At 37.4% G+C, this 72,089-nt stretch overlaps 1 protein-coding gene and 1 pseudogene across 1 annotated transcript; both read right to left on the bottom strand.

Annotated features, from left to right (window-relative positions):
- Positions 1-6,351: 6,351 nt before the first annotated feature.
- LOC114893072 lies at positions 6,352-7,166 on the bottom strand (annotated as a pseudogene).
- An 8,568-nt stretch (positions 7,167-15,734) lies between these two features.
- On the bottom strand, positions 15,735-56,600 carry EMB (embigin). The gene is made up of 9 exons (XM_029215837.1): positions 56,277-56,600; positions 45,399-45,488; positions 32,730-32,916; positions 32,410-32,498; positions 22,801-22,928; positions 19,939-20,218; positions 19,114-19,147; positions 16,721-16,775; positions 15,735-16,147 (listed from the first exon to the last, which is right to left on the bottom strand). The coding sequence occupies exons 1-9, from the start codon at positions 56,383-56,385 to the stop codon at positions 16,130-16,132; spliced, it is 990 nt and encodes a 329-aa protein (XP_029071670.1). The 5' UTR covers positions 56,386-56,600; the 3' UTR covers positions 15,735-16,129.
- Positions 56,601-72,089: the final 15,489 nt, after the last annotated feature.

A 72,089-nucleotide genomic window follows, 5' to 3' on the forward strand; every position in this document is an offset into this window, starting at 1 on the left:
ATACAGATATATTTTTATAAATGGGCAAGGTTTTGATTCAACCTTGATTATGGATTTATTTCCAAAATAAAACAATTCTTTTTTTTTTTTTGGTCAGCAGAAAGCTAATGTGGCTCTTGTAGCTATGGTTAGGAAAGATGAAAGATTTAATATAAATAATTTCCATTCCTTTTATAACTACTGTCAACTGAAGAAAAACGCACAACCTAAAAGTTGTGAGTTACATTTATTCGAGGACCTTAGGAGAATTAAAGGCTGGGAGACAGCCTCTCCGGTAGCTGTGAGGAACTATTCCGAAGAAGTAAGGGAGGAGCCAGGATATATAGGAGTCTTTCCTGAAAAAAACAAAAACATGTAGTCAAACATCAAAAGATTACTGCTGATCACAAAAAATACAGACCTCTCAAGTTAATGATTTTAGTGCTTTCCTATATGATGTAAGAGTCTGGGCTGTTGAAATTATTCCTTAGATATGCATCTTAACTATCTAGGTCCAATATCCTGTTTTTCTCCATCCTGTATTCCCCTCAGGGAGCACCCTTGGGGGCAGCCACAGTGGCTGATGACTTGATAGCTTGATAGCTTGATGGACAGCAACATTCATTGTCTACTAGAATGGCAGGCAGCATTTTTTTATCTGCACTACAGTAGCACAGAATAAAGATTCTTATGCTCAGATGATCTTTCTCAAGTTTGTACATAAATATTGTCAATTCAGTGATGGGGAGGAACTTATAAACATTTATTGTCATTTAAATAAGAATAAAAATAGATTTTCTCTTCTTTTTGGCAAGTACTAAATGATAAGGTATTATAATGTGAGTCTAGGGGCTTGTAACTAATCCTATACTTTGCTTTTTTGTCAGTGATTTTAGCTGACCTTTTAGGTTGACTTTTTAAGTGAATTTAAAATAAAAAAGGAAAAAATCTCTACCATATTCTTTTCTAATTCTAATCACTTAATGCTTAGACTAAGTTGATTCAAACATTTTTTAAACATTTTATTTAGAAAAAATTATAGATTCATAGGAAATTGCAAAGATAGTACAGAGAGGTTCCATTTATCCTAATCCCATTTCTCCCAGTGGTTACAAATTAAATAATTATAGCACAATATCAAGAGCAGGAAATTGACATTGGTATAATGTTTAGTTGTTTTTTATCACATATGTAGGTTCATGTAACCACTAAGATACAAAACTAACACCTCATTGCAAAGATCTTCTTAATGCTATCTCTTTATAGTCATATCCAGTGCTACCTCTTTATAGTCATAGCAAAAACTAATACTATAATTAAAGCTGCTGTGTACAATCATGTACAGGTTTTTTGTGTGAACCTAAGTTTTAATTTCTCTGAGATAAATTCCTAGGAATGTGATTGCTGGGTCATATTTATTATTTTTAAGAAACTCTTACACCATCTTTCAGAGTGTCTATACATTTCCACAAACAATATATGAGAGATTTCATTCTGTGCATCCTTGTCAGCATTTGGTGTTTTTGATATTCTTTATTTTAGCTGTTCTCATGTGTATGTAGTGATAGCTCATTGTGATCTTAATTTGTATTTCCATAATAACTAGTGATGTTGAACACCTTTGTATGTACTTATTTGCCATCTATATATCCTCTTCGGTGAAATGTTTCTTCATGCCTTTTGCTCATTTTCTAGTTTGATTGTTTTGTTTTTAGTGTGGAGTTTTGAGAATTCTTTATATATTCTAAATATGAGTCCTTTGTCAGATATGTGACTTGCAAATATTTTCACCCAGTGTGTAGTTTGTCTTTACATCCTTTTAAGAATGTCTTTTGCAGAGTAAAGGTTTATAATTTTGATGGTTTATAATTTACGAGTTTTTTCTTTTATGGATTGTTCTTTTGATGTCATTCCTATGTACTCTTTACCAAGCCCTAGTTTCTGAAGATTTTCTCCTATTTTTCTCCCAAAGGATATATAGGCTATTTTTTTACCCTGTCATTCTTTTTTTTCTTGTGGTTTAAAAAAAGTACGTAAATTCACCACCTTAACCATTTTTAAGTGTACAGCTTAGTAGTATTAGATATATTCACATTGTTGTTAAACAGATCTTCTGAACTTTTTCATCTTGCAGGACTAAAACTCTATACCCTCTAAATAACTCCTTTTTTCCCCTCGTCCCCAGCCCCTGGTAACCACCATTCTCCTTTGTTTCTGTGGATTTGACAACTTTAGATACCTCACAGAAGTGAAATCATACAGTGTTTGTCTTTTTTGTGATTGGTTTATTTCACTTAGCATAATTCCTCAAGGTTCATCTATGTTGTAGCAGGTAACAGGATTTCCTTCTCTTTTAAAGCTGAATAAATTCCATTGTATGACTCTATTGCATTTTGTTTATCCATTCATCTCTTAACAGATGTTTGCTTTGCTTCCACCTCTTGGCTATTGTGAATAGTGCTGTATGAACATGGATGTGGAAGATTTAGCTTTAAGCCTTGTAATGAAATTTGTGTTCCATTTTGAGATATTTTTTGCATAACATGTGAGGTTTAAGATGAGGGTCATCTTTTTGGATAACCAATTCCTCCAGCAACATTTGTTGAAAAGACTCTTTGGCAGTACTTGTGTGGGAGTATTTCTGAATTCTTTATTCTGTTCCATTGTTCTGTATGTCTATCCTTCTGTCAGTACCACACAGTCTTGTGTAACAGTTGTATAATCTTGAAATTGAATGAAGCGATTCCTCCTTTATTCTGATTTTTCAAAATTGTTTCAGCTATTCTATTTCTTTTTTCCTTTCCAAATAAATTTTAGAATAATTTTGCTTTATTTATTTATTATTTAATAATTATCTTCAGGAAAAAACCTTACTGGATTATGATAATTAAATCTGTATATCACTCTGGGGAAAACTGACATCTCTACTTTGTTGAGTCTTCCAATTTACAAACACCAAATGTCTATTCATTTAGATCTCCTTTGGTTTCTTTCTGTTTTGTGGATTTCAGCATAGGAGTCCTGTGCATGTCTTGTTAGATTTATACATGTCCTTAATCTTTTTGATTTCTAGAGATTATACACAGTATCATATTCTTTTTTTTTTTTTGGTTCACGGGCTTCTCACTGTTGTCGCCTCTCCCGTTGCGGAGCACAGGCTTCGGACGTGCAGGCTCAGCAGCCATAGCTCACGGGACCAGCCGCTCCGCGGCATGTGGGATCTTCCCAGACTGGGGCACAAACCCGTGTCCCCTGCATCGGCAGGCGGACTCTCAACCACTGCACCACCAGGGAAGCCCCGGTATCATATTCTTAACTTCAGTGTGAGTGGTCATTGCTTTTATATAGAAATACAATTAATCTTTGTATGTTTTATTTGGATCTTAAGACATTACTGAACTGTAAACTGTTAAATATCAGTTCTAGAAGTTTTTGGTATATTTCTTAGGATTTTTTAGGTAGACCATCATGTCATCTGCAAATATGCACAGATTTATATCTTCCTTTCCAATCTGTGTGTCTTTTATTTATTTTTCTTACCTTATTGAGCTTCCTGGAACTTCCTGTAATATGTAGACTAGCAGTGGGGATAGGAGACACCACTGCATTGTTCCCAAACTTAAAAAGAAAGCTTTCCACTTTCACCATTAAATATGATGTTAGTTATTGGATTGTGTAGATGTTCTTCATCAAGTTGAGGATGTTCCCCTCTGTTCCTCATTTTCTGAGTTTTTATCATGATTGGGCGTTGCATTTTGTCAAAGGCTTATTTTGCACCAATTGTTGATAATTGTGATTTATCTCCTTTACACCGATAATATGGTGGATTACAAGGATTGATTTTAAAATATTGAGCCAGTTTACATCCCTGGAATAAATTCCACTTGGTCATGGTATATAACTCTTTTTATATATTGCTAAGTTCCATTTGGTAATATATTTTTAAGGATTTTTGCTCTATATTCACAAGAGGTATTGGTCTATAGTTTTCTTTTGTACTATCTTTGGTTTTAGTGTAAGGGTAACACTGATTTCATAAAAATTATTGGGAAATGTTTGTTCCTCTTTTATTTTCTGAAACAAATTATGAAGAATTGGTGTTATTTTCTCTTTAAATGTTTGGTAGTATTCACCAGTGAAATCATTTGGGCCTGGAGATTTCCTTTTTGATATTTTTTAAATTATCAATTTAATTTCCCTAATAATTGTAGAGCAATTCCATTAACTTTTGTACATTGTGTGATTTGTGCAGTAATTGTGTAGTTTGTTCCATCTAAATTGTCAAAATTTATGTGGGCAGAGTTGTTCATGCTATATCTTTATTATCTTTTTAATGTCTGCAGGTTCTCTAATGATATTGCCTTGTTTCCTTCCTGATATTGGTCATTTCTGTCTTCTTTTTGCTTTGTCAGTCTTGCTGGAGGTTTGTCAATTTTATTGACCTTTTCAAAGGACCAGATTTTTGTTTCATTGATTTTGTCTATTATTTGTACTTTCAATTTCATTGATTTATGTTCTTATATATATTATCCTTCTGCTTGCTTTGGATTTATTTTTTCTTCTTCTAGTTTCTTGGGGTGAGAGCTTAGATTGATTTGAGACTTTTCCTCTTTTCTAATGTAAGAATTTAATGTTATGAATGTCCCTGTCAGCATTGCAATAGCTATATCCCATAAATTTGATGTTGTATCTTCATTTTCTTTCTGTTCAGTGTATTTTTAAAATTTCCCTTGAGATTTCCTCTTTGACTCATAGGTTATTTACAAGTGTATTGTTTAACTTTCAAGTTTAGAGATTTCCTGTTTGCTTTCTGTTACTGATTTCTACTTTGATTCCATTTGGATGAAAAAATACTCTGATATTAGTTTTTGGGTTTTTTTTTAATTTGTTGATGTTTGGGTTATGATCCAAGATATGATCTATCTTGGTATGTGTTCCATGGGCACATGTTCTGCTGTTTTGTGTTAGTGTTCCATATATGTAAATTAGATACTATTTGTTGATGGTGTTGTAATAGGGAAGAACAAATCCGACTCCATATTGGATCTGTTCCTTTTACTTTAACCTTGTGCTTTGTTGCCTGTGGTTAGTCATGCTGGCTCTGCAGCTTTTGTAAAAGAACGTTGCCTAAAAAAAAAAAGAATGTTGCCTATAGCCTGAAATATATAGGAGCCCTATTCTCAGGGCTCTGACCTGTAAGAGTCCATTCATATAGAGATAAAAATTTGCAGAACAAAGTATAGCATGTGTTGGAGCTTTACAGGAACATCTTGACCTGACCTTCGTGGACAGCTGCAAGAACAAAGGGTTTCAATACCAAGAAGTTTGTAGCAACTAACCACTCTCCCCCCTCCCCCCACCTTGCCTTTAAAAGTGCTTTGCTGCAGCCATTCAAGGAGTTCAGGGCTTTTTGGACACAAGCCACCTGTCTCCTTGTATGGCTCTGTAATAAACATTTCTCTGCTCCTAACTCTGACGTTTCATGTTTCAGTTTGTTTGTCCTCACTGTGTGTGGGGCACAAGAAGTTGTATTTGGTAACAGTGTTGTTATTTTACATGCTTGCCATTTTTTCTGTCTAGTTGTTCTATCAGTTGAGAGAAGGATGTTGCAGTCTCCAGCTGTAATTGTGGGTTTGTCTATTTCTTCTTTCAGTTCTATTAGTTTTGCTTCACATATTTTGCAACTCTGCTGTTTGGTCTACATTTGCTTTGTGGGTTGATTCTTTTACCATTATGAATTGTCCTTTTCTGTTAATGGTAATTATCTTTGCTCTGACAACCACTTCATTGGATAGTAATAGTCTCCACTCCTATTTCCTTTTGATTAAAGTTTACATGGCATATATTTCCATCCTTTTACTTTACTGTTTTATCATTGTTTTCTTTTTCTTGCATTCCTGTGGGTTACTAGAACATTTTTTTACATTCCATTTTGATTTATCTATAATAGCTTTGTATATCTTTGTTAGTGGTTTCTCTAGGTATCATAATGCATAACTTATTACAATTTACTGATGTAGACATTTTACCAGTTTGAGTGTAGAAACTTTATCTTCTTTTATGTCCCTTTACACTCCCGTTTATTATGTACACATATTAAATATTTCCTTTACATTTACATTATACTGACAACCAGATCAATGTTGTAATTTTTGCTTTAACAGTAAAAAATAATAGAGAAAATCAAGAGAAGAAAGTCTATTGTATTCACTGATATTTTTATTCTTTTCCATTGTTATTTCTCTCTTCATGATGTTCCAAAATTTCTTCTTTTATAATTGCTTTCTCTTCAGATAACTTTTTTTTTTTTTGGTAATAAAATACTGAACTTTATTGAGAAGTTTCAAGCATCAAGAACTGAGGAAGTATTTTTTAGTTCAGTTTATCAAAATACTTCAGTTTTCCAGCTGGATCTGGGATTACTGTTTCACCACCAGGTTTCCAACCACCAGGGCAGACTTCTCCATGTTTATCGGTGTACAGGAATGCTTGAACCAAACGCAGTGTCTCATCCACAAATCTACTCCCAGGAAGGTCATTCAGAGTAATCTGTTTTAGGATTCCTTTGTCATCAGTAATGAAGAGACCTCTAAGAGTGTGGCCCGAGTCTTCCAGATATACGCTCTAGTCCTTTGAGATCTGATGGTTCAAATCTGAAAGAAGTGGAATCCTTATTGGCCCAAGTCCTCCTTGTCTTCGAGGGTTATTAATCCAGGCCAAATGGGTAAACTGTGAATCGACAGAGCATGCTACCACTTCAGTGTTTATGGATCTGAATTCCTCAGTTCTATTACCAAAGAATAACTGATTTCAGTTGGACACACAAAGTGAAATCAAGTGGGTAGAAGGAAAAAACAGGTATTTCCCACAATAGTTAACTTCCAGCTGCTTAAATTCTCCATTTATCACAGCTGTTCCTTCCTAATAAGGTGCTGGCTTGGAAATCTTGGCTTTGCTGAGGTGCAGGGAGTGGTTGGCAACTGAAACCTGGGACGCCTACCCACCAGGTACACTTGTCTACACGCATAGAAGTGGCGCTCCTCTTCATGGGTTGGGGGCCTCTCCTCCACCTCCAAGCCCCACAGAGCTTTGGCCGGCAGCAGGAACAGCAGCAGCAGCAGCAGCAGTAGCTTTCGGCTCCAGCCAGGGGCCGAAGTGGTTGCCGGTAGCCACTGCAGCACCTCCATGACCACGCGAGGGCAGTTGCACGTCCCTTGGCTCGAGCGCCACTTCTCCCGCCACGAGGCAGCTACAACTGTGCACCCAATGCCCATGTGAGCTGAAGCACGGCGTTGCAAGACCTGCCCCGCCTCCTCATTCCCCCATCCCCCGGGCTCCCCACCTGGCCACATAGGTGTGAGCCCCACCTGCTTACGCCCTGCAGAGAACTTTCTTTAGCCATTCTTTTAGGGTAGGTCTGATGGTGACAAAGTTTTTTAGCTGTCCCTCATTGAGAATGTCTTGATTTCTACTTCATTATTGAAGGATCATTTCACCAGATATAGAACTTTGGATTTACAGTACTTTGAGCATTTGAAAAATGCTGTGACTCTTCTTTCTGTCCTTCATGGTTTTTGATAAGAAACCCACTGTCATTCAGTTTGTTTTTGTCCCAGCAGATAAGGTGTTTCTGTATTGCTGCTTTCAAGATTATTTATTTTTAGTTTTCACAACATGGATTACAGTGTGTCTTGGCATAGATTTCTTTGGGTTTATGGTGTGTTATTTGCACAGCTTCTTGAATCTGTAGGTTTATGTCACTTGCCAAATTTGGGGAAAGTTTCAGCCATTATTTATTTCTCGGAGTACATCTTCAGTGCTGCCATTTCCCTTCTCCTTCTGGGACTCCAGTAACACAAATGTTTATCTTTTGTTGTTATCCTACAGGTCCCTAAGGCTCTGTCATATTTTTTAGTCTAGATGATCTATGTTGTAGATTGGGCAATTTCTATTGTTGTCTTAAGTATGACTGATTTATTCTTCTATCATCTCCATCCTGCTGTTGAGCTTATCTACTGAGTTTTTTAAAAAATTTCAGTTATTGTATTTTCCAGTTCTAAAATTTCTATTTGGGTCTTCCTTATACCTTCTGTTTATTTTCTGATACTTTTTATTTATTTGCTCTTTTTTCATTTCATAAATGCTCACTGAAGCATTTTGATGATGGCTATTTTAAAATCATCATCAGATAATTCTCTTTTCATCATGGTATTGGCATCTGTTGATTGTTTTTTCTTATTCAGTGAGACATTTTCATGATTTATGGTAAAACGAGTGAGGTTTTTATTGAAACCTGGATACTTTAGGTATTGTGAGACACTTTGGTGGGAAAAGGGGTACTTCACCTGGTTACTGTCAGGTAGAGTTGGAAATCCAAGTTCTTTTGCCTCCATTGACATCCAGGGAAGGAGGGGTACCTTGTCCCTCTAGGATGGAAGTGGGAATTCAGCCTTCCACTGGGACTGGGAGAGGTGCCTTATTACCACCAGGTGGGTTAAAAGTCTCAGCTCCCCACTCAACTTTTGCTGCTGGTTGTGCATGGGGGAGCCACAGTGGTGGTGTTTGGCTGGAGAAGAATAGTTATTTTCTAAATGTCTTTCTGCCTCGCTAGATTTTTCCTTTCCTGGTTCTTTGGCTAAAGAGAGGAGAGCTTTCTGTACCTGAACCCATTGGTTTTTCCAGGCTGTTGGCTTCTCTAGCACCTAGAATCAGGAATCTCATTGGTGTGTCATAACCTGTTTCCCAAAGTTCCTAGTTGATCTGCATTCTTGTCCTCACTTTTCAGAATATTTTACTGTAAATATTAAATATTTACTTATTTAATAAGGCACAGATTGTTAGCTGTACTTGGATGGAGAAATAGAGGAAAATATGTCAACTACGTCTTTCCAGACATGGATCTCCCCAATCATTTCTTCTTTTTTTTAATCTAGTCACTGCCCAAATACAATTACTCACCCCTTTTAAGTTGGCCTCATATGCTTTACAACACAAACACTTCTTTATTAGCCGTTCATCATTTTAATATATATATTTAATTATTTCAATTAAAGTAAGAGTCAAGTGTAATACATAGTGAAATATGCTATTATTCTCCCTAATGTGTTTTTCTTTTTACCTTGACTGACTGGCAGGACCATTAAAATGCTGTTTGGAATATTCTCTTTTGTAGCAGTAGACATTTTCATAGAATACAAATTTTGAAATATTTTGTAACTGTTTTTGCTAAACTAATTGAAAATGACATTGCAATGTTGGAAAAAAAAATCAACCAGGACAAGCAAATATGTTCTATACATTAATTTCATTTTAAATGTCCATTTTTGTCAAGGCCACAGTTGTCTTTTAAATTTTCTAAACATATCTTGATATGTTTTGAAAATTCCTTTCTAACTTCCTATCTGATGTGTCAAAATACAGAATCCCAGCTGTACACAGTTTTTTTTGTTGGACTTGAGCACGAATTGTTTTACAAAACTTGAATTTCCTGGGTGTATAATCAAAAATCAAAAAGTCAGTGTTTTCTATTATCTAGTGCCTTTAAATTCACATTTAAGTGATTATTAAAAATTTAAAATACCTTTTATAATACTTAAATTTTTAATTCAGAGTACATTTTATTGAATTTAAATACATATTAGGCATATCCTTTGAGTTAATGCAACAAAAACATTTTTAAACATTCTAATACAAACATTTTCTGTGCTGTTTACATAAATACAGAAAGACATTAATGAGAATTTAGACACACATGCTAAAAAAAACATTACAACTACTAGGAAATATGTCATAATAAACCCATGGTCCTTGATTTAAAAAAAAAAAAAAGTAAAGTTTATGGTCAAATTTCTATCTTAAGAGACACAAAAGCAGTTCATGTCATCATATTTTGTGGTATTTTTAAACCATTACATAGCATGATAGTTAATTATATATGTAATAAGTCTAATATTTTCATTTGTTTATCAAATAAACTTTAGAAAAATAAGAATTTGTGCTAATTATTTTCTGAGGTAAATTACAAATTAAATAGCAAAATCAATTTTTTTTTTTTTTTTTTTTGCAGTACGTGAGCCTCTCACTGTTGTGGCCTCTCCCGTTGCGGAGCACAGGCTCCGGAGGCGCAGGCTCAGCGGCCATGGCTCACAGGCCTAGGTGCTCCGCGGCATGTGGGATCTTCCCGGACCGGGGCACGAACCCGTGTCCCCTGCATCGGCAGGCGGACTCTCAACCACTGAGCCACCAGGGAAGCCCCGCAAAATCAATTTTTATAAGCAAAAGTTCTTAATAGATAACACACCAAAATAATACATAGACTTTAACCAATACCCTAAACAAGTTTCACTAGCATTCTCCCATTTGGGACATGAGAAATAATGAAATATAAATGTTACAGGTTAATCATGTGATTAAAAGTAATTTTGACAATGTTAGTCATGAGTGATGTTCACTGATTTCATAAGTAAATTTTATTATAAGGGCATAATCAGGCATTCCTGATTTATTGAGAATTATATAGATATTATCATTATGACACATTAATCATGAAGGTAAGCAAGTCCAAAGAATTGTCTAGTTCGTTTCACAGGCCATCAAAAACAGGACTTTCTTTCCCAGCTTCTCTTACAACCTGTGAATCACATTTTCAAATGCTGATACAGTTTAATCATACTACTTTTGAAAAGTAATAAATCTTTAAGCTTACTAAATTGTCTCATTATAGGCACATCTCTATAGTGAAACTCACCTGGCATTTGCTAAAGATAGGTCATTCCTTGGAGGTAAATTTCAAAGTGTTTATTACTCAAAATTGCAGATATTACTGCTGTGCCTAGGCTAGATCATCCATAAAGTACTTAGCTCCTACCTACAGGCTAAAAATGTGACTTACAGTCTGTTTTCTGTTTGTCCTGGTAAAATTACACATAGCACTTTATTTCATTCTCAGTGTTTGGATGATAAATTTTATGGTCACACTAGTTATTGAGAAAACAATGAAGACTCTTAAACAGAAGTATATTGATTCCCCAGCACCACTGCAGGAACACAAGTATGCCACAGAATAGGTTCTATAGGCCTTAAGAATAAAATTATGGAACTTATTATTTAACTGACCATCGAAAGGAGTGAAATTTTTTTTAAAGAAAGACAGTTAATAGATAATAGCCTCATTTTTCTAAGAAGCACCTAAGTAGCAGGCCAAAGCTGTTCAACGTAGTTAAACCTAGACTCTTGAGGAGGACTCCTTGGATTTCAATCCCAGATCCAAATACCTAATCTCTCAAGCTTCAGTTTCCTCATCTATAAAAAAGTAGTTAATAGTTTCTGTAGCATAAGATGATGTGGAAATTAAATGAGATAACACATTTCAAAGTATTTAGCACAGTACCTGTCACATGCTAAGCACTCAACAAATGTGTTTATTACTATTTAATAATATGATATACCCTCAATAAAGAACTCAGCTGATAAACTGAGCATGTAACTGACCTTTCAGGTATACTGCAAATATATTCCTAAATATCACGTGAAAGAAATGCACATAGATAGTTCCAGTTTTCTTTTTATCTATGCTAGAGAAGATAAATTCGCAATTAATCAAAATCAAAGTAGACAGTACATAAATATGTATAATTTAAGATTCCAAAATAATTGAGTCATTCATCTATTTTTCAGTCATTCAATAAATATAAATTCAGAGAAAGCTATAATAGGTCAGTGTGCCTTTTAATTAATACTGGAACACACACTTGAACTTGCTGCCACCTAAACATGCTAACGGGAAGCAAGTCCCTAATTCATTGCATAACTTGTTCAGTTAGAGAAGATTCATTTTCTATAAAGAAGTAGATATTCAGTAAATAATTTGCATAAATCTATTTAAATGCCTCAAAGATGAAAACCCAGGGAATAAGTGAGCGGAACTGACATTCTTTTTCTTTTGATGAATTTAATTAACGACAAACTTTCAGTGACCAAAACTAACCAACAAAAGCTTTCTAAAAAATATATTTAATACAAATTTTAAATTGGATTCTGAGATATTCTGAGGTACTCTTGAGGTACTCTGAGATATTCTTGAGGTATTGGCAGGGAGGAGGAAAGAGAAAATTAGTGGAGTGGACACTAATATCTACAGTACCATGCAAAGAACTACAATTACTAAAATTCTTTATGTATATAAAGTCAATACACTGTATTATTAAAATAAAGGATTGGGCTTCCCTGGTGGCGCAGGTTCGTGCCCCGGTCCGGGAGAATCCTACATGACGTGGAGCGGCTGGGCCCGTGAGCCATGGCCGCTGGGCCTGCATGTCCGGAGCCTGTGCTCCGCGGTGGGGGAGGCCACAGCAGTGAGAGGCCCGCGTACCGCCAAAAAAAAATAATAATAAATAAAAATAAAATAAAGGAAAAAAATAAGGCTAACATTTGCACTGCCTATGAAAAATAAAGGACAATAGGAACTTCTTTTTTTAAGTTTTTTTGATGTGGACCATTTTTTAAGTCTTTATTGAATTTGTTACAATATTGCTTCTGTTTTATGTTTTGGTTTTTTGGCCGGGAGGCATATGGATCTTAGCTTCCTGACAGGGATCAGGGATCAAACCCGCACCCCCTCCGTTGGAAGGCGAAGTCTTAACCTCTGGACTGCCAGGGAAGTCCCAATAGGAATTTAGATAAGTTGAAAGCAACATACCCTGTATAATAGTTTAGGAATCAGAACTCCCTTTGCTCATTTGATTATTACACGTTATTAAAATCTGACAGGAGGTTTTATTCTATTATTACTGTTTTTCAAAGAAGTAGAAGCAAACAGTGAAGTTTTAAAGGCTTGTTTATCTCTGTTAAAGTATTTTGTTTCAATTTTGAAGTCATAATTTAGATTTTTCTTCTAAAAATAAGTATAACTTTATGAAATTTGATGTTTACCTGTACATTTATCCATGCACCACACACTTCATGGCATCTCCAATGTACCCTCTCTGTGGTAGGTACGGGATACAGAAATAAAAGCAGAATCCAGGAAGGAGACATATAAGTGCATATTTATAATACAGGGTAATAAGCACAAAGAAACATGGAGTTATTTGAGCCCATAAGATGGCACATACTCAGCTGGGTATGAGGGATCTGCCAGGAAGTAACATCAGATTAAAGTCTTGAAAGCTGAACTTGAGTTCATCAAAAGGGAGGAGCACAGGGGGCAGCATTCTGGACAGACTCTCTATGTCAAGGCTAAATCAAGACAGTGGGAAAGGATTCACAATTTGGAAAACTGCAATACTAAGATATGGCAAAGGTGAGCCTGTAGAGCTTTGTCATGGAAGCTGCCACATTAAGCTACATAGTGAGATTTGTGTTTCAGAAATATGGCCCAGCAGCAATGCAAAAAATGATTAACCGAAGATGAGACTGAGGTAGGAAAATCAAGACCTTAGCTGTTGCAGCTGGCGAGCATGGGGTAGGGGAAGCAGTGGGTGGATTAATGAGCTATTAAAAAGGCCAAAGGAATAGAGACTCATGACTAATAAACATTAGTTAATAGAGAAGAAAATAGCACAGTGAGCTCTAGGTTTTGGCCTGGGTAACTAGATGCTGAGAAAAAAGGGAAAGACTGCAAAGAGAAGATTTACATTAGAGCATAAACTGAATATGAAAATATCTGGGAATTTTAAGACATCATTAAATCTACTTATTATGCTGCAAAACTCTGTTAGCTAGAAAGATTGATAGAATTTCCCAAGGTGTCTAATATATAAACGTGGAGTAGTTTTCCTACTTCAGCTTTTCTGCTTGCTTAGTATTTTCAGTTGGTCATTTCAATTTACAATTGGTCATTTTTAGTTAATCCATTCATCTCCGTGAGGTTAGTTAATGGAAGCATTCCATTTTTAACCTAACAGTGGTGGATAATTTTCTGGAAGTTCTCCAGAGACACTCTGAAAAGCCAAAATTCAACTTTAATTTTCTGAGTACCTTTTCTGCTTAAAGTTACTGAAGTGAATTGTCTTTGCTAGGAAAAATAGCAAGCATTAACACTTAAAAATTCAATTTACTACATAAATATTTCAGATTATTTTACATTGGGGTAGCAATTCTCCTTGCTTGAGAACCATTTTGTGATGGCACAAGAGAAGAATGCGTACTGCATATGAGCTACAATTGGGGATTTGTATATGTCCAGTCACAAATACATTGTTTTGAATTGGACTTAGTCAAATAGCAGGTCTGAATAATTTTTCACTGAATTCAAATTGTTTAGATTAATAAGTGAACTGCTTGGTTGTCTGCCATCATATAGATACCACCCAAGATCATTTTATCAAATTAATAATTAATTAAACCAAAACAGATGCCTGGCTTATTGCTCTAAAACAAGAATAAGATGAAACTTGCCATTACTTAAATGATGTAGTCTATTCAACAAAACTTGTGTCAACAGTTAACATGCTTTACACAAAACACTGCTGCAACAAAATGAGTAGCTTCCAAGTGACACTTTATGTGTATTATTTATACTAGTAATATTTTCATCATTAGTTAAGATGCCATATAAAGTATAATTTTTCACTACCTGAATTTTATAATTTTCTCAGCCAGAACATCATATAAATGTCTAAAAAGTATTTTTTTCAAATAATTGAACACCTCTTTTTCAAGCTTTAATCCCCTAGTCACCAAGATCATGGGTTCTTTGCCCCCATCCCAAATCCTTCCCTCTTTGCCTGTGACTGTTCGGAACCCTGCTGCACTGTGAGCAGGGGGACATCAGAACCAAGGGCCCCCCAGAAGGTTTCACATCACTGTCTTCAACCTAACCTAGTATCCTGCCATATGATGTTAATGTTACATTCAAAACCATTAACAACTTTTCATGTCTATTCAGATTTCATTGGACTTATAGCGATTTTTATAAAATAGTTCAGTTATATATGTAATAGAAACAAAGTATTCTATTTTAAAGAAAAGTCTAAGTTACTGGCAGCAACATAGAACTGCTTTAGTACTTCTTGATTTCAGACAAAGGCATTAGTATTATAAACCAGTAATAATTCATTTTTAGATATTTAGCCAGCCATGGATACCAGGAAATCATGAAGCACGGAAGCATGTCAGTAGCAGTGCTACATCCCGTCTGTGTGAACCTGTACCCTACAACATCAACACCAGCTGTCACTTAAGAAATCCAAAACCCATAGCTTTAAAAAATATTCTCCAGGGAACTTCCCTGGTGGCACAGTGGTTGAGGGTCCGCCTGCTGATGCAGGGGACGCGGGTTCGTGCCCCGGTCCAGGAGGATCCCACATGCCGCGGAGCGGCTGGGCCCGTGAGCCACGGCCGCTGAGCCTGTGCGTCCGGAGCCTGTGCTCCGCAACGGGAGAGGCCACGGCGGTGAGAGGCCCACGTACCACAAAGAAGAAAAATAAAAAAACGTTCTCCAGAAAGACTAAATATCACTTTAGCCTGGTGTGGGAAAACAGTGGCGATGAGTGGAATGAGATTAGGAAACCTGCTTTCGTGGTGATGGAGATTTGGGGCAAGTGTATGGTTTTATTTCCTTGCCTTAAACCAATATTTTTGTAGGAAAAGTATGTTTTTCTTATGGACATTGTACAGTAACCATCATTAACAAAGGTAGAAAGTGCTAATTTCCCCTTGAGGACACTTTTTTTCAATATGACTGAAGGATGAACTTTACATGAAAATTATTACAAATACTTCTACACCTAGTAAACATGATTGGGGAAAAAAGCTTTTTAAGACAAATGGCAAAGGGTTTGTCTTTAATGAATTCTTTGGTTATAAACAGGTCTTGAGTGACATTTGCTCTGTGTAGTATTTGGTTTTGCTGGTGTCTGTTCTGTGTGTCACTTGAGGACTAGAATGAAATTAATTGTCCTGGGTTACAGCTCATAGAACATACTTAATACAATTTACCTTGCTTTAATGTAAAATAATAATAGAATGAAAATATATCTTTAGATCTGAAATAGCATATATTATTTACAAAGCTACTGCTGAGCATCTTGCATAAACTTTTCATCCTTTTAAAAATAAAAATTCACGTGTTCTTAACAGGAAGCAGAAACAAAGCTGAAATCCAAACTCTTTGACATCTTCCTGTGACTCTTGACACGATGTTTCTCATTCACTGGCCCACAGATTCCTGAGTTACATAAAGCATAATGAAACATAATTAGCATAACCTGGTTATTCTACAATAACTTATTATCACTTTAGCAAAGCAAAAATGTCTGGAAGAGGTGATGCAAACTACTGCCAAAACCAACAGTTCCTATTATAAATACTCAAGGAAAAAAATGTTTATGAACTATGAAAATTTTGATTCTAATCAGTGAAGAAAATAAGCTAATATTGATTCATTCATAGCACCAAGTATATGGGAATATGTGACAATAAAATAGGAGAATCCAGAAAAACTGAGAGGGAAAAAAAATAAGACTACATGAAAAATTGTAAAAGAAACTAGCCTGTGGTGACAAAAGAAACAATATATATCTGCAGTGTAATAGATTCACTTTTAGATTAGTTGTTACATGTTCTCTGGTGGAAAAAAGATGCTTATTTTTGTGTAACTATATATTCTCCTATAATATTGTTTAAAACATATCCAAGCACATAGTGAATGACTAGGTCTTTTTAAAACTAAAAAATGTAGATGGATTAATGGCCTATGCATATTGAATTTTATTTGGAATACCATTTTGAAGCAACTTACATTTTTTCTGTGCCTGGGGGCATTATTTTCTATACCATTGCTATCATCTGATTTCCTGTAGAGAAAACAAGAAAGAAAATTACTAGATGTTTACATTGCATAAAACTAAGGTCAGTACACCACTTATATCATGGCCATCAGGTTAAAATTTAAAAGGTCAATACAGACAGAATTTATTCTTCCTAAAAATGTTTTACTCATAGTGTTGATTTTATTTGTATGCCATTGCTTGGAGAGGAACTGTTGCCACAGATGACAGTGACAAAGGCCTGTTTCTTTTATGCATAGGGAGAATTGCTTCTCCCCAAGCATGAGTGGAGGCTTGGGTATATAGCCTAACTTATATGTTGCTTTGACACATGCAAGATAATAGCCAATCAGGAGCTCAGCCAGTATGTGCAATACAGGTGCTGTAATTCAACATGTTTATTACATTGAATTAGAGGTTAAACATGGTTCTTTATCTACCCAATGTGCATCAGAGTAAGACCACAATGTGGGCTCCAGATTCTTAAGGAAAACTAAACTAGGTTACAAGGGTATATAATAAATACCCTTCTAGATGTTATTGGCAGGCTTGAGCTCATTAAACTAGTACCACCAGATAATAAATTCAACAACCTAATCGGCTGTCTAAAAATTTGGCGGATGGGGCAGGTAGGTTAAATATTGTGTGAAATTGTGTGGGTTAAATATCTGGGTGGATCAGATAAATGCTGTTTGAAATGACTAGCTTGTTTTGATGTTATATGCTTATTTAGTAGTGTACTATTTTTAAAAGTCATTTTCACCAAGAAATTCTATGAATCGCTGGTATCTAAACACATATATGAGCATCAAATATAAAATGTATTGATAAACAATATTCTCTGTAAAGAAAAATTTATCTCCTAAACTAAAAATTCTAAAAACAGCATTGGTGAAAAGTTGCTCTAAATGAGTACAAGTGCCCTTGATACTTGATTTAAATCTAAAGATACTGAAATAACCTAAAGATGAGAAATGTGACAGCAAGGGACTGGATAGAAACACTGGGGAGGCTGAGCTGGGAGAACAGAAGAATCCAGGCAAGGGAGTAGTTGTTTCAAATACCTGAATGACGGTCATGTTTTTTATATGACTCTGAGTATAAGAAAGGTAATCAATACATGGGAACCAGAAAGATAAAATGTTCAAATCAATACAAACAAGATGTCCAAGTTCTCTGGAAAGAGATTCAAATTCCTTCCAACCATGAGAGTCTCTGATTCTAAGACAACACTTTTTTCCTATCTGGGGTTATGGAACTCCTGACCCATAAAATAATTATTTTATGCCCTTAATTATTATTTTATGCTCTTAATTTAGAAGTTCATATCCTGTTGATTTAAGTTACCTGCCATGTGTGAACTGAGTAAAAAATAACTTTGAATAATGTCTACGAATATCTGCATGACAGCTGTCCGCCCCACTCCTGCTCTTTAACCGTGGCTACAGCATCCACACCTCAGAGCCCCTGTTGACTGAAAAAGATAAACTTCAGGTGTCATTTTGGGTTGGTAATAGTTGCTCAGCCCTCCCATTTCCTAGGTTTCTTTCGGCTCCTTTAATCTGGTCTCATTTTCTTGGTCCCCAGCCCTTGGCAGTGTTACTTGGACTTTAAGCACCTCTCTCACTAGGCTCCACTGTCAGTTCTCTGGCTTGGTGGGCCCAGTAACTCCCACGTTCACCAAACCAAATGATATCCCTGGTAATTTTCTTCCTAGTTCTCCTCATGCTCCGCTCAACTCTAAACAAAGGAGACTGTAACAGAAATATGCCACAATTTGTGTTCCTTCAAAACTAATGACACACAATTCTAGCCCAGTGATTTTCAACACTGAATTCTGAGAATCAGAATCAGTGATAGGCACTTTAAAGAAACACAGATGCCCAGGCACCCATTCCAGAGGTTCTGATCTAAGATATCCAGTTAGGTCTGAGTAACTGTAATTTTAAGGAGCATCCTAAGTGATCAAAAATATAGCCAGGGTTGAGAATCATTGCTTTACACAAATAATACTTCCTCATGGTTCTTGAGTGCCTCCTGTGCATCAAAGCCTATGCTAAGGATTTTTACACATAGAAAGTCATTTAATCCAGAAACTTTATGTGGTAAGTAATATCATTAAACCCATTTTGTTGAAGAGAAAACTGAAGCACAGAGAGGTGAAAGTAAGTGGTGGAGGGGGATTCTGTTGCATGCAGGTAAATGCCAAATGCCATTCTTCACCACAACATGGACATCTATAGAAAATAACACACACGTTATATACTCTTGTACTTTTTTCCTCTAACTGCAAACATTTTATTTAATTTCATATTTATCTGTATTTTACGCATGTGAAAATTAACCTATAAAAAATAATACTTACAGCTGTTCAATTTGTTCAAATTCCTTCCCATCATCTGTGTAACAAAAGAAGAATTTAACTCTTAAGGTTGCTTTATTATTCTTACAAAGCATATATGCTCAATTCTACTTTCCCCTGAATTCAACATCCCCTGACTGCCTGTGCTGTTTTCCCGCTCTGAAATGAGAGAGATGGGCCCCATCAGACAGCTGCCCCTCCATCATGTCCACTCCTTCCCTGCTCTCCTGACTTGCAAAATTGCCTGCAGTTTTGATCAAGCATAGTCTGGTGCCTGGGATCATCAAAAATAGAACTGACTGATTTGTAATTATTTAAGTTATGAAGAATTTAGTACAAAATCAGGAAAAAATATAGAATATAAAATAAATTTTCTTAGGGGACCATTGGTTTCTCAGTCTGTTATCCATCAGGCACAGGCTATGAAAACAGAAAGCTGGCAGGCAGTGTCTTTTATGAGAATTTCAGAATGTTTGATAAAACATTTTTAAAAATGAGTTATCTAAATGAAAGAATAATTGTTTGTCTTTGATATCTTTTATATTAAGCTAATGCAGAATTTTCTAATATTCCAGTACCAGTGCACATATCACTTAATTGGTGTGCTGGTCCCAGTAACACCAAAGAAAAGGGAAAAAAGGTATATTTTAACATTAAAATTTTTAGGAAGTTGATACAGGAAGACCATCAATATAAGCTCATAGCTCACTGTCACCATTGTTATTAACATAAATACCACTACAAAAAACAAAAGTTAGATTTTTTTCTAAAGCCACCGTAATGGATTAAGTCATAACATGAGAATTATCTAAAAAAAAGAAATCCTACCTGAGTGCTTCTTTTTCTTTTGGGTGTACATTTCAAAAAGCAGAATAATAGCCACTAAAAGAACAACCTCAACAGCTATTCCAAGAAATGCTTTGAGAGGCACCCAATAACTCAGCACGACAAGTTCAATGTGTTCTTCACTCTCGCCTAATTGGAATATTGCATGGCACCAGTAAGATCCCTGATCTTCCTCTGAAAGTTGCATTATCTTGAGCCTTGTTTCATTAGCATTTTTTCCATTGATCACATACTTATTGTTCATTGGAACACCAACAGGAACCTAATAGAAGGAGACATTAAAATCCATTCCTATCATATTGCATAAAAGATACATGTCCTGAATGATCTAGTTTTGAGTGAAAGCTACAAGATAGTACCAAGAAAACTGCTTACCAGAAAAAGGGCATTAGGGACTTCCCTGGTGGCGCAGTGGTTAAGAATCCGCCTGCCAATGCAGAGGACAGGGGTTCGAGCCTGGGCCAGGGCAACCAAGCCTGTATGCCACAGTTACTGAGCCTGTGCTCTAGAGCCCGCTAGCCACACCTGCTGAGCCCGCGAGCCATGACTACTGAAGCCCGCGCACCTAGAGCCCGTGCTCCACAACAACAGAAGCCACCGCAATGAGAAGCCCGCACACCGCAACGAAGAGTAGAACCTGCTTGCCGCAACTAGAGAAACCACGAGCGCAGCAACGAAGATCCAATGCAGCCAAAAATAAATAAATTTATTAAAGAAGGGAGCACATTAAAGTATGTGAGAAGTTATACATACAGAGCTCAAGTCTTACCATAGTTTGATCTTTCAAAGGTAGCAAACAAAGGAAAAGTACACTTTGCTTTAACTACTTAGCACTGAATGTTTGAAACTACAGTGTGCAAGTCATCGTGGGTAAATATTCTATGCGAATTAGAAATACAGAAATTTTCCAGCCATCTGGGTTTCATGTTACAATCCCTGACTAGTTCAGAATACTTCCTCCTTCACAATTGCAGGTATACATTCATTAAATCAACTATTAAATTAATGAAGCTATTATATCTGATCATTCCTGTAAAGGAAGTTCACTGGCTCATGGCATTGGGAGTTCCTCAAACTGGAACTGAAGACAAAATCTTCAGGCCTTTGAAGCTGATGTAGAAGAAATGGTAGAAATCCCTCTAAGCCTGGTATACATGGTGGTCTGCGTACCTTCTGTCTTCTCTCATAGCTGAATTTCTCTCTCTTTCTGACATGTTGGCTTCTGAGATTTCCTGGGTTTTCCTCAGCCTTTTAAGATCCATACTAAGCTATTTGGTGGCTAATTTATTTAATCCATTTAAATTAAATTTTATTCTCAGGCCATTTGATGCCTTCATTGCTCTATCACTCAACTGCACTGCTCAGTAAATGCTAATTTGCATACAAATATTCTTGGAGGTTACCTGATGAAGAACTGTCTGTGAGTTTATTATTTGCCCAAAAAATTATAGCAACCTGGCTCACTGTGCACAGCATTGCCTATGATGCTTGTTACAAATGTACTCTAACTCAGAGCTGATAAATCAAAGTACTGCATGTTTAATAGGTGCCCCAGGTGAGTCTGATGAAGATGATGGTTCACCTACTTTTTGAAAAAACACTTGACCTAAAGTTTTGACTTGCACCCTCTTCCCTGCACTTTTCTCATATCCTAACATAACCCATGCTTAGGGCCAAATTGAGAGAAACTTAGTATAGCAAATGGAGAGAAGTACAGACTACATTCTAAAAGTTTAATATAATTAGACAAGCTTTTTCTGTCTAGTATCACATATGCATAAATAAATTAGGCTATGTAATTCAAAAACTATGTTACTTGTTTTTACAAATTTACATGCTCTTTAAAAATATTTCCATACACAAAATGATTGCCTTTCCTAATCATCAATAACAAGATAAGTACAAATATTAATAGTTTAAATCTACTCCTAAGTGATTTGGAGCTATCTCTTTAAAAACTCAAACCAATCACAGAATCGGTAACTCACCCTTTTAAGTCATTCCCTCTGTCGTCAGCAGTCTACAATAGCATCGATATTGTCTAAGAAGGAATTTAATATTTCACTAAGATCTACCCTGTCTCATACCGTTCCTTCTAGAATTGCCTTTACAAGACTTCAATTTCAATGCTCATTAGCACCAGGGCAATAAAAGGGTGTCCCCTAAAGGACAATGTCCTAAATTTCCCTGCTATTAGAGGCTATTTGGGAGGAAGAAAACCAGAAATGATTTCTTAAGTACTCATGTTTTTCTTAATATCAGCTCTTTGAAAAGCCATTAATTCTTTAATAGGAATTTAAAGTATTTGGCTTCCCTTAGGTCTCTGGAAGTCCAAAAGAGGTCAGTGACACTAAAAGAACCTAAAACCTGAGTTTAAGTTACCAAATTTTCATTCTTTTCTCAGATGCTGCCAGTGTATTGCATTCTATCACAAATGTTTCCAGAGACAGAAGCAGGAAAAGAAAACTCCCTTTCTTTTTTTCTAGTTACTCTCATGAAATGATAAGGAAAAAAAGAATCTTTGTTGTTGGGGTTATATCTAAACTTGTCAACTAAAAATGAACTGTAACTTCCTTTCATAGAATTTTAATAAATGGCTAAATCTAAAAAACAAAGTACCACTTAATGAAACATTAAGGGTATCTTCAGATGTATAATGTAATATGCTAAAAACACCAAATGACAGCTCCATTCATCACTGTTCTTTCTTCATGAACACATATTAAGGAACAAGATAACAGAAGTATAAATAGTCCTAAGAACTGTGAGTGTATTATAATCTTATTATTTATCAAATAAAAGTTTTTATTTTGTTTTCTTCAAGTCAAAGAAATATGATCTTACCTGTACACTCCCATTACTACGGTACCAGGTCCAATTTAAAGGAAAACAGTCTTGACATTTACACATCAAGACAACTGAATCCCCTACATAAGTGATCAACGGTTTCTTTTTCTCATGAAGTTCAGGGACTAAGAAAAATGGAGAGAAACATATGTTACTGAAAGAGTTTGAATAGGGGGAATGTATTCAAGTTGAATAGACGTATAGTTGTAGTAGGTAGGTGGTGCAATATAATTGTCAGTAATATAGAAACAGAAGGAAGGTCTTCTATTATTGAGCCAATAACAATTACAAGTATTGTAATAGACTGTTTGTTACATGCTTTGGATAAGAAAGAAACTTCATGTTTTCAAGACTGTTCTTTCTTCCCACCTACTAAGTTACGTTAGAGCAAATATTTTTTCAAAGTTTACCCTTAAATGGCACTCTAGTGAGGAGACAAAATTTTCAGGATTTAAAATTTTTATTTGACACATTTATGAAAAGAGTTGGAGAAGATGGGAAGATGAGAAAGGAGCAAAGGAAATTTAAAAGAAAGAGAAAAGAATAGGAAAGAAAATGAGATAAAAAACACTTTGGGGCTTCCCTGGTGGTGCAGTGGTTGAGAGTCCGCCTGCTGATGCAGAGGACACGGGTTTGTGCCCCGGTCCGGGAAGATCCTACATGCCGTGGAGTGGCTGGGCCCATGAGCCATCGCCGCTGAGTCTGCGTGTCCAGAGCCTGTGCTCCACAACGGGAGAGGCCACAACAGTGAGAGGCAGGCCCGCATACCAAAAAAAACAAAAAACAAAACCCACTTTCACGTGGTTTTGTAGGAAAAAAACAAAAACTAATATTCATTGTGATAAATTTCTTAAAGTTTGAAGCAGATGCCATTAGTAACAATAAAAATGAGCACTGAATTTAGAAAAATTAAGTTTTAAGGCTATGAATAACTTGGTAAAGAAAATTAAAGCATAAGAACATAAGCAAAGCAATAAAAAGCCAACTAGCAGCTTCCATGGTGAAATCAGTTCCTTCTGATTGACCTCAAAAGATATATTATAAAATGTACACTTTTATGAGAGACAGACTTACCAACAAAGATGACTTTTGTTGATTTTTTTTTCTTTTACTAATTTTAGCAGGTTTTGTGTTTTGTTTTTCCTTTTTGTTTTGCCAGTAGAGAGACAATGTCTAAATTTTTAATACTGGGTTGACAAATTTTATAGATACTGTTTGCTATTCACTTGTTATCCTATTTTTAGATTTTATTTTGGGGAGGGTCAGGGTGGAAAATGGAAAGATCAATTTTAATTGCTAAAATTAGGTTCACAGATTACATACATTTTCTAAACGCTCTTGGCTTTCTACTACCAGAAGAATATTGGGCATTTGCTGGATGTATGAACTGTAAAGATGAGGAAGGGGGAAATAAGTGGTAATAAGTGGAAAAGAAATTCTGACTTCTATAACCACTTGTATAGGGGTAAACATAGGGTTGGATTTCTTCACAGGTTCTGTCTTTAGGTGATTAATGTTACAGTGATGAGTGTCGGAAGTCTTCAGTTTTCCTTATGGTTTAACGTGGGCCTAAATACAATTGCACATTATCACCCCCTCCTTCATCAGCAGTGCTGACCAGCAGAGTGTTGAATGAGGCACTGCTAATAATAAAGAGATGCAAATAAGGAAGGTATATCACCAATGAAAGTGTAAATCATAAGATGACAGAGGAATCTATAAGTCAACGGTTCTCATACTTTTCATAACCAAGGAAATATGTTTTGATAAAACTGAATGATCTACAACTTTACATTACCCAAAGATGTGAACTGCCCATCAGAATTTATAATCACCCCACTAATAGTTTATGAGCACCTAGTAAGGTACCACTAGGGTACTCCTGAGGTAGGAGAGAAGTGAACACATGTGACTGGCATGACTGAAGTCATCCCAGCCAGAAGAAATTGGTGAGTTGACCTTGCCAGAGGATATTCTGAACACTCCTTTCGAATGGCTACTAGTGTCCCACACTTCTTATTGGTTACCATTAGGCTGAGGGACACTAAGGGAAATGTGGTTAATATGTGTCCATTTCAAAGCTCAATGAGCGTTTGAAGTAGTCAGCACAATGAGACAATGATGTGACAAACATATAAGATTTGGGTCCAGGAAATATTAGAATTATAGCTTCAGTGTTACTAGTGTTGAGGACATAGGTTGGTCATACCCTTCTACAATGTTACTGTAAAGAATTAAGTACAGGAACACAATATATAAAGGGCTTGGTGTAGAGCAAACACCACAAAATTCGAACTTTTGTTGTCATCATGTACTGGTATTGCTTTTCTTAATTGAGTTTGCGTACAATTTGTAATGCCCACAGCCTTCCTTCATTAGCCAGCTTAATGGCATGGATTATTGTCACGTGCAAGAATGATTTCTAGGCCAGTTGGCCATGTGGAACAGAGAAGAAATAAGACACAGAATAAAAGGAGAACTGGAAATTCACCTGAATTCATCTCAGAACCATAGGAATGTATAAAAACACCCCCAAATGTGGAAAAGGGTCCAAACTGAGCCATTTACAGAACACCCAGCCCATCTGAGAAAGGCGATTAAAAGAGATTAAAATGATGAAAAATAAAAGATGAATTCACAGGAGACAAGGCCCAGAAGAATGAAGAAACAGTAGCTTTGAGATGCTGGAGGTGGCACCAATCCATCCTTTAATAACATTTTTAAAAAACTTTTCAGTGAAGCTGTAAAACAAATTCTGCTGCTTGAAACACTTATGCAAGTCCTTGGCTAAAGCAGATGAATAAGAGTTTGTGGAGAGAAACCAAGATGGCAGAGTAGAAGGACGTGCTCTCACTCCCTCTTGCGAGAACACCAGAATCACAACTAGCTGCTGGACAATCATCAACAGGAAGACACTGGAACTCACGAAAAAAAGATACCCCACATGCAAAGACAAAGGAGAAGCCACAATGAGACGGTAGGAGGGACGCAAGGTTGCCCATTCTCACCACTCTTACTCAACATAGTTTTGGAAGTTTTAGCCACAGCAATCAGAGAAGAAAAGGAAATAAAAGGAATCCAAATCAGAAAAGAAGTAAAGCTGTCACTGTTTGCAGATGACATGATACTATACATAGAGAATCCTAAAGATGCTACCAGAAAACTACTAGACCTAATCAATTAATTTGGTAAAGTAGCAGGATACGAAATTAATGCACAGAAATCTCTGGCATTCCTATACACTAATGATGAAAAATCTGAAAGTGAAATTAAGAAAACACTCCCATTTACCATTGCAACAAAAAGAATAAAATATCTAGGAATAAACCTACCTAAGGAGACAAAAGACCTGTATGCAGAAAATTATAAGACACTGATGAAAGAAATTAAAGATGATACAAATAGATGGGGAGATATACCATGTCCTTGGATTGGAAGAATCAACATTGTGAAAATGGCTCTAATACCCACAGCAATCTACAGATTCAATGCAATCCCTATCAAACTACGACTGGCATTTTTCACAGAACTAGAACAAAAAATTTCACAATTTGTATGGAAACACAAAAGACCCCGAATAGCCAAAGCAATCTTGAGAATGAAAAACGGAGCTGGAGGAATCAGCCTCCCTGACTTCAGACTATACTACAAAGCTATAGTAATCAAGACAGTATGGTACTGGCACAAAAACAGAAATATAGATCAATGGAACAGGATAGAAAGCCCAGAGATAAACCCATGCACATATGGTCACCTTATCTTTGATAAAGGAGGCAGGAATGTGCAGTGGAAAAAGGAAATCCTCTTCAATAAGTGGTGCTGGGAAAACTGGACAGGTACATGTAAAAGTATGAGATTAGAACACTCCCTAACACCATACACAAAAATAAGCTCAAAATGGAGTAAAGACCTAAATGTAAGGCCAGAAACTATCAAAGTCTTATAGGAAAAAACAGGCAGAACACTCTATGACATAAATCACAGCAAGATCCTTTTTGACCCACCTCCTAGAGAAATGGAAATAAAATCAAAAATAAACAAATGGGACCTAATGAAACTTCAAAGCTTTTGCACAGCAAAGGAAACCATAAACAAGACCAAAAGACAACCCTCAGAATGGGAGAAAATATTTGAAAATGAAGCAACTGACAAAGGATTAATCTCCAAAATTTACAAGCAGCTCATGCAGCTCAATAGCAAAAAAACAACCCAATCCAAAAATGGGCAGAAGACCTAAATAGACATTTCTCCAAAGAAGATATACAGATTGCCAACAAACACATGAAAGGATGCTCAACATCACTAATCATTAGAGAAATGCAAATCAAAACTACAATGAGATATCATCTCACACCGGTCAGAATGTCCATCATCAAAAAATCTAGAAACAATAAATGTTAGAGAGGGTGTGGAGAAAAGGGAACACTCTTGCACTGCTGGTGGGAATGTGAATTGGTACAGCCACTATGGAGAACAGTATGGAGGTTCCTTAAAAAAACTACAAATAGAACTACCTTATGACCCAGCAATCCCACTATTGGGCATATACCCTAAGAAAACCATAGTTCAAAAAGAGTCATGTACCAAAATGTTCATTGCAGCTCTATTTACAATAGCCCGGAGATGGAAACAACCTAAGTGTCCATCTTCGGATGAATAGATAAAGAAGATGTGGCACATATATACAATGGAATACTACTCAGCCATAAAAAGAAACGAAATTGAGCTATTTGTAATGATGTGGATAGACCTAGAGTGAAGTAAGTCAGAAAGAGAAAGACAAATACCGTATGCTAACACATATGTATGGAATTTAAGGTAAAAAAATGTCACGAAGAACCTAGGGGTAAGACAGGAATAAAGACACAGACCTACTAGAGAATGGACTTGAGGATATGGGGAGGGGGAATGGTAAGCTGTGACAAAGCAAGAGAGAGGCATGGACATATATACACTACCAAACATAAGGTAGATAGCTAGTGGGAAGCAGCCGCATAGCACAGGGAGATCAGCTCGATGCTTTGTGACCGCCTGGAGTGGTGGGATAGGGAGGGTGGGAGGGAGCGAGACACAAGAGGGAAGAGATATGGGAACATATGTATATGTATAACTGATTCACTTTGTTGTAAAGCGGAAACTAACAGACCATTGTAAAGCAATTATACTCCAATAAAGATGTAAAAAGAAAAATTAAAAAATAAAAATAAAAATCACAGTAAAATCAAATCCCATAACTGTAGGATGGGTGACTCACAGACTGGCGAACACTTATACCACAGAAGTCCACCCACTGGAGTGAAGGTTCTGAGCCACACATCAGGCTTCCCAACCTGGGGCTCTGGCAATGGGAGGAGGAATTCCTAAAGAATCAGACTTTGAAGCCTAGTGGGAATTGATTACAGGACTTCGACATGAGTGGGGGAAACAGAGACTCCACTCTTGGAGGGCACACACAAAGTAGTGTGCGCGTCGGGACCCAGGGGAAGGAGCAGTGTGACCCCAGGGGAGACTGAACCAGACCTACCTGCTAGTGTTGGAGGATCTCCTGCAGAGGTGGGGGTGGGGGGTGGGGGCTGTGGCTCACCATGGGGACAAGGACAATGGCAGCGTGAGCCCTCCCAGAGTCTGTCATTAGCCCCACCATAGAGCCCAGGTAGTCTCCAGTGTTCGGTTGCCTCAGGCCAAACAACCAACAGGGAGGGAACCCAGCCCCCACCCATCAACAGTCAAGTGGATTAAAGTTTTACTGAGCTCTGCCCACCAGAGCAACAGTCAGCTCTACCCACCACCAGTCCCTCCCATCAAGCCACTTAGGTAGGCTCATCCACCAGAGGGCAGACAGCAGAAGCAAGAAGAACTACAATCCTGCAGCCTGTGGAACAAAAACCACATTCACAGAAAGACAAGATGAAAAGGCAGAGAGCTATGGACCAGATGAAGGAACAAGATAAAACCCCAGATAAACAACTAAATGAAGTGGAGATGGGCAACCTTTCAGAAAAAGAATTCAGAATAATGATAGTGAAGATGATCCAGGACCTTGGAAAAAGAATGGAAGCAAAGATCGAGAAGATGCAAGAAATGGTTAAGAAAGACCTAGAAGAATTAAAGAACAAACAAACAGAGATGAACAATACAATAACTGAAATGAAAACTACACTAGAAGGAATCAATAGCAGAATAACTGAGGCAGAAGAATAGATAAGTAACCTGGAAGACAGAATGGTGGAATTCACTGCTGCGGGAACTCTGGATAAAGTAGGACACACAAAATCTTGGGGTTGAAAGAATTCAAGTTTAAAGATGGTGAAATTGCTGATTCAGACTAGTGTCTAGCAGTGAAAGTGAAAACCCTATGGAGTTGTAAATCTTAGAGATTTATATTTGCATATTTATGGACTAGAAAACATTAGCCTGTGTCATTTTTGGCTCAAGGATGTTTAGGTGTTATCAAATTGGGAAAAAGATTCTTCCATATAGTCAAAGACAGCGAACTAGGTTTTAGCACTGGGGTTTGAAGCTTAAGTTCAAACTGATTCTATTACTGTGCTCTTCCATTTGACTCCTTGGATGCTTCCCAGTGAGGACAGATGGCTGGGCCAAGGCAGGTTTCATAGCACTTGGTACTATCAGAATCTCACCATGTCTTCCAAGAAGTTCTATGTCCTATTACTTATGCTTTACCAACTAAGTTTCTGCATCTTTTTACTAAGAGATTTTAACATTGATGGTTATTATAGAAATTTTCAGCATCTACCTCAGAATATTTGACCTACTACTAAAAAACATTGCAGACCACCACCCATCTTTCTTGGTGAAAGGCAGTCAGTGACATTAGCAGTTGCAAGCTTCCAGTGTGACTTTGGCTTTCTCCCTGTACTGTCATCAACAGCCAAACACACAAAGTCAGCAGGTTTTTCCACACTGTACTAATCAGTGATGTTGAGGCCCTTTTATAATCTTGTAGTAATAAATCAACCAGTTCCCATAAAGGCAGAAGGAGGGACTTTGCTGATAAATTGTTCTGAGGACTCAGGCTCATGCACTTTAGTTGACTCATGTGATCGATAGCAGAATTTTTTTTTTTTTGGCTCAGTTTTAAAGGGAGGATAAAACAGGCTTTTCATCCACACTCAATTGAACAGATAATCCTCTTCTTAGGAAAAGCCATAAGCAATCCATGTGGAAAAGAGTAAAATAGGATATTTGTAAAAATAAAAACATACACCATTCTAGAAGCCTTACAAGATCTAATTAAATAATAACTATAATATGAATTGTTCTGCAGATGCCTTTAAATTGTACTCAAATGAAATGATTCCTCCAAGCAATATTCAACTTAGATAAATTAAAGAGAATTATTATTTTACCAAAGAAAATCTGGAAGGGCCCAACTTACTAATTGTATAAAAATCTTTAGGATATAGTACATACTTAAAAGTTACATTGTTAAGTGGGCATTTAAAACAAATAAACTGAACTAAACTGCTTTAAGAAAACTATAAAAAGAAAAAAAGTAAATATTCAGTGGCTCTTTGCATTCCTCAAGCACTTGATTTCAAACCTAGACCTTGTGTAGGTGCTTCTGACACCAGCCAGCATCAACCTAGTTACTCAAAATAGATACAGATCAAGAGGCCTTCTTTAAGACTACTTGGCATTAAATTTATTAGTACACTGAAAACTAAAATGCTTCTGTTAATCTTCACATTAGAGACTAGAATGATCACTTACAAGTAATAATTTAAGTAATTTATCATAACAGTGCTAATAAGAAAAAATGTAATATATTCGATATTTAAACTTTGAACAGGCATGACTAGTACATATTTCTAGAAAACAGTGCTATTTAGAAGAGGGGAAAAGCAATTTTTTTTTTTTTTTTTTTCTGTACGCGGGCCTATCACCGCCGTGGCCTCTCCCATCGCAGAGCACAGACTCCGAACGAGCAGGCTCAGCGGCCATGGCTCACGGGCCCAGCCGCTCCGCGGCACGTGGGATCCTCCCAGACTAGGGCACGAACCCGTGTCCCCCGCATCGGCAGGCAGACTCCCAACCACTGCGCCACCAGGGAAGCCCAAAGCAATTTTTAAAGTTGAATCTCCTGGAGGCACTTTGAGCCTCAAGATTTGATGAGTATTTCCTCAAGACCTGTAGGCCTTCTTTACACATTTAAAGGAGACACATAAAATGTGTACTAGGATTGTGTGTTTGTGTGTGTGTATGTGTGTCCATGTGTTTAGTATCTGTTAGTTCATTAGGATGGAAAGGCGGGGGCAAGAGAAAAGGCTGAGGAAAGAAAAAGAAAAGGGAAGGTAAGAAAAGGAATAAGGGAAGGAAATGTATATGATATATCTATCCTTCACTAGGTTAAATTTGGCAAATGGAGGAAAGAAGGTTAAAAGAGCATGTACATGATCAAAATAATCAAAAGATGATAATAGTTTCTGCCTTTGCAGAGACCAAAGTGCATAAATACAAGGATTTATTATATTTACCCAGTAGGAATATTTATAAAACCACAGGAAGGAAATGAGTCTGAGTGCAGAGGGACTATAGGGAGGGATGAAGGAGGGGACCATCTGAAATCATGGCAGTGATGAGTCAGGCCATTCTGCTACTGACGGGACTTTGGGGATAGAATTCGTATTTTGTCATAGCAGCTAGCTGGATTTCACAATTTTTAGGAAAAAGTAAACAATTTCTCATGTGTGCTGGTAAATTAATGTGAAGCAAAGCCCAAGATAGTTAATATGGCAACAGACTGCATTTCCCAAATACCATCAGGGACAGTGACATTCACTTATCTATCAGAGAATATGGGTTTTTCATGAAGATAATTACCCAACTTGAACAACAACTAGTCTCTATTATGAGATTGAGACCTTTAAAGTTTTGGTTTAATGATGGTAAGATTAAAATACTTTGAGTTTCTTTTCTCCTATGGGGGAGAACTGTGGATTACATTCTGGGGTTTGTCCTTACTTGATGAAATCAAAAGCAGGCAACCTTTGTGCGTCTCCAAATTATTTTTAAATTTTATGGGTTCCTAAAATCCCAAGTCCTGGAGCCACTGATACAGAACACCAAAACATATTCTCACAGTCTAGGAATGCAATAACTCAGACACCTAGAGGAGTATTATAAAAGGTCTGAGTTGGGAGGGCTAAATAAATAAATAAATTCAAGAGACTGCTACAAGAGAGGTACAAATAACCTGGCAGCCTGATCTTTCAAACTAAAACCTGTGTTTTAAACTGGGGGAGGGAGCACTGGGAAGACACTGTGAAGCTCCATTTTCAAGGTCACCACTTATGATTCAATAGAAAGCACATGATGCCTTTTTTTTCAGCTCTATTTTTAGTATTGTAATAATAATTTTAAAAATTGAGGATTTATTTGTTTATTTTCTACCACAACAATTATTTTGTGAACACAACAGGATTTTAGGATTTTAGATGATGGCATAAGATCCAAGACCTTTACATAATGGTAAAGATTTATTTCAGCCCAAAAACTAGATATTTTCTTCCCGACAAATTTGAGGATTTAGAATTCTAAGAATATAATGCTAAAGTTATTACTCTACAAATTATTAGTACTGACCTTTGAAATTAAATGTGCCCCTTTGTTCCTTTTTCTCCTCAAAGAAACAAGAATAACTTCCCATTTGTTCGCTATTAACGATGGTGAACCTAAAGATAATTTAAGTTATTAATACAGGCTTAGTTCTCAAAAAACTCTCCTTAATGAAAATGAAAGACTCAGCCGTTAATCAAAATTTAAAGATGAAAAAAATTTGTAAATGTGCAAATTAGAATATTATCATAACGTTCAAGTGACAGCAAAGGAAAGGATGCTCATTCAGGAAAATATTTAGAATTTAATTTCATCTAGCCATACAGGTTAAAATTTTGTTTACTCACATGTATTGGGTATACAGGATGCTTCCTGTTGCATTGATGACATAGTTATTCTCAAGTAGTTCATCACCTTTTTTCCAAGTCACATTTACTGAATTCAAATCTCCAGATGTCATGAATTGGCATGTGAGTTCTATATTAGAAGGTCTTTCTAAAGTGATATTTTTTTCGACTGGCATATTGGAATGTTCTGTTTACCACAAAAGAAAACAAACAAACAAAAAGATGTTGTAAAAGTTACATTTAGGGGAAATCCAAGATATAAAAAAGTTTAAATAATCAACAGTAGGGCTATATCAGCAGTTTCCTAATGTAACAACAGTGCTATATCAACAGTTTCCTAATGTAATATTCCTTTGAAGAATTATTCCTCTGTAACATATATTTAGTTCCCTTTATTATTTTCTTTCATAGGCACAGCTGAAGAGAAGTTTTGTTACAACAGTAATGGAATCACAAAAGCCTAACGCTGTGATCTTAATCTGCTTAAACTCACTAGCTGAGCCATGTGCTCTGACAGTGTAGAAACAGTACAACTGTAGAAACAAACAGAAACTAGTAAGGAGAGAAAGGAGTGACTGTTTCAGCTCTTTCAGTAATCATGTTATTGGTAGTTACTACAAGAAAGTTTTGTGTGTAATGTGGGTTTGTGTGATATACTAATTCTATCATTCCCAGTCTTCTTACTCCTTAAGAATTTGTAGGGATGGGATAAAGATACAGTCGTGAGACAGAAGAATTTAAATAAACATCTTGCAGTTCTGAATTTTCACTGCATTTGAAATATCAGTACAAAGCCATTAGGTGATAATCTATATATAAATATGTAGGTATAGATATTGATATATATATCCAACTTAGAGCCAGCTTTTTAAAATTTTGAACAGTGGTAAATAAAGAAAAAAATATCAAGTAAGCACACTGCTCTTCCTATACTAAATGTACCACTGGTAACCAAATAATAAAGGAAGATAACTTTCTCTTTATAGAATTCCAGCAAATAAATGAAGAAATCATAGAAATACAGTACAATGATGCAGGAAACCCTGGTGAATCATGAATCCAGTCATTTTGCATCAACTACTGCAATCATCTCAAAAACAGAATTGTGTGTCTCCTGAGGAGGAACAAACACCCCACTACCTAAGAAGTAATCTTGTCCAAAAAAAAAAAAAAAGTAAAGTGGAAGGGGGCAGAGCATGGGCTCTAGGCACTCAGGCAGTAGTTGTGGCACGTGGGCTCAGTAGTTGTGGCTTGCAGGCTGTAGAGCACAGGCTCAGTAGTTGTGGCACACGGGCTTAGTTGCTCCACGGCATGTGGGATCTTCCCAGACCAGGGCTCGAACCTGTGTCCCCTGCATTGGCAGGCGGATTCTTAACCACTGCGCCCCAGGAATGTACACCTATGTAATAAAACAATTTTAAAAAGCAAGGAAGTGACTATACAAAAATCAGAACAGCGATGGTTACTTTTAATGGGAAGGAAAGGGCTGTGTTTGGGAGCGGGCACTGCATTATATAAACATTTCTCCATCTCACGCTCAATAGTATAGTATCATTAAAAGTAGAATGCAGAGCCAAAATGTAGAAAGAAAAAAAATAGAACTTAAAATAGCATAACATCACTTTTAATTACATTTAAAACTTCACAAAAGTGCTTCCTTAAGCAATGACTACGTGCAAAGTTTTGCCAACAGTGAAGTACAACTAGTGTTGAAGTGCTTTGTGAGCACATGCTTGAAATAACTGCTCGTGTAATTCTAAAATTGCTGAATTGAATTTTATGCCCAAAAAGTAAAACAAAACAAAACAAAAACCCTAGCTATGGGAAGACCTTAACAAAATTCAATTATACAGGGAAAAAAATTGAGTCAGTAAAACTGAAGGGATTTATACATTTCAGCATATGTACATGCAGAAATTATACTAGGTACTAGTAATAGGAGAAAATGTTTCAAGATCTGCTGTATTTGGTTCTGAGCTTCTGTTTTCTATAAATTTTCCTCACTTCATCTTTAGCTCTATGACAGCCTTAAAACTTAGTCCTGTCTGTCAAAGAAATTTACTTCGTTAGCCAATTTCTTAAGAGTTTTCTACACACAGTCTCTGTCCTCACCCATGTTCTCATTTCAATAGAGCATATTCTAGTATCTTACCACATTACAGAAAGTGCTTTCTCTTGGGTTAAAAATGGCCTGCCTATTTAACCTGATGACCTCTTTTCAGAGCTCATGTTTTGTTTGATGTCTCTGAAATATCAGATGTTGCCAGAGACTACCTACTCCTAGAAATTCCCTTTACTTCACTCCTATTTCATGATCCTAACATTCTGCTAGCCACACCAATTCTTCCAACTACCCCTAAATGTTGGTCTCCCTTGGGACTTTGCTCTCTGGTCTCCTTACTTTTCTGTTTGACACTCCCATGTTGGATTCAACTATTATTTCTAATATCCTTTATTTGTAAAACTCTTGGCTCCATTCAAGACTTCCTTCTTGATCCCCAGGCCCACAGCTCCAGTTGCCTACTGAGCATCTAAACCTAGATATCCCAAAGGTTCTTCAAACTCAAAATATCTGAGGGAGATGCATTAGCCTTCTCTTCTCCTGACCCCTAAGATTAAATCACATCCAGTAGAATTCAGTCGATTCTTACCTCTGAAATGTCAATCAGATTTGCTCAGTTGTCTCCAACTCTTCTTACTGTAGGGCTTTGATGGGGTTGAGAACATGCTATCCCTAAAATATGGCACCTTGGTATACTAAATGTCTTAAGCTGAAGGAGCTTGTGAAAATAGCAGAAGCAGAAAGGTCACTCTGACATTCCCCCTGTGCTTCTCCCTTGAAACAGGTCATAAAACCTTCATGGGAGAGGTGCCTTCTCTATAGCTGGGGGAAAGGAGCATCCTTATCTCCACAGACAAAGGGACACATAGAGAATTCTAACAAATAGGATTTGCTAAATTTCCCCCAGTTTATTACACTTATCTCATACTCTCTGATCTATCATATTCTCCCACGACTCTCCACTCTTCATCAAGCCTAGCATAAAAATACTCAGATTTAACTGTTTCTTTGGGTCCTCCTCTCCTTATGAAGGATGCTGTGTCACATAAAACTTAAATTAATTTGTATGCTTTAATCCTGTTAAACTATGTTTGTCAGTTTAATTTTCAGACCCAGTTAGGGACCCTAAGAGGGTCAAGGAAAACTTTTTCCTCCCCTACACCTTCATTACCTTTCACCAGGATGAGAAAAATGACTTTCTAACTTCTCTTGGCTACAGTTTCTCCTCCTCTACATGTTTTTTTTAACAACACCAAAGTTGTCCTTCTAAAGTAAAACCAGATTATTATTCTACTCTGATTAGGTACCTTTAATTTGCCAAAAAAGGTATACTGTTTTTTTGTTTTTAATTCGTGGTAGTAACACAAGACCTACCCTCTTATCTGTAGGCACAATGTTGTACAGTAGCTCTCTAGAACTTACTCACCTTGCTTAACTGAAACTTAGACATTTGACTAATACCTCCCCATTTCCCACCCCTCCCCAACCCCTGGCAACCACCACTCTATTCTTTGCTTCTGTGAATTTGACTGTTTTAGATACATCATGTCACAATAGCCAAGACGTGGAAACAACCCAAACGTCAGTGGATGAATGGACAAAAACAATGTGGTGTATACAAACAATGGAACATCCCTCATCCTTTAAAAAGGAGGAAATTCATTTGGCAATATGCCACAACATGGATGAACCCCAAGGACACCAGGCCCAATGAAATAAGGCATCCAGAGAAGGACAAACACTGCACGATTCCACGCATATGGAGGGGTCTGCATTTTGGCAGTCTCTGCTCATAGTAGTTACAGCCTTTTTTTGGTACTGCATGCCTCCTTTGAAGACTGAACTGGTTTGGTTTATCTTCCTGCTTTGTGTATGAAAGGAAAGCTTAGCTTATAAATAAAGAAGAGGCCTCAGGAGGTCAAAATGCCTAGGACACGTGGTAGGTGGACCATCACTCAACTCTACAAAAGACTCTCACATCTGGCAAAACTCTGCTTTAGGAATAAAATCTTTGTAGACGTCTGTGAGTCTCCTCCCTAGGTCTGAGCTGAGCTGATTCCTGCTGGATGCTGCTCAACCCAAGTCTAACTCGTGCAGGGTTCCCCTGCTCAGAACGAGGAGGCCCAGGCCTCGCTCCAGGGCATGGAGCTGTAAGAGGCTCCGGCAGTCAGAGCACCCAGAAAAGGCTGTTTGACTCTTGCATTATTTCTTTGGCACCTCGTGAGGCTGATGACAAACTTTCCTGGGGAGAACTGGCAGGGAGATGTAGCTGCATTATCACCCCTAGCAGGAAACAGTATAGAGATATTAACATTCCAGAAGGTGATTCCAGGGCACTGTGCTCTTCTTGGTGATGTGGTTCACTGGAGCCTCCTAAGTTAGAATATGAATTATTACCCCATTTCACAAGAGAGCAGCCCAATGTCAGGGGCTCTGTGCCTGAGGTTACTTACAGGGCAAAACAAAGTATATTTATATTGAACATCTCAGTTTCCCCATTTATAAAATGGGACAATACATATTTCATAAGATAGTAGAAAGGATTAAATGAACTATCATAAGAAAAGTATTAGTAATATAGTAATTGCTGAATAATTACACACTTCCTCCCTATCACCATTTCTCATTTGGGTAGTATAACAAAAGTTATCACGTATGTTGCTAAAAGTTATACATTGATTATATCATTTAATCTTCACAGAAGTTCTGCGGGGTAAGTACCATTATTCTCATCACTATTTCATAGATGAGAAAATTGAGGCAAAGAGAGGTCGACTATCTTGCCCAAAACCATGCATCAAGATAATAACAGAAGAGAATCTCAAATTTAGGTGTGACTGAGTCCAGATTCTCACAACCAACTCTCAAAGATATGAAATGCTCATGACAGTGAAATTAACTTCATCACTTTCAAACTACTGAACCAAGGTTTTAAATGAAAGAAAACATTAAAAGAAGATGAAACAAATTTATAATTTAGCAATGTGATGATAGATGATGTGATCAACTTTTTTTAATTTAAAAAAATTTTTCTCTTCCAGTTTAAGATATAATTGGCATACAGCACTATATAAGTTTAAGGTGTACAGAATAATGTTGTGATTTACATACCTTATGAAATGATTACCACAGTAAGTTTAGGGACCATCCATCACTTCATAGAGATACAAAATAAATGAAAAAGAAAAAATATTTTTTCCTTGATCAACATATTTTAAACATTCATATTTTCAACTAAATGCTTCTATTAAAACCGCAATGTAACCTTTCTTCTTGCCAAGCCATCCTCCAAGCCCTAATTGTTATCTCACTGTTTTTTATACTTTGCTGATGCTTTTGCAGCCTGATTTCCTTCCTGTCAGGAAATCACAAGCATCAAAAATACGTAGAAAGTTTTATCCCTAATACTAAAATATTTTTTGGTTAGCCAGAAAACTAATGTGTCCATTTAACTCAGTGGACAATGTTTCAACTTCCCCAAAACTCCACAACTGCAATGCATTTCTGCTGTTTTAGAATGTTATAAAAACATCCATGACATCGATATTTCCAAGACCATACCCATTTGCTCGGTTTCTGAACTACACTTTTAAAAAGAATGTTCTTTAAATCATACAGTAATTTACCTCTGTCTAAATACTCTCTTAAAAATTTAAGGGTAAGCTGGGACAAAGAGAGTGGCATGGACATATATACACTACCAAATGTAAAATAGATAGCTAGTGGGAAGCAGCCGCATAGCACAGGGAGATCAGCTCGGTGCTTTGTGACCACCTAGAGGGGTGGGATAGGGAGGGTGCGAGGGAGGGAGATGCAAGAGGGAAGAGATATGGGGATATATGTATATGTATAACTGATTCACTTTGTTGTAAAGCAGAAACTAACACATAATTGTAAAGCAGTTATACTCGAATAAAGATGTTAAAAAAAAAAGTATATGGACCTTTCTTAACATAAAAAACACAAACAGGGGCTTCCCTGGTGGTGCAGTGGTTGAGAATCTGCCTGCTAACGCAGGGGACACGGGTTGGAGCCCTGGTCTGGGAGGATCCCACATGCCACGGAGCAACTAGGCCCGTGAGCCACAACTACTGAGCCTGCGCGTCTGGAGCCTGTGCTCCGCAACAAGAGAGGCCACGACAGTGAGAGCCCAGCGCACCGTGATGAAGAGTGGCCCCCGCTTGCCACAACTAGAGAAAGCCCTCGCACAGAAATGAAGACCCAACACAGCAAAAATTAATTAATTAATTAATAAACTCCTACCCCCAACATCTTCTAAAAAAAACACAAGCAACCTGATTAAAAAATGGGCAGAGGACCTGAACAGACATTCTTCCAGAGAGACATACAGATGGCCAACAAGCATGTGAAAAGATGCTCAACATCACTAATCATCAGAGAAATGCAAATCAAAAGCACAATGAGATAGCACCTCACACCTGTCAGAATGGCTATTGCCAAAAAGACAACAAATAGCAAGTACCGGTAAGGATGTGGAGAAAAGGGAACCCTTGTGCACTATTGGTGGGAATGTGAATTGGTGCAGCCCTTACAGAAAACACTATGGAAGTTTCTCAAAAAATTAGAATTACCATACGATCCAGCAATTCCACTCCTGGGTATCTATCCGAAGAAAACAAAAACACTAATTCAAAAAGATATACGTACCCCTATGTCCACTGCAGCATTATTTACAATTGCCAAGATATGGAAGTAACCTAAGTGCCCATTAATAGATAAATGGATAAAGAAGATATGGTGTACACACACACACACACACACACACACACACACACACACACACAATGGAATATTACTCAGCCATAAAAAAAGAATGAAATCTTGCCATTTGCAACAACATGAATGACCTAGAGGGTATTATGCAAACTGAAATAAGTCAGACAGAGAAAGATAATTACTGTATGATTTCACCTATATGTGGAATCTAAAAAACAAATGAACAAACATAACCAAACAGAAACAGAGTCACAGATACAGAGAACAAACAGGTGGCTGCCAGAGGGGAGGTGGGTATAGGGTTGAGAGAAATAGGTGAGGGAGATTAGGAGGTATAAACTTCTAGTTACAAAATGAATAAGTCACAAATGTGAAATGTACAGTGTTGGGAATATAGCCAATAATAATGTAACATATTTGGTGACAGATGGTATAGACTTAGCTATACTTATAGTGGTGATCATTTTGAAATATATAGCAATATCTAATCACTAAAATGTGCTCCAGGAACTAACATAGTGTTGTGGAATCAATTATACTTCAAAAACAAACTCATAGAAAAAGAGATCAGATCTGTGGTTACCAGAGGCAGGGGTGAGGGGAAGGGAAACTGGATGGTGGCCAAAAGGTACAAACTTCCAGTTACAAGATAAATAAGTACTAGGGATGTAATGTACAATATGAGAAATATGATTAACACCTGCTGTATGTCATGTTAATACTGTACTGAACACTGGAAATATGCTAAGACAGTAGATTTCAAGTGCATTCTACACATACAAAAAATGATAACTGTGAGATGGTATGTTAATTAGTTTGCTTGACTGTAGTAATATATATATCCATATAGTCATGTTGTACATCTTAATTATATAGTGTTTATTAAAAATTATATATATATGGAAAATTTTAACTATAATAGATAACCTAAGTCAAATGAGATCTAAATCATCACAGATGATAATAGAGTATCATAAAAATACTAATTCTCCCCCAAATTAATCTATAGATTCAGTGAAAAATCAGTCAAAATCCAAAAAGTATTTTTTATGGAACTTGATTACAAACAAAAAACCCACATGAAAGAGTAAAAGTCCAGGAAATAGGAAAAGTTATCTTTTTAAAAAAGAACAGGGGCTTCCCTGGTGGCGCAGTGGTTGAGAGTCCGCCTGCCGATGCAGGGGACACGGGTTCGTGCCCTGGTCCGGGAAGATCCCACATGCCGCGGAGCGGCTGGGCCTGTGAGCCATGGCCGCTGAGCCTGCGCATCCGGAGCCTGTGCTCCGCAACGGGAGAGGCCACAACAGTGAGAGGCCCGCGTACCGCAAAAAAAAAAAAAAAAAAGAACAAAAGTATAAAGTATAATGTTTCAAAAATTAATATTTGTTAGTGCTGCTAGAAAACACCTAGAAAATTAATGGAATAAATAAGCAGAATTTTTCAGAAGCAAGTTGGAAACTATTAGTGGATCAGGAAATCAATTTGGTAGTTACCACCAGATTTGTTTTTTAATGGGTTGTAAGGAAAGAGAAATTATCAAGTGTAACACATCTATTAGGTGTGGGTGTAGCTTGACGTGTGGGTGCATGCATGGTAGTGCATCAGTTTACAAGGTAAGTTGTTCCTTAGTGTAGCACTATAAAAAGTTTGAAAAACATTGAAACAGCAGAGACACAGAATAGCATATGGGAATTTGGAATATGATTAGTGTGCTACTTCACAGCAGTAGGAAAAAGAACTGTTCAGTAAAGGGTGTTGGGACATTAGCTATCTATATAAAATAGTAATAAAGTTAGTGCTCTGTCGCACACAATACGTAAAACCATATTTTAAATGGTTTAAAAACTGAAGGTTAAAAACTCCTATTAAGAACTCCTATGAAAATATTAGGAGAAATGTGTAAATGAAATTTCTACACAATAAAAAACACCATGTAAAATTTTAAAGACAAGAAAGAACATTTGCAACTTTTATAAAAAGTACAGATTAGTACTCAAAATGTATAGCTGTCTCATTTACATAAATTGAAGAATTTATAAGCCCAATAGAAAAATGAATAAAGGGTATTAACAGATAAACATACACAGATATAAGTATGTCTAACTCCAGGATGCAAATTAAAACAATAATAGTACAGTTTTTCACACTCAGAAAAGCGAAGAGTTTAATACTATCAAGGTTGGTCAGGATCTAGAGAAAATTATACTCAAATATGCAGATAGGGGGAAGGGGTAAATTGTCAGGCTACTTTGGAGGGCAGTTTGCAAGTATGTATTAAAATTAAAATGTGCATAGTTTCTAATTCAGCAATTCTACTTGTGGCAATTATTCTAGAGGAACACACACAACCATGCCCAGAAAGAGATATGTAGAAGTGTTCATTGCTCATGGTTTACAATAGAAAAAAATTTAAACAAACTCAGATCTAGTGGGTAGAGGCCAAGGATGCTGCTAAACATCCTACAATGCCCTGAACATGCTCCCCCCAACTCCAGCAACAAAGAGTTATCCAACCCAAAGTGTCAATATTTATGCTAATGAGAAACCCTAGTGTAAAACAAAAGTTGCTAACAGCCACTACCAATTGTGTTACTATGGGCAATCCCTCTTCTACCTTCTCTTTCACTCTCTGTGTATATTAGGATTCACATTTTTTTTCTTCTGTACATCTACAGTCTACATAAGATTTGATAACTGGTGGTCTGCTTCTGAGAAACATCCTAAACATGCGCACCTCATTGGAGTCATTCTGGGATCTTCCCTGCAACAAAGTGTCTGAGCAGCCAAATGTAAGGGACTCTCGCTTCTTTTCTTTTTTCAATTTGATTGACCAGGCACTTGAACCAGGAATCTGAATGGTCCTAATACAACTTCTTGTCTAGCTGGTCTAAGGAACATAGCTGCCTTTCCTGACCTTGACTAATCTTCCCAAATTTTACTCCATGCCTTAATATATGTATCTGTAGCTCCAATGCCTGCTTTGTCTACCTCCCTGTCTCACGAGGTCCTTGCCAGGCCAGCTGCTCACATCTCAAAATGATAAATAAAATGTGCCCGTGGGGAGAGCCTATGCCAACATTACCAGGGTAGTCAAGAAAGCTGCCAGCTGATGCTTTGGTTTTAACCTCTTGGGTTAAACTATAACACACTAATGGAGGCACCAAACACTATAATATGCACAGAGAAAGAAAAAAATAAAACAATAAAGAAATACTCTAATTGCTATAATACAATGACTTCTGAATATTGACATTGGGAAACCTAGCACAGTCATGTTAAAATAGTCCATTATTAAAAGATCAATTTTTGAAACACAGTGACATCAGACAACTGGAAAAAAAAGAAAAAAACACTTCATGCTTAGTGAAGTCAATTATACTTTTACAAAGATATCCATCATCTCGGCAAATGCAATTTCCAAGACAAACCTATTTAGCAAAGGGCAATCAAAATACCTTTGTTTTCATTGTTTTTGAAACTTCTTTCCATAGTCTCATAGCGAATCTAAGTTTCCTTAAAATAGGTATAATTGTATTAATAACACTGCTGAAAGAAATGAGTAACTGGGCATTAAGAAAGGCTGCAAAGTATGATGGTTAATAGCGTGGCTAATAGCGTGGCACCTGGTGTCAGACAGTCTGGGTTCAAAATCAAACACCCAACTTACCACCTGTGACCACGGTCAGTTCACTTGATCTCTTTGTGCCTCTTTTTCCTCATCTGCAAGTTGCAAATAGTAATAGTACCCATTGCTTAGGGTTCTTAGGAGGTTTAAACTAAGTTATATGTAGAAATACATACATGGTACATAGTCGATACCATATGTCTGTTAAGTAAATGATTAGCAGTATTTTTAAAACATAAAACAAGTAAACAATTAGGCTTTCATGAACCAAAGGTCATGTTTTTCACTCTCCAAGGCACAGGACCTGTTTCCCAGTCTCAAGCATCTTTGAGGAAATGTGCTATGAACTGGGCCAAAAGTTGTCATGCTGGTCCAGAATCTGCAACTAATGTACTACATTTGCATCTCTGTAAAAAAAAATTTTTATCCCAACAGAGAGATCAACTTCTAAAATGGCCAGAGGGGAAGAGAAAATAAGTAACAACACAGAAATGTTAAGCACAATTCAAGTAAACAATGATATGACAAAATATGAAAACATTCTATTTATGAAGTAGATTAAAAATCCTGATGGTAACAATAAGAAGAAAGCCTATGGTTCCTAATAAGCATAAGTATGTCTTCAGATTTAAATTCTATATTGCAATAAAGGCAGTTCCTAAGACCAAACTTCTTGATGGGAAGGCAAACAGAACAACAAGGGTCACGGTTCAGAGATCCTGTGTTTCGAAATTAATGTCAAATCTTTTCTTTTGTCACATAAAAACAAACCTAGACTTAAATAAGGAGAGACTTTATTCCAGAAGTCTATTGCAATAGGGAAAAATGCTCCAAGCTTTGGATCTACAAGTATCTCACTGTCAAATAGAAAAAGACTTTTATAGGGAGGGGTAAGCAGGCTAGCAGGAACTTTTGAGAAGAAATGAGGCAACTGTTGGGTAGAAGCAGACAGCACGATTGGGCTGTGGTCATGCATTTACTGCTTGCTCAGACTTGGGGCATGCCAAGTTCAGGGGTCTGGGAGGAAGAGAAAAGCCTGACTAAAGTTTGATCAGGCCAAAGCTGAAGGTGAGTGATGGACAATTGTGAACACCTGCTCTCATGAATACTGTAGGAATACTGGTACCAGAATAAAAGAGTGGTTAGGAGTGAAACCCTCCAAACGGGTTAAGTAAATAACCAACCTGACATCAACTAAAAAGCCCAATTTTTGCTCTCCCTTTGGGCACCTGACCCTTTTTTTCCCAGGCTCCAGCTACACAGGATAAGTGAGGGGTGTGCTGCTGCCAGCATTACCAGGCCAATCAAAGGATTTGCAAACTTATGTTTTCACATAAATCTCTCTTGAAACATTCCATCCTAACAAAGGAAACCAACAACTAGAACGTGCAAAAAGTAAAAGAAGAAGTAGCAACACAGGAGTGTTGTAATTACTTTTTACAAGTAGGAATAAGCTCCAAATACTAGGATGGGGACATCTGGGAACAAACAGGGGTTGCACAAAGTCATAAAAATGTTCTCCTACCAGAAAACTCACTGCAAATATTCCACTGGTATCAGACTGGGGGGAGGGGCACACCTTTAATTCATATTAAACAGAAATAGAGAAACCGTTCTTAAACTAGAGGACAGTTAAAGCCTGGACATATAATTGGATGAAACTTATTAGTGACTTAAAAAATAGGATTAAAATTCTAATTATACTTTTGATATTGTTGCTAAAACAGATAACTACTCTTGCTCATTTAAAGAACTCTGAGATTACTTTTAAAATATTGGAATCCAAAACTGTGAAAAGAGAAAGCAGACTTGAGTTTTATGTCAGGATTCTTCGCTTGATTTTCCATAGCAGTCATAGATAACATCTTTAATTTTTTGCCTAAAGGCCTTCCAGCAGATACATGAATTCTCCTCTCAGTGAACAGTGGTTTGAACAGATGTACCAGCAAGGTGTGATGAAAACCGAAGAGCATCTGCACATCAAAATGAGCCCTCCTCTCGTCCCAGGTGCCCTCCTTCTAGAGAGCATTTAACCCCCATGCCTGGAAAGGCTGCCTCCTCCCTCACACAGGGCACGTCAGCCTGGTCGCACGGGACCCCATCACACTGTATTATGACTGTATAAGGTACTGGTGTGTCTCTCCTGCCAGTCTGGCAGGCTTTAGTACTTCATAATTCATACAGTAGCTTAATTAAAAATGAAAAATTATCTGGCATTATATTATTTGAAACACAATACACTTACCAGTCAGTGATATGTTATGACTCTCCAAGGAAAGGTTAGAGTATTTTGCCATCATTTCTTCCCGGACAGGTAGGCTTGTGAAAGATGCAGCTGTAAGAATAAGAACATGTGATTACATATTATTATCAAGGTTAAGTGACTGTCTAAAAGCTAGTTCACAGCAGCTAAAATGGTATATTGTATACTATTAATGAAAAATAATGTTTTCAGAAAGCTCTGATTCACTAGGTCTTACACGCTCCACAGACATTCAGAAACACACTGAGCTATTAAGTATAACAAAATTTCCAATTTTTCTATGTTCTTTTCTTACTGAAAAATCCCTATTGATTACATCAAATGGCTTTAAAAAAAAAACCTTTCCTTATCCTAAAATTCATAGTTTCTTTATAAAACATAAATGAAGATATGGAGAAATTAGATAAGAGTGCCAGGGGAGAAAAAGGACATAGAAAGGCAGAGAGAAGATGAGAGCACAAAAAGGGACAGAGAGACCAAAATAAAGGGCATAAAAAAGGAATAAGAGAGAGTGCACCAGGCGCTAGAGGACAGAGAACATAAATGGATGGACAGGGAGAGTCTATGCTGCTCTGTTTTCCAGCTATGGTGACGGTCCAGTGTGTCCTCTACCAAACCAACTTTCCATTTTTCTGTCACTTATGTCTTCTTTCAAAAACATTCATCAAAGAAACAAGGTTTCCATTTCCACCTGTCCCACTCTCCTCAAAGATTCTTTTTTTTTTTTTTAACACTAGCTACTGTTTTTTTGACTTTAGGACACAGACCTTACCTCCCACGAAAACTACCCCAACTTTACCAAACAAGTCAGAGGAGAAAGGCTCACTATTGTAAACTTGGCTGCATTCTTAAGACCCTTCATTCACTTTAAATTAAACCTGGGCCTTTTTTACACCACATTTTTAATACTGTGCTCAGAAAGTTATTCCTAGTGCAAGATTAGATTTCTAGTTCTTTACTTTTCTTATATGTATGAAAAATGTTATCAAAGCAAGTGATCATTTTTGTTGCTTCAGCTTACACACAGCTTTTCAATATTGCCTAATAAAAAAACCTACCTCGCAGAACCTAGCTCTCCAATTAGCCATATTCCAGAGCTTTTATCACTTCTAATACAGTCTTGGAAGGTGGGATGCACTTTCCCATAAAATAATCCTTTAACAAATAACATACCTAAATCATACCACCCTCTGACAGTGATTATTTAGGAAAATACGCCCTGAGTTTCTCACTAGCCTGTCAGGAATACAAAACTTCTCCTCCACCCACACCTAATATTCATTCATTCCTATTCTCTTTCTCTGTCACTCTCTCTCAAGCACACACGCACATTGCCAAAAAGTCATCTATCAATATGAAAATTCTTTTTTTCTATTATTGGGCATAGCTCACTTACAGGTTGCAGGAAGCCAGGAGGGAGCAGCATCTGGGAACAGCAGATGGGAAAGAAAGAACTGTTCTACTCTATCATCTGTTCTGTGAAGCTTGCAAACATAAGCTTTGATATCTTTGCTTCCTTTGCTAGGGAGACCTTTTTTCTTGGCCTAGCCTATTGCAGAGCAGAATGCCATCATGAAGATCTTCACCACACTTTTTATCCCCGAAACAAGCTCATAACCCTTTTGAGATGGTCTGACTATTATTATTATCATTATCATTATTCTTAGTCACAGTATCAGCAATAGTAAGGATGACGTAAGCTGAAAAAATGCTGTCATTCTGATTCTCATTTCACTTAAATACGTGAACACATACAGCATACATGCTTGATGCCAGTAAGGAATATGAAGCTGAGTAAATTTAGTTCCTGGAGGGCTGCATGGATCATAATAATGTTGGTTTAGGCCCACAACTTGTGACTGAGAGTCATTAAAATGTCAGAGTCGCACCCATTTATAGTATTGACTGTAACTAGCCTATGTGGTGTATACAAGTTGGTATGTGAGCTACAGAGTATGAAGTGTGATTTACATCTTTGAAGGACTCTGGAGGTAGACTAGAGCTGGAGATAATGCCAAGGAGATGAGCTCTGAGGCTGGGGTTATCTTCCCATTTTGCATCAACAGGATGTGGATGGATGGGTCCCCCTAGGACCTACATTAGAACAAGGAGAGAAAAGGGGTCTAGGCTTGGCTTGGGCAAAATATAAGCTTATGAAAGTTGAAGGAATAGGAGGAAAAGGAAAAACCAAGCTTCAAGAGTAGGAAAATTTGGATAGTTCCAGAATATAGTAACTGTTGTGACCACTTCCAGTTGCCAACTCATATATTAAAAATACAAACAGACATCTATAATCCAGCCACCACCTGTATCCTAACTTCCTATTGCCTTTAAAGCATTCATGATCAGGCTCCAGACTCCACTGAAGAAGCCCCAAGTGCAAAAGGGCATGTATAACTGTTGTGATTTTTGTCTTGGGAAAAGTTCCTCTAAGAGTCTGGAGTACAAGAGCAGGGCAGTCTGCAGAAGGTGTTAGAATATTAAAGTGAGAAGTTCATTGTTTAGCCAAGATATTTTTTAATCAAAAAAGTGAGAATGTAAACCTTACTGCTTTCAGTAGGAGGACAGCTGGCAGGAGGCTGAGGCAGCTGATGTTAGTGTTCAAAGGAAATTGGCAGGAGATTCAGGCAGATGTGGTTTGAATATTTCCCTGAAAGGATTAGGCTGAGTCACAAAAAGAAGTACAGAATGGAGAGTCAGGGATTTGTATCCTGGTCCACGTTCTGCCAATGACTTGTTACTTGGGGTTTCATTTCATAGAGAAGGGAGGATCAGAAAAGCTGGATAATATTGAGTGATGGTGCCAAGATCATAACACGCATTCCTTAAGTTATCATACTCACTCCTCTATTAATCATTGCTGGAAATTTTCCACTCAGCATTCTTTTACAGGTAGTGGCCAAAATGCCAGCATAAAAGAGTAGCTTTTAGTAGTTGTGACAGAGATTAAAAGATTTTTCTCCCTCTACTTGGGCGATGGGGCATGAGGGTGTTGCATCAAAGAACTGTGTAACATTCTAATTTTCACCTATATTGTTTCATGGGAAATTGCAAAATGATCTCCACTTAGATATCTTTAACATATTACATTTTAAAACAAACATTCCTAGAAGGGTTTATAATTTATGCTATTAACATTTTAAATGAAATAAACATGCTATAATTTCTATTTAATATTAAGGTAACATTTTCACTAGTTTAAATGGGGCCCTATTAAATTGAAGTAAATTGGGAAGAAAAAAAAAGATAAACACTAAAAAACTGCATTGGGTTTTAAGATTTGCTTTTATTTAAGTCAGAAAATCAGTTCAACTATACCTCTGTTTAAGAATAAGCATTTTGGGGCTTCCCTGGTGGCGCAGTGGTTCAGAGTCTGCCTGCCAATACAGGGGACACGGGTTCGAGCCCTGGTATGGGAGGATACCACATACCGCGGAGCAACTGGGCCCGTGCGCCATGGCCGCTGAGCCTGCGCATCCGGAGCCTGTGCTCTGCAACAACAGAGGCCGCGACAGTGAGAGGCCTGCGCACCGCGATGAAGAGTGGCCCCCGCTTGCCACAACTAAAGAAAGCCCTTGCACAGAAATGAAGACCCAACACAGCCATAAATGAATTAATTAATTAATTAAAAAAAAAAAAAGCATTTTCTCTAACATACCCCCCGCAAATCTCTTATATTTTAAAATCTTGGAAGGGTCTGGACATCATTTAAAGAAAGGTATAAGAAACAGTTATTAGGATAAATACCATTCCCTGCCTTTCTCTCTCTCATCCACATAATGTATTGATTGCTATCAACATGTATAATTAAAATTATTTTAATAAGTCTTAGTTTTAGCGTTCTGATAAATAGCAATATAAATGTGCAACCCAATGACAGAAACACAGCCTAGGAATGGATAACATATATTATAAAACAGAGGTTTCAAACTCAGAATATATTTCCCCGTGGAAGCAACACTATCATTATACATAACCATGAGATCCCACACCAAATTGTAAAAGCCATTTAAGCCATGATATAGCTGAACTATAGCATTAAAATATCTAATTACCAATACTACATTTAGAGTTCTACCGCTGGGCTCTAGGAATATAGGATCCCTATCCCCTGTCCCTAGCGGCAGTAGTAAAAGAAGAGAAGGGGAATATGGCTACCTTGATTCCTAGACACTATACCCCAGAGAGAGTTTGTCAAGAAAAGAAGAGGAAAGAAGTTTTGGCAAGAAAATAAATTCCTGATGGGGACATTTATAAGTCAGACTTTCTAAGTCAGGGACAGGTAACAGTCTAGATAGGGAACTCATATTTTTTTATATACATGGGAACTATTGGACAAGAAGGTCATTTTTAGATTAGTTTAAAAAAAATTAAAGAACAATTAAAAAGCCTAATGACAAAAGCAATGTGTACTTTTACACAGCCTTGTAAAACTATTTTTAAAACTTGGTCACATAGAAATGCAAATAAATTGACCTTTTCTTTAAAATATGATTTTTGCAATAAAATATATTTTGAAGGGCAGTGTGGAAACTAATGTTTCAAACTACCTCCACCTGGGTCATTAAGATATTTTAACAGTGAAACTTAAGCCAAATAAAACTAGGATTTCTGCTCTTTCTAGAGACTGTGGGTTTTTTAAATGTTTCACCCACTAGGTTATTCTTTTATAGGACTTAGATTTTGTTTAATGGTTCTCAACTAGAGGTGATTCTCTTCTTCCCTGCACCCTGCCCAGGGGATATTTAACAATGTCTGGAGACATTCAGGTTATCACAACTTGGAGGTTACTACTTGTACCTGGTAGGTTATATTAGTTTCGTAGTGTTGCCATACCAAATTACCACAAATACGGTGACTTAAAACAACAGAAGTTTATTCGCTCAGAGTTCTAGAGGCTAGAAGCCTGAAATCAAGGTGCAGGGCCTTGCTCCCTCTAAAGGTGCCAAGTAAGAATTGTTCCTGCCTCTTCCTAGCTTCTGCTGGTTGCCAGCAATCCTTGGCATTCCCTGGTTTGTAGATCCGTCACTCCAATCTCTGGCTCCATTTTTACACATCCATCTTCCCTCTGTGTGTCTGTGTCTCTAGATCCAAATCTCCCTCTCACTTCTTTCATAAAGACACAGTCATTGGGTTAAGGGTCTATCCTAATGTAACATGACCTCATGTAACATGACCTCATTTTACCTTGATTACATCTGCAAAGACCCTACTCTCAAATAAGGTCACTTTCACAGATACCAAGCGTCAGGACTTGAACATCTTTTGGGGGGTGACACAACTCACCCACTACAAAGGTAGAGGCCAGTGAGGCTGCTAAGCATTCTACAGGACAGCCCCCCATAGCAGAGAATTATCCAGCCCAAAATGTCAATAATGCCAAAGTTGAGAAATCCTGATTTCAAAACAGGTACATCTTCAACCCTCATTCCTCAAAGTGATGATTTTTAAAAATCTTCAAGTGGCCCTATAGCCCTGAGGTCCTGTTTTACATGGGTTAGGTGCAGATATTTTAAAGCATGAACATTTGCAGCCCTACCTATTTTGAGGACCTTTCCCAAAGAGGCACCAAGTGCTGGATGGAGTTTTAAAATGCAAACTAGGAAACCAGTTACAGCTGTTAGCTAGCTCCAGGCTCTTGGCTACATCACAAAAGCACTCTGGGCTTCAAGATCAATCAGATGAGACATCTAAATTCTCTTTCAGGATCTCAGAACTATATAATTATAAGGCAATAGTAAAAAAGATTCTATCTTGAGAGTAGGGATACATCAGTAATGATATGACCACAGTAACTTTAAAAATACCAGAAAAATATTATTTTCAATTAAAAGAGAAACACCATTTTTAAATATAACATCTATTAATTCTATACTAACAATATATTATTTGAGATATTTTGTTGTGCATGAATAGTGACTATGTTTTATTAGGAGTAGAGAGTTTAATTTTAGTAAACCGTTGTGAGGTTTTTTTCCTTCTATGTCAATGTGTGTGTCCTAAGTTGTTTATTTCCGAGGTTCACCTAATATTGTGAAATATGTGAGGCCAGCTATACAAAAGTAACTTGAAAAGATTACAATCTAGGACAGACAGCCTCAACACTTACAATCTGTATCTGTTTAAGGGCAAATACTCCTTTGGAAAATCGTACCTAATTACATAAACTGATGACTATTTCTCAGCTATCCTTGTAGTTTGTTAATTCAAGCTTTCTCAGAGTTGAAATTCTTTTTGCTTTTCAAGCAATCTCAAACTAACAGAAAAGTTTTCCGTACAGAGTAAAGAATGTTTCCCCTGAACCACTGGGGAACAAGTTGGTCACCTGATGACCCATTCGACCTCGGAAACATTACAACATTATTTCCTACAAAGGACATAGTCCACTTCACCCCAATACTGCTGTTAAAATCAGGAAATTAGCATTTATGCACTATCATCTCATCCCACATCTTATCTAAGTTTCAACAAAAGTCTTTATAATGTTCTTTTTTAGTCAAAGGTTTCAGCTCAGGATCACATGAGCTGTCATGAGCCATGTCCCTCTATTCTCTTCACTCTAAACAGCTTTAGTCTCTCCTGACTTTTATGACCTTGATGCTTATGAAAGTTCCAGGATAGTTAAGTTGTAATACTATTACATTCAGAGTAGACATCTTTGGCAGGAAAATCACAGAGGAGATGTTGTGTTCTTCTCACTGCATCCTATCAGATGACACACAATTTTATTTCTTTCTTTACTGATTTACACTCTGATCATTTGATTAAAGTGGTGTCTGCCAGGCTTCTCCTCTTAGAAGTTATTCTTTCTCCCTTTTCATTAATGCCAATTTTGTGGGAAGTTACTTTGAAACTATATAATATTTTGTGCCTCATCAAACTTTCAATTGACTCATTTAATTAATTAAGTTCAGTATGTACTCATGAATACCTATATAATTCAATGGACATTATTCAGTGCATATGGATACTAGTCCATTAGTATTATTATTTACTTTCACGCTCTATTTGTCCATTCGTACCCACTTCATTTTGGCTTCTGTATCCTTTTGACATCACCCATTATTCTTTGAACACTTCACTGCTTTCTGGCATAAGATGTTCCAGGCTTATCCTATCCTTTCCCCACTCCAGTCCTGATATCAGCCATTTCTATAAAAAGTCCAAGTTATTATTAGTGAAAAAAAAAATGTATTTAGAGTCAAGATTTGGGTGCTAAGTATGTTCATCACTGCTCCATCGCAGTGGGCAGACCTAAGAATACATGTGTACATATTCATACACACACACACAACATATATATAATGGGTATAATACACATACATATATACAGTTGGCCCTTGAACAATGAGGGTTTGAACTTCAAGGGTCCACTTATACGCATATTTTTTTCAAGAGTAAATACTACGTTACTGCATGGTCCATGGTTGGTTCAATCCTCCGATGCACTGATACAGAAGGCTGACTATAAATTATACATAGATTAACCTTTGTGTTCAGGGATCACCTGTCAATATATATGACACATATATGCATTATACATATATTTACACATACACGTTTATATTTATGCATCTATTTATATAGATATATATACACATAAGACATGGATAGAGATAGATATTTAAAGTCACGAATTCACGCTAATGCTGCCAATTGCAGTCCAACACCACAAGGTTCATTTTAGTTTTCCCCGTTTATTTCCTTCTTCTCTAGAGAAAAACCTAGATTCTGTTATCCTCACCAGCTCTACTTATTTGATCAATCCCCCAACTAATCTCCTGTTGGCCCCAAAGAGATGTCTTCCTCACCCACTTAGGCTCCAGCATCCTGCACTGTCTGCTCCTGCATGCTTTACCTCCATCCTGTGATCAGGATCAGACCTGCATGCCATAGCTGCGTAGAAGCCCTTGTCACTCTGCTCAGCGCTGAGGCCTCTCGCCAGACCACCCTTCTGCAGGAACGCCCACCTCATGTGCTTCGGCTCCAACACTCTACACGGGGCTGCCCTCCTACGGATGCCATCCTGACTGGGCTCAGCTTCTAATTCCCTGATCTGAAACAGTTTGGGTCCCTTCAACAGGGGAGATGCTTCCGCATTTCCCCACCTAATGACTACAGGACTCATTCCCAGAAGGAAGGGAAGGAGATGGGGATGAGAGGTGGGGATAAAAGACCAGGACGAGGAAGAGCCAGTTGAACTAATTCTTAACAAAAGTGTATATAATGTAATTTCAAATGTGATGGTAATTTAGGGTCAAAATTTTGATGCCTCAGATATAACCCTATTAAAGACAGGCTTATATCCCATCCGTTCCTTTAAAGTTTAAATGCCATGAAAGGTAAAAACTGCTAAAGTTTTCTGCTTAGATATAGACTAACAATGTAAGGCATATGTAGGTACTCGAATATTTGTTCCAACAAATATTTACTACCGGGCAGTTGCTCTGTGTGTCTCTAGAAAGGAAGGAGGCATTGATCAAGGAAGCATGTAAGCAACATCCTTTAGAAGTTAAAAATGATCCTTTCAAATGACTCCCCTGCAAACATTTTTCAAAAGATAAGCATGACCCTTTCCTTCAATTTGTTCCCCCATAAGAGTAATAATAATGATTTTTAAATATTCCCATTTATGTAATATTTCTCCTGCATGAAGATATTCTACATTTCTTATTTAATTAAAACAGTCTAAAAGAGTTAAGGGGAGTCCTTGTGCCAACTTTATTCCAGGACTCAAACTGAGTCAGGAAGCCCTACAACCCAAATCTAGCATTTGTATCCACACTCTGCTGTCAGTGATTCCAAACTTTCATAAACATACCCACTCATCTCAGAGAGACAACTGAGTTTAAGAACACAGTATTTGGAATCGGACTGAACATGCTAAATTTCCTGCTCTACTGCTTAATCATTTGTACTTAGGCAACTATTTAGCTTCTCTAAATTCCAATTTCCTCATCTGAAAGTCAGGGATAATAAAAACTAACCCATAGAGCTATAAACTATATGGTGCAATGCCTGGCACACAGTTGTTACATAGTAGATATGATACATTTATGATAAAAAATGATAAACATTTTTATTTTTAAAATTTGGCCCCAAATCTTAGGTTTATAGAACACCTACGTCCAAGTAGTTCAAAAGCACCTAGGTAAAAAATAGCCAGTAAACTTCACAATGGTCTTTAGCAAGGAGGAAGCTGAACCTCACCGAGATCGATACAGTATCTATAAAGTGAGATGAGGCTGCCTCACAAGTTTTAATTCTGCCTTGAAATGAAATGTTAAGTAACTTCATGCCTTTTATATGTCACATTCTTCCATAATTTTAGCTTAAGTGGAGCTTAAAGGACAGGACTTGTGCTACATACACACACAGACATCTGCCGTACATATATACATCATTCTATTTATTTAAAACTTTATTTGTTAATTTATCCCACCTTCATTTGTTTCCTACTTTTCTCTTTGGAAGTCTGCTCTAAGTGTCAATTTAAACCTGACTCCCTGATACCAATGGAATACCTATCCAACAGTGCACTCTCTAGGCCATATCATTTCAAAGCAGTGGTTTTCAACCTGCTTAGGATCATATGATTAAAATCACATGGGAGCTTTTAAAACTCCTCACGTGTAGGCTGAATCCCAGGCCAACTGAATCAGAATTTTTGAGGGCAGGATCCACTTATCAGCATTTTTAATGCTCGCTGGTAATTCCAACATACAGCCAACTCGAGAACCAAAGTTCTAGGACACACCTAGAATGCGTTGGTCCTCAGAAGTGTAGTACTCTCAGGTGAATGATAGGTGAATCAGGGATAGCCCAGGGTGTAGAAAACGTCCTTGACCATTCTTCATAAGTGGTGTGAATGAAAAAGAGAAAGGTGGCTGCAAAGCGGGGTGAGGAAATTTAGAAACTGAGGCAACCCAAAATGTTCTGTCCAAGTTGTTAACAGCTAGGCCTGTTAAAGGACATTTATTTAAAAATGAGTAATCTTATTATTTGATTATCTTTCCATCTTCAAAGTATGTTACAAAAAATCTACATGCTATAAGCTCATAAAAAATGAATTCCTATTAAAGGTTCGAAATCTTGTGCAGAATAATATCCTGATTTTAGTTACTGATGGGCAATATTTGCAAACTTGGAGATGGTCTGTTATCCTAATCAGCCTCTAATACTTTGAAATCTATAACACAGGAACTCGCATTAGAAAGTACGTTAGATGGAATACTTTCACCATAAAAAGTAATTATAAACAGGTGAAGCTAAAATGGCAAATCTGGTGTTCGTTTCCCTGATGCTTTGCACCAAAATCCCTCTTTCAGTGTCTTAATAATACAACCACAAATACAAACAAAGAAAAACCCGTGGTCTTTGTTTTCAAAGACCAAGGTAGAAAAGAAGATACACACATTATTATCCTTAAGTCGTGGGGCTTTGTTTTGTTGTTGTTGTGTTATTTCAGCTCAGCTCTAAAAAACATCATCAAAGCCAACCCACCTGCCAGGAAGGGAGGAGGGGATATTTAAGCCTCACTATCGATTTAAGTGAAGGGCCTTGGGAAATGTGGCTTTCAGAAATCCTGCCACTTTAGCAGAGGCCAAGTCGCTGCCTTGTTACTGCCCGTACCCTCACGCCCTTTTCCTAGGAACACCCAGACACTGCCCTACTAACCCACGACCCCGTCTCGTAGGGCGCTGTTCGTTCCAGCGGAGGAGCCCGAACCGCACCGGCCTCTCGGCCAGTTTAGATAACCCTAGTGTGGCAAACGGGAGGAGGCGGACGCCGTTCCCCACCCGCGGTAGCCAGCATCCCCGCGCGCTCTCCGCCCCCTCCTTGGCCCAGAAACCATCACACCTGGGGTACGGCCGTCCTCCGAGCTCCGGCGCACCGGGGCGAGGAGACACAGGAGGAGCAGCGGCAGGGGCGGCGCCCGGGGCCCCCGCAGACTGGGGAGGGAGGGCATGGCGCCAGAAGGTCCGCCGCGGTCCTCGCGCACCCACCGCCGTCGGTGCCCGGAGTCGCTGCGCACACTCGCCGGCGGCCCGGCGCCCGCTGCCAGGCCCGGGGGCAGGACACTCGAGAAAAGGCGGAGTGGGAGGGGCCGGCCGCCCTGCCCTCCTCCCCTGAGACACTCTGACCGCGCCAGCAGCACACCCAGAGCTGCGCCCGGCCCTCCATCAATTATGCAGCCAGCGGCCGGCTGCAGGAGCGCCCGGATGTGCGGTGGCCACCCCCGCGCCGCATCCTCCCCCGCCTCCTCTCCGCCCCAGCAGGTCAGGGAGGGAGATAGCTGAAGACGCTGGCAGGTGGCGCCTAGCCCATCTCCTGGGAGAGAGGTCGAAACTCCTAATATTTATATATCTATAGATATATCTGCAGACTGTCCTTTGCAGTTCATCTGAAGCAAGGTTCACTTATTTACTTTAGTGGGACAGAGGGTGGGAACGCGTTTCAGCTCCCCCGGCCATTCTGGGTTAAGAAGGCTTATGTGTGCGCTGGTGGAAGGCGCTATCCAGCTGCCCGGCATCCTGGACTAATGTCTTTGCTCTGCCTACCAATCGCACACAGCCTCCTCTCCGGTCTCTGAAGGCTTAACCGGTTCGCTCTAGATTACGGTTTCAGAGTCTCAAGAGTCCCGCAGTCTGTTTTCCTTTTTCTTTTGTTTGCTTAACCTAGCAGTTTCCGAGAAGCCACTTAGAGCTCAAGAAACAAAACTACGGAAAGTAGATAACTGTGTAAAATGCACAAGCCTGTAGACCTTTGTCAAACTCCAACACCGTTTAAGATGTTATCCCTTACTGTAGCTTGGAATTTTTCAGTGCTCCCGACCAAATAAAATAAAACAGCTAAAAGCTACTGCTTTATCGGAGAGGGTAGGAGGAATCTAATTACCACATAAAGGAGTAGTAAGATGTGATAATTCTCCAGGCTGTTATAACACATTAAAAGATATATTTTAAAAGTATTTCTCATGCGTTTGTTCCCTCTGCCTTTGTCTTTGCAATGTCAGGTTTGATAGTCATAAATTCAAAATATATCAGTGTCAAAAAAAGGATTGAAAGAAAATGTTAGATACGAACTTTGAAAATTGAAGTGCAAGACAAGAGCTATGCTCACCTCATACAGGAATGATTTTTAATTGGTGTGTATTTTTAAAATATTCCTGTTTCCAGTTTAATGTTACACAGGCAAAACTTTGAGGGAAAATGTAGATTATTTCAATTTGTATCGAGAGAACATGAATAATACAGTTCGTTAAGCAATATTAAATTTCCACCAAGTGCCAGGCAATGTGTTCATTTCTTGTATTGCAAGGAGTGCCCGCATGCGCGCGTGCGCGCGCGCGCACACACACACACACACACACACACACACACACACACCCCTAGAGAGCTATTTATCTATGAACTACAAATCTAAGGAAAGCCTCGTCTCAGTCAGAAAATTATGGCTATAATGATTAAACCTTTCTGAACAAAGCCTTATGAGAGACCCTGAAGGACTAAACATTTTACATCATGACCCTCTTAAGACCTTCAGCGGACTTGCTAAACCCAAACTGCCTGATCACTTGTCGCTAAGTCACACCCCTGTCTTCCTGCCCTGCATCCTGTCTCAAGACTAACTACAAGCATTTCCCTATGTCTTTGGAGAGTTTTAACAGTTAGGCACTTCTCAAAACAAACTGGACTCTGACTGACCTTCCCCAATTACTCCAATAAAATCCTTACGCTCAAATTCACCTTTCTTCAAATAAGCTGATCTCACTTAAGGAAAAATTATCTTCCCAGTCAGATCAACGTGTTTATGAACAGAAAAAAGTGACTTGCCAGGTTGAGGCAAGTTTCCACTTCTCTTTTGCTGTTAGAGCGAAATAAATTGAGGAAGAAATTTAATTCTTGTTTTGCTAAGCATTTTGAAAGTTTTCCCCATTAGTACTGGTTTATATTTATATGTTTAATATTTTTTAGCCTTATCCCCAGTCCATTTTTTTCAAATGATCCGTATCCTTTAAAACCAATTTATATACTACCTTCCATGTACAGCTTTTTCTGACCTTTCTGGTCCAGATTGACCTTTCCCTCCATGGTGAATTAAATATGGCCACATCTGCTTTGACACTGTCCTCATCATGAGGTATGTTGAAGAAGAAAGAGGGTCCTGTATTTCCTCCCCTTGAGCTGGGTGACTCCTGTTGACATATTGAATATCGCTGAAGTAACACTGTGTTACTTCCGGATCCAGACGACAAGAGTGTCCATTTCCTTCCTTCTTGTCTTACAAGACAGCTGCCAGGAAAGAAGTATGACTACCTTGAGATCACCATGCTGTGAGAAGCCCAAACTACATGGGGGGCCTAGAAGGATGAGGTGCCATGTAGAAAGGGGGGCTGAGGGGCAGTAAGGTGTTCTAGTTTTGTGAGGGACCCTTCTTGGAGCCTCAGACAAGGCCTGCTGAGTGCCACGTGATGCTCCTTGAAGCAGAAGAATTGTCCAGCTGAGCCCTGCCTGTACTCCTGACCCACACAATTGTGAGATGTAAGAACACTATTGTTTTAAGACACTAAAGTTAAGGGTAGCTTGTGTCACCACAATAAATTATCCAACCACTCTCCTCTGAATCTCCCTAGGATTAATTTGACAATTAACAATTTACAGCCTTGTGACTTGACTTTCATGGTTGGTTTCAACCCCCATTTAAATATTTTATTGGTATTCAACTTATGTGATTATATCTTCTTTCCCGACTACATTACAACTCTTTTCAGCATAGGCAAACCATCTCTTTTCTTCTTCTGTTTTTCCTAAAACTCTGTTTTCCCTTTTTCTATAGTAAAATAATGCTATAAAATCTTTCTTTTTTTTTTTTTCCTTAAGCTATTGTTGAGTGAAAAGTGTATGACATGATCCTGGGAAACTCTGAAAATGAGAATGGGAATGTGGAGTGGGTTAGTTCCTACTGAAAATAATATTTAATTTTAAAATTTTATTAGAAAAAAGCATTATAATATGTAAAGCAAAAAATATGTAATATGTAAAGTACTAAAAATAAAGGTGGGAATTTGCTACTACCCATTAGTAGAATACAAATTCAAGTCATGAGATAATGGTAGGCAGAATTCTTCAGTGGCCCCCCAAGATTCTTGACACCTGGTCACATGGGATGATCCTGGAATGTGGGCAGGTTTGTGAATATGTTGGGGTAGTCACTATTTTGATTAGGGTACATTTGATAAGACTCTATTTCAGCAGGCTGGAGGGAGACATTCCTAGTGAGGCAGATACCCTCATGCTTGTCTGGAAAAAGCAAACAGCCACATGGTGAACTAACTGCCCATGGAGAGGGGCATCCTCCAGAAGCTGAGCATGGCAGTCCTACAACCCCAGGGAGCTGAATTCTGCCAATAACCAGTGAGCTAGGAAGAAGCCCCAAGCCTCAGATGACATCACAGCCCCAGTCAACACTTTGCAGCCTGGTGAGACCCTGAGCAGAGGATGCAATTAACTGTGCCTGTCTCTTCTGACCCATGGAAATTATGAGATCATAAATTTGTGTTAAATCACTAAGTTGTTGGTAATAAACTAATACAGGGCATCCCATCAGATGTGATTCTAGTTACATTGTAAAAGAATGATCCTATACTTGAACAAGGTCAGGAATGGGTATGGAAGGAAAAAGAAACCACATTAGTTGTCTCTAGATATTAAGAATTAGATGAAAAAGTTCCAAAGCTACTCAGAAGTTTATACCATTTCTAAATTGGGACCTATGACCATCTGACAGTCATTTGCTCCCCTTCTCTGGAAGGAAGAAAAAGAATATATAGATACATTGATATATAGGTGTGTGTATATATATATATATGCACATACATGTGTGTATATATACATGGGTATTACATGTATAGACATGCATGTATATATATACTGTATACACATATGTATATATATTTAATAATTGCTAAATTATTTATGCAATGTATGGAGATCCTTTGATCTCAGGGATGGAAGTCCTCTAGTACATGCTAGGAGATAAATCATAATTGGTCTAAAACCATGAGTAAAATCTCATTCCCCTTAGCAATGGTGTGTCTAAGGGGAGCATAGCTGATGAAATACAAGAGCAAGTCTGCTGTGAATGGCTTCCCTCATCAAAGAGAGAAAAGCTTTAAGTAGAGAAGGCTTTTTGTCCCATCCCTTTGCCTCTTTCTTCCTGCCTTGAATATAACCATGATACCAGTATCAGCGGTGGCAACTTTGCAATGATGTGGTGACCAGGCAACTTTTCCAAGAATAGCAGAGAAAAAAGAAGAAAGAAACCTGGGTCCTTGGTACATCTCTGAGTAACTGTACCAGCCCTGAGATGCCTCCCTCCAGACCTGTATCAAATAATAACTACTGGTTACAGCACTCTTTTTGGTTCATAGCAGTTGAATGCATTCCTATCTGTTCGAGTACTTCCTTAGTTTAAATTAAAAGCCTTGCACTTTGCCTTGGAACTCCCATTCTGTCTCCACACAGGATTCTCCTTCCACCTCCTAGCTTTAATTACTCACGTTTTCTGTGAGGATAATATCCAGTATCTAAGGACCTTAAATAATTCTTTAATTTACCTTTTGACATCTTCCCCCACCCAAACTATACTCATCCTGAAATACCTAGAATTCCCCCAAAGTTGACTGTTTTGTGTGCTCACTGACTTTACCTCTGATTATTTTCTTTTTCTTTTCTTTTCTCTTTTTTTAATGCTTGGAATAGCTTTGCCTATAGCTCCACTGCCAATTCTCACTTCAATTTCTGCGTGCCCTTTTCTTCAGAAAGTTCTCTCTGTGCCACTTCAAGAGCTTCTTCTCTGGCTTCCACAGCATCTTGTGTGTACACCTATCCCAGCTCTTAATGCATTATGCTATAATCATCTGTGTAGTTATGTCGTTTAGCTCCCTAAATGCTGAAACAGTGTCTGGTTTACCTTCATGTCCCATGTGCCAGAGCAAGCAGCACACAGTTGTCACAGAGATGAATGAAAGGATGAAACTCAAAATCTACAGATACTCTCTGAAAAGTAACCATCTCTTGGCATGTCCCTCACCCATACTCCCTCCCCGGAGATGACAGTTATATGTGCTGCCTTCTTCACGGATATTCCAAATCTATGCAAAACATTTCTGTACGCCTATGCCTTTTCACATGGATGGTGGCATTCCGTACCTAACTTTTCTACTTTGACAATATATCTATTTCCTCTGTATAGAGCTTTCCCCTTTCAACAGCTAAATATCATTCCATTCTGTGAATGTCCAGCTATGTATTTACCAGGTCTCACTTGACTGCATTTATATTGTTTTAAATACTTCCATTTACAAGCAGCTTAAAAATTAATATCATTGTACATTTCTTTAGTGGTTCATACAAGGGTATACATGTAGAATATAATCATGGAAATAATATTTCCTCATCAAAAGATATTTGTGTTTTAAACTTTGATAGATACTGTACCATTGTTTTTCTTCAAAATTATTAGTTTACATTCTCACCAACAGTGAAAGGGCCTGTTTCCCTATATTAATGCCAAGAAATCAAATCCTTGATCTTTGCCAATCTGACAGTTGAAAAATGGCATGTATTTACAATTTGTACTTCTTTATAAGAAGTTGTAAGTCGGGATGTGTATTTTTTATATGTTAAAATGTGATGTACAAACATTGCAAACAACAAAATCCAGTCTGGCTAGTTTAACCAGAAAAATAACCTCTTAAAGTTTATTAGGTCCTACTTGGGGTTGTTGAAGAAACAAACTCAAGGATAAACTTCCAGGAACACCAAGAACCATGCAGTATACTGGTCTGATATGGATACCACTGATGCCTCCTCCATCAAACATGAAATGCCAGGGACTCAGCGCCCCACATCCACTACTGCCTCCATCACTGATGCTGCCTGTGTGTCAGGAACTTGCTCCTGCAATTCCTGCTGCCACCTGCACCAGCCAAATGGGAGAGCTACCCTGCATAAACAGGAGTGCCGCCAGGCTCATCTCTGAATTGGTCTCACTCACCTGGGTGTGTGAAGGGCAAGGCACATGCCTGAGTGCTAGCTGCAAGAGAGGCTAGTATTTGAGTTCTGATCTCAGTGGGGGGGAGGTAGGATTCATAATGTGAAAATTTCCCCAAATACAGAAGCGTTTTCAGAATATAAGAAGTCCTGAATATGTCAAATATTCTCTCCAGTCCTATTCACTGTTGACAGGCAACCCTTCTTCATACTTATTCTCTGAAACAAAAGCAGATACTCCTTCAACTTAATATACCTTCTACTCATATCAAATGCAGACACTCCATCTAACCCCAGAAATAGGCAAGTCTTGTTAGAAGGGGAAGTCAGATCCATGACTTGTACAGATGCATTCTAAGGCTCTGGGACAGGAACTAGTAATATGTTCACTTTCCATCTGATTTTTTGTAAAGTTTGCTAAAGTAAGCTATTTTAACTGGAACTACTCAATATGACCATTTATTTCTACTCCAACTTCTCTTGCGTCATACTTTCCCACATGTCAGATGGCATGCTGTGACTGTTTTGGGGGTCCTGCTAAAAGGAAGTTGAGTTAAGGATATACTTGGTAGAGATTTATTCTAATATAATTTTGTGTTTTGCAGTCCCTTTGGTATAGAGACAAGTTATTGCTAGCCACCTAGTCTAGAAATGACTTAAAGGTATACAGACCTTTTGCTGTGGGACTCACTCAGCACTGTGACTGAGGAGTTTCTGGGCATCCCAACATAAAGGTGAATAGTGGAAGACCAAAGCCTGATACGCTATGATCACTTGGCACAAAGTGTTATGGTCTGAATTGTGTTCCCCCAAAATTCATACGTTGAAGCACTAACCCCCCAGTACCCTAGAATGTGAGAGTGTACTTGGAGATAGGCCTTTAAAGGGGTGATTAAGGTTAAATGAGGTCATATGGGTGGGCTCAGAATCTAATATGACTAATCTTGGACATAATCCAAGATTATAGAAGAGACACCAAGGATGTGCATACAGAGAAAAGGTCATGTGAGGACACAGAGAGACGGTGGCCATCTACAGGTCAAGGTAAGAGGCCTCAGGAGAAACCAAGCCTCCTTGGGTCACTTGTCACTGTCTATTTCACTTCTGGTGGTAACTTTTCCCAGTATGCCTTTTGTCTTTGGCATTATCACCAAAAATTATGTATTATGCAGTCAGATTAACCAGTCTTTAGAAAAAAAGAAAAATGACTTCTGCTTTTGTCATAGCTAGAAAAAGCCTTCATTATTTTAAGAAAAATATAAAAATATCTATGATTTCTTCTAGTATGTTTTGCTTTCTCTTTTTATGTTTGATTTTTTTGATGCATTTATAAACAACAGTTATGACTCATCTTCCTGTCATATCCAGTCATCTTTTATTTTAGAATTTCATTTTGCTTCTGCGTTTGGGCCAATAAAATAATCCACTCATTTAAATGAATTATTCATTTATTATTTGTTTAATATTCCTAACTGTTTCTTGTACTTCATGCTAGCTCAAGGAAGTGACAATGTTTAATTAAAACTATGGGGAAGAGGGCTAACCGAATATATGAATGAGAAAGGAAAATTAAATAACCTGATTATACCCAGTTATCTGATTATTTAGACTGATGGAAGTGAAGATTTCATAGCTGGACTGATTCTCAAGAGATCCCATTCATGTTCACATTTTAGAGATAAAGCAGTTTACAGAAAGCAAAATCAAAGATGTCAAGCCTCATCCATAAAATTTTATTTCAACCTTTACAATAGGAGTGAGGGGTGAAAGAGGGGATGGCGAGAAAGGACATTTTCCACTATAACTGCTTTCAAATTCTCAATTTTTATCCAAATGTTTGTCTTTGTGCAGAGAGTTTTATCTCAAAATAGAGCCAATATATTATTTCCCATAATGTTTTAACTGTTTTGTTAAAATTTTTTAAAAATAAGATTGACAAGTTAAATAAAACTGATCTCAACAACTAGATATTTGGCCGTTTGTAATGATGTCCTCTTTTTTTTCATTAAACTGTTGCCAAGAAAACATATTCTTAGTTTTTACAAGCTGTTAGGTGCTCTATAAATGTCTTTGAAGATGTGGCATAAGAAATCAATCAATCGATCTATCATTTGTAACCCTGATTTGCGTTCTGATACAAAGCAGCTTTGTAGTCATTCTGGAAGATTAATGGTTGCTAAGGAAAGTGTTTAGTTAATAAACTCAGGTATTATTTAAGGAGCTCTTGACTAAGAGGGAAAGACAGGAAGACTAGCTTTCCTCAATGAAAAAATTAGCAAAAATGGAGATGCCATATAAAAAAGGAGAAAACTCAGCCTGTGGATGAGACAGCCTTGCATGTTCACACTGATTAAGAAGATATTTGGAGGCAGCAGTTTGGAGACTGAGCAATACCACTTAATCTTTTTGTAAATTTGGGAATATCACCTAACCACTCCAAGCCTCAGTTTCTTTTCCCATAACATAGGAAAATAATATGTATCTGCCAGTGTCGTAAAGGTGAAAGAAACAGTTTTGGCAGTATTGCAAATGATAAAACAAAATATGTGAACGTTTGTTGTTGTTACTATTATTATTGTAGATTTCACAAAAGTTATATTTTTTTCTAGTTTTGTGGTGTCAGGGAGGAAAAAAACATTCCTCTCTACCTCTCTGGGTTTTTCTGGCTGGTCTAAGAATGAAATTGACATGAGATAGATTAACAGGAGAAAATCAAACAAAATTTTAAGAACATCTATACGTGGGAGAGACCCAGGAAAACTAGGTAACTTAGCCAAAATGGCCAAAACCCTCATCTTTAATACCATCCTTAGCTAAAGACAAAAGAGGTTGTTGGGGGTACTGGTTTGGGACTTCAAAGGGGAGGAAGGCAACTGACATGGAGATGAAAAAGCAAATGTTTGGTAAATAAACAGTTTCTGAGCCAAACAGACACAATGGGAAACAGAGTGGACTCTGATCTGCAGGCCTTGCTGAGCCTGCCCACCACACCTAGCCCATATTCTTTGCAGATATCTCTAGCGATAGCGCTATTAAACAGGCCCTTTATATACATTCTGCAGTTAAGGGGGAGGTAAAAAGAAAGACTTCTGAGTCCTCTGTTTCTTAAAAATAAGCAGCCTTAATTAATCCTTATTCCAAAGAGACACATTTTGGGGTGGCAAATTTTGCTCCCCCACAGTGTCGAAGGCATCCGTTTGGAGCTGTGTTTCGTTGAAGCTGCTACCAAGTCACTCTCATGGGTTAAGAAACAGATTTTATTGGCAAAGCATAAAGTGCATGATCACCGGAAAGAAATGCACAGGTCCTCCAGTATGTCCCCTTATCACACAGAGAAGTATTCTAGGGCCAGGGTGCTCTACTGGACACAGAGGGAGGGTTAGCATTCACAGGAAGGACCCTACCCCACGGTTAATAAAGAGCAACCTTTTTGGTGGAGGAATAAAAGATTACTCATCAACAGGCATTCTGGATTTGGGTAGCTAGCCACATGTAGGAGTGGCAGAGAAAAATCAGCTACTAGCAGTCTGTGACCTTGGTGCCCATGGAAAGCTAGATTTAGGCACAGCTACTTTTTGAGGGAGGGAGAAGGAGGATGAAAGGCAGTGCTAGAGAATTCTGTGAAGTCCAATTTAGAAACAGTTAGATCCCTAGATGCCCACTTGAATTATACGTTGCTGGGCAAATGCCCTTCTTCCACCCTTAAAGAGAACTGGAGAAGATAAAACTGACGGTCTTTGGCCTTAGATCTGCAGACTTGAGGGTGTGGATACCCAGGACTGGATACATAACTTGCTGGGTTCATTATTCAAAAATTACTAATTTCAAGATAATTACAATAGACAAATCAAGTGTGGGGCTCTTCTCAGGGCTCAATGTGACTGTACAATGTGGTTCTGCCCCCATATAATTGGCTACATAGTACTTTACTGAAGATAGGAGGGTCAGTGTCCACACACGTAGTGTATGCTGAACACTGAGAAGCCTTTACTAATGGGCCATCACCTTTACTCTCCAGACAGGAGATTGAAAGAATATTTTCAAGTGTATATGACCAGCCCAAGGATCCCTCAAAACATATTATTTAAGATAATCTTCAAGTGAAGTTTAAAGTCAAAAAAGTCCAGTACACTCAAAATGATTAAAATAAAATTTTAATCCCACAGTCTTAAACAAAATAAACACCTAAAGATTTCCAAACACCCAAGGAAAAGATTTAATATGGAAAAAGAAACCAAAACAGAAGAAACATCATTTATAAGTAAAAAATATACACAGAGAAAAAATTTCAATAGAAAACTATCATAAAAACCCTCATATTAAGAGACAATTTTACATCTATGAAAAAAAGAACAAGTTATTATGTAAATGAACATTTAAGAAAGAAAAAGGTGATCAGATTTTAAAACATGATAGACTAAATGAAAGAAGTTTTGGAAAATAAAGTTAAGAAAAATCCCACAGCAAGTGGAGCAGAAGGACAAAGATAGCTGTAAGAAGAGAAGAAAGATAATATTAAATGATTAGTCCAGGAGGCTCAACATCCAAATAAAAGAAAGATAGAACAGAGAAAACAGAAGGGAGGAAATCAACAATGAAATAATTCAAAAATTAAAACGGAAGGAAATGCAGGCTGAAGGGAGCCACCACGTTCCTTGTCAAATGAATGAAAATAGACCCACACCAAGGCACATCACTGTAAAATTTCAAAACACTGTGGAAAAGGAGAAAATTCTATAGGTTCCATAGAAGGGGGAAGGGATACGGAACTGGTCAGAAAATAGAATAGTTTTGATGGTCTTAACAGAAGAGAAATATCTCCAAAATTCTGAAGGAAAACATTTACCACCTAGAATTCTGTACCCTGTTGAAAAGTCAATTAAATTTGAGAATGAAATATACACATGTTAAAGTATGAACTGTCTCAAAAAATTTATCTCCCATGCATACTTTTTCTCAGCAAGCTACTGAAGAAGGAACTCCTCAAAATCAACGGAGTAAATCAAATGAAAGGGGGAGATACAGGAACAGAAATCATCAGGATGACATTGAAGGGAGGTCCCAGGATGATAAATGAGCACCGGCACAGAGCACCATCAGCTCAGATTAGAGTAGTGTAACTTTTTGAGGGCTCTCATCCCCCTGCCTCTGCAACAAATCAAGTTAAGAGGAAGATGGGAGCCATAAACAATAGATCCAAGCCAGAAAAAGACAAAGAATTCAAAGTATGAAGGAAAAGGGGAGTCCTAGAATGACCGTTGTGCTTCAGACCCAGAGTACAACCAGCTCAGACCGGAAAAAGAGGGTCTCCAGGAGGGTTGTTTCCAGGAAAATAATTGAGATGTCTAAGTTCACCTTATGTGATTGACCTTGTTGGAAATTGTATTTAGAGGCTACTACTGATAAGCGGTGGAGGGAAATAGCAACAGATACACACACACACACACACACACACACACACATGAGAAAAACAAAAGGAGGGGGAAAAACAAAAATATTCCTAATACGCTAAAATTATCAGCTGTGAAATATATAGACCTAATAATGTAAACACTGAATATTTATCAATACCACTAATAATACCAAAATAGCAATTTAGCAATAACACCACAAGGTCAAATGGGGTATATTTTGAAAGAATAATTCAACCTTAGGGAACTACTCATGTAATGTATTATTTTATATTAATGGAGAAAATTATATAGTTATCTCTATACATCTCAAAAGGTATTTGATAAGAAGTCAACATCCATTTTTCTATTAAAATAATAACAACCCAAAAACTTTCAGTAAACAAGGAATAGAAGGAAACTTTCTTTGTATAATTATGGGTATCTAGCAACAACAAAAATATATATTTAACAGCAGAATACTATAGGAATTCCAAAGTATTCAATAAGATCAAAATAAGTCACAAATTTTTAACTATATAAAATTTAAAAGAAAACATTTACATGATGAAAAATGAAATACAGATTGGGAGAAAATATGTACAGGGTATCATCTACAAAGCATTAATACCCTTAATATTAAAAGAATACTAATAAATCAGTACAAAAGATAAAGCCTCCACTTGAAAAAAAGTGGGATTGGATGCATTTGAGACAATATATAGATGGATTAGGCTTAGTCTTAAAAGTCTGTGTAAGAAAGTAGAGTCTACTGCAGTTTCTCAGCCTCCTTTTCTAGACTCCAAACACCATAGATCTCAGTTCATGGCTTCTATAATGAGCTTCTGCATGGATTAGAAATAAAAAGGACAGATAGAGCCATCAGCAAAGTCATTGGCACAGAGACAGCCGGAAAAGTAACCAGCAGGTTCATTCAGATCACGGGGTCCAATGGAGGAGCCAGGTGCCGAGCAAGTACTGCAGGTTCTTTGTATCTTTCAGAACTTTGAGGGGATGAATTACATTCTCCATCTGTGACTCAGCCAGGCTCCTTAGGCAAAGGAAAAGAGCTCTATTGTCTTGGCAATGCTGTGAAAAAAACATTTTAGAAATGCTGGCCCCATGGTTGGCAAAGCAAGTTAACAGGGCAGGCCAGGGTAATGGCGTGAGTCTGAGTGAGTTGGCCCCAGCAAGCTTTCAAAGAGAATCTGGAGAGATTTGCCACAATAGTGGAGCCAGGGAGGGTGGTCAAAGTACCTGCTGCAGCACCTGCGAGACGGAATCACTGACATCTGTGCCACTGTGGTATCCTCTCCAGGGCCTCGTTAAACTGGGCAGAGATAGCTCCATAATTTGCAGAACCCAATGCAAAATGCAAATGTGGGCCTCCTGTTCAAAAAGCAGGAAGAAGTTCCATTACCAATACTAAACTATAAAGTTTTTAACTTTCTTCTGTGTTCTCTCCCTTGACTTATCATGTCTTTTTTATTTCCTATGTAATGGTGTTCTAAGTAAAGAAAACAAAATGTTTTTAATTATTAGAAAGAATTTTACCGTTCGTCATTAGATTATGCAATACCAGATTAGATGTAAATATAAGAGCATTTAACTCATTTGCAGAATCACTGAAATTACACAATTCATATTTCATAGCTTATATATAAGTATATATTTGGTTCTTACCAAGTGAATGAAAATGCTGCTCAAAATTAACTCAGCTGTTTTTATTTTGCTTTTTGACACATGCACATTATACCTACTCTCTTCCTTCAACTTACTGATGAGTAAGGAAGGACTGACACATGAAGGAACTAAGATTTTCCCTATGTTTCCTTCTATGTCATTTTCAGTGTATGATGAGGGCTCATAGTTTACATGTATTGATTTCAAAGGTGATCCATTCTTCCACACATCATATTTATTAATGAAGATTACTTGGTAGATTAGTCTTTAAAGGATTATAATGTACAAATAATAAATGTACCTTACATTTCAATATTTAATTATTTTCCTAATAGATGAGTCTGTTATACATCAACTATACCTCAATAAAAATGATTATTTCAATATAATACAATTAAACTTTAGAAACCATAAAGAAAGTGTTTTATATTTAAAGTTAAATAAACATTTTTACTTTAAAATATTATCAGAAATAACTATAAATACATAGCAAAGTTCTTTTTTTTTTTAATTTTCTCCTATCTCATCTTAAAAGCTACAGTATTTTGCAATTTCTAGAGTATTTTCAAACAACTGATCGTACCCATCAGTGGCATTATATTACCTGTGTTTCCTATTTTAACAAAGCCATTTATCTTTGAAGTGGAGTATGAGATCAGATATCATTGCTCCTCAAGGAACCGAAATTCTAGACATCTGTCTTTCAGTTTCACTTCTCTAATCAACTCAAGTTTATAGATGGGGAGACAAGTAAGTAACATCAAGAGAAAGGCAGAAGGAAAGATGGACTCTTGCCAATCTGTTACTAAAGAAACTCCTTGGGTGAATTTGCTTTCTTCCACAACTTCAGCCATTCCACCAACTTTACATACATTTCCGTTAAGAGTTAGTACTTGACTGGGTTAACATCTCTACATTCGGAGTTATTGCTTATTTGACAGCAATAGCCAAATTTATATTTCCGAAAGTTCCAAATAGAGACTGGTCCTAAAGATGTATTGTTCTGTGTGTACGTGCATGCATGCGTGTATGTAGTATATGGAGGTACTGATTACTGTCTATTCAGTAGGATCTGTACCTTATATATCTACTACCAATTTCAAGGAGAGTAAATGCAAAAATATTTTATGAAAATTATAACATTTACCTTTAAATATTACATATATTTATCAGATAGCTCTACTGCTACATTCTGCATTGCATATAAATGGACTTGGACTATAAAATGGTATTTTTCTCTGTATTCTCATCTAATGAGGAATTTCATCAACATTATACATATATTATAAAAATTTTATACCATTAGACATACCATTAGACTTTTAGCATGACTAGTTATCTGTTTAATATCCTTTATTGCCCTGAATTATTATAATTAATCATCTAAAACACTTGTTAAATATTTTGTCTAGATTTTTTTCCTTAATTCTATTTTATCTGCAGAAAAGAATATTCAGAAACTCTCAAATAACAAAAGTAGTGCTCTCAGGGAATGGAAGCAAACAAGATGGCCTTAAAATACATAAATTCAGTTCAAATCACACACACACACACACACACACACACACCTCTATATATTTATATATATATATATATACATTCATATATATCAAATTCATATATATAACAAAAATTTTTCAGTTTAATAAATCTATATCCCCAAAATATGTGATTAAAGTCAGAATATTTGACTAAAGTCCAAATATTCCATGAAAAAGTAAAATTTAATGTTTATTATCCTTTGAAATATGAAACTATATATACAACTTATAACTAATCAGAACTTTTTTGTATATGAACTTATTAGTGGTATTAAGATAGCAACATAATCCTGTCAAATGGCAGTGGCTGTTCCATCTAAACTCCAACTTTCTCAGTCTGGGATCAAACCTAAGCTTATTTCAATCCCTCTTTCTCAAATTAAACTATGTAGTAAAAAAAAGACAAACCAGAAATGCACTGTAGTTTGAAAACTACACATCACTGAAGCTCTGATACTGGTTGATTTTTAAAGATATTTTACTAGAAAATAACTTTAAACCTCTGAAAAATCAAGGTGTCTCAAAATATAACTACTGCAGCAAAGTCCAGTTTTAACATTGTAACCAATTGTAGTTAATTTGGTTTAAAAATCTGTACTCTGAATAGATAATGTTCTCCCTTAATACTTCTATATTATGTTCATGACAGCTTGACTTTGAAATTTATTATGGCTTCTGATTCTGTATAGTTGTTTTTCTTAGGCTTTTCCTGTCTCCCATATTTTGTTATGGAATAATTTGGAATAATATTCCAGGTAATTCTTGATGTGAGAATGAGCTTGATGGAGATGAGCTTCCAATTTTGAGCCATCTTTTTTCCTTTGGAGAGATCCTTCACTAATATTCTAATGGTGGATCAGTATCTTACACTAGACTCATATTATAGATGATTTTTTTGTGGTTGTGCTCACTTTTCTATCAGTTCATTGTCATACCCCTTAGATGATGGTTCTCAATCTGAGTTGCACATCACCATCAATTCTGGAAATGTCTAAAACTACA

This window comes from Monodon monoceros, unplaced genomic scaffold (assembly GCF_005190385.1).
Source record: "Monodon monoceros isolate NGI ecotype Baffin Bay Population unplaced genomic scaffold, NGI_Narwhal_1 Super_Scaffold_12, whole genome shotgun sequence".
NCBI lineage: Eukaryota > Metazoa > Chordata > Mammalia > Artiodactyla > Monodontidae > Monodon > Monodon monoceros.

Coding starts and splice junctions, on each gene's coding strand:
- EMB (XM_029215837.1), bottom strand. CDS start 56,385: ATGCCCTCCCTCCCCAGTCTGCGGGGGCCCCGGGCGCCGCCCCTGCCG. Junction 32,917..45,398: donor TCATAACATATCACTGACTG/GTAAGTGTATTG, acceptor TGTGGTAAACAG/AACATTCCAATATGCCAGTC. Junction 22,929..32,409: donor GGGCACATTTAATTTCAAAG/GTCAGTACTAAT, acceptor CATTTTTCTTAG/TCCCTGAACTTCATGAGAAA.